At 42.4% G+C, this 63,300-nt stretch overlaps 1 protein-coding gene across 1 annotated transcript; it reads left to right on the top strand.

The window, feature by feature from the left end:
• Positions 1-3,067: 3,067 nt before the first annotated feature.
• LOC119408381 (transcription factor COE3) lies at positions 3,068-39,307 on the top strand. The gene is made up of 8 exons (XM_037675184.1): positions 3,068-3,202; positions 4,854-4,980; positions 16,801-16,889; positions 29,345-29,410; positions 30,751-30,925; positions 32,690-32,875; positions 37,063-37,152; positions 39,075-39,307. Exons 1-8 carry the CDS (start codon positions 3,185-3,187, stop codon positions 39,104-39,106), a joined length of 783 nt encoding a protein of 260 aa, XP_037531112.1. The 5' UTR covers positions 3,068-3,184; the 3' UTR covers positions 39,107-39,307.
• Positions 39,308-63,300: the final 23,993 nt, after the last annotated feature.

Here is a 63,300-nt window from a genome sequence, read left to right as displayed (position 1 = left end):
ACTTTGGCTTTGATTTATCTCACTGTCGATATCAGACGGGTGGAGTTATCTTATCTGCAGCTTCAGGACCAAAACGAGTGACATCAGTCAGAGAGAGAGACACAAACTGGACTTTAGTTTAATCAAACTCTTCTGAGGTCAACTCCACCCCTCTGGGACTTAAAGAAGACTAAATCAAACTGTCAGATGACTTAGCACTTGTACAGCTACAAAATTAACTAAACGAGTTAAGTGATGAATGAAAACCTTTTAAGTTTTATACAATTTTTTTTTTAACGTTTGTTTGTTTTTAATGTTTAAATGAAATCATTTTTCATCACCTGCAACATCAACACCTGAAGCTCATATCAGAGTGTAAATAACTCAAGTGTCAAGCTCCTGACCTCAGACCCTTAGAGGCAAGCTCCGCCCCTGTGGGACATACAGAAAAGTAAAACAAACTGACAGTGGACCCTGTCCTCAGATTTGTCTCTCTGCTCGTCTCAGCTGCTGCAGGCGCTGATGTCATCTGTCTCGTTTGGTTCAACCTACTTGCAGCAGCAGACGGGTGGTGTTTATGACCTGATAAGGTAGTTGATCAAAGAGGACGAGCTGCTCTCCTGTGGTGCAGCGGGAGTCTGTCCCCACCTGTCTGCTACGTCCCGAGCTTTAAATCAAACGCTGACACTAATCTGTCAGAGTCCACATCAGACCAACTCTCACCTGTGAAAATGCTCCGAGGTGTAAAGAAAAGTTTATCGAACCTCCTCAGCATTCATGAGCTGCAGCGCTCTGTGTACGGTGTCCTGCAGGAGCCAAACGGGCCCGTTGTTTACCAGCCAGTCCGGTATCTGAGGGAAACTCCACGTCTTTCATCTCTTCCAGACTGGGATGTTTTCAGAGGCGATAAAAGCCCCAACATCTGCTCCCGCCTTTGTCGCCAGCCCTCAGCCTCCCGTCTCCGAGATAAAACTTTCCACCGCCTGCTCCGGGTCTTTGTGCTGCATTCATGTGATTAGAACCCCTCCAGAACCCCCCAGACCCTCAGGACCGTTTGTTTACTGCTGCAACAAAAGAGGGGAATTAATAGGAAGACGACAACCGGCTCCTCGGTGCTGGAGAACGTCTCGACCCGCTGCTGCAGCAGCTGCACGCTTTCTTTCAGAACCTGACGGGTCTACAGGACCCAAAAGTTCGAGCCTTTGAAGGTCCCCTGAACGTTCCAGCTTCTGAAAGTTCTTCTGAACCTTCCGACTTCCAGACTTGGACAGAAAGTTCACGTCAGATCCTGGAAAGTTAACAAAAACTGCTTTGTGGCGCCAGAGCTAAAACATAAAATCGTCACATTTTCCTTCAAATATTTTATATTTTTGAAAGATAAATTGACTCGACACAAATCTATTTAAAAAGTCTTAAACCACGTGTAAGGCAAACAATAAAAGTAAATTAATTATTTTAGATCAGTTACTGTAAAGATCGATGGATCGGTGGGATTTGTCTCATTAAATAAAAGATTTTTAAGAAACTAAATGGTAAAAGCTCCGGGTTTCTGCAGGGAATGCATATCACCCGCTGCCATTCATGTCCGAGTTATTTTATGTTGAGAAATTCTGGACTTGTTTGGTCAAACCCTAACCCTCCTGCTGAGACCCCGGGGGTCATTTTGACCCAAGGACAGCAGGAGGGAAAAAACAATTCATGCATGATTTCTCAAGATGTGCGTTAGCACTCAGAGGACGCGTCAGGGATGACTCTGCTACTACCACAACAAAGTTCAGCTCAACGTCCATAAAACTGTTCAAGTTTTTATTTGCTAAGCTTGACTGTGGCGGACATCTTGAATCGTGTTGACTCTCAAAGCGTATCAGATTCAGTGCTTCCCCTAAGTCGCTTGCCTTGGGAGGGTGCTCGCCGACCAAACGCTCAAACAGGAAGTTGTGTCACAGCGTGAGAGCACTTCCTGTTTTTAAACGAGTTTATCATAAATGTTTGTGACTAATATTAAATATGAAAGATGGATATGAAACTGTTTAGCAGCCAGATGGTCGAAAGTTTTCTGAGGTACAAACTTTGCATTTGGTTCAGTTCGAGGTCCAAACTTTTTCTTTACTGGACCTCTTACGATCACAAACTGGAAATGTTAACTGGACCAGAACTAAGCTCAAGTTCAGCTCCTGTCTCTCTTGAACCCTCACTTCCACATTTAGTGTGAGCAGGTTTCAGACACGAAGATTCTTCCTCCACTTCATCTGAAAACAGCAGCAGATCAATTAGAAACGGCTCTTCCATTAGGTTGCAGCAGAACGTCATCGCTCCATTAATAACGTTGAAAACTGGAGCCTCTGAACGCAGCTTTATAGATCCCAGCTCACGGTAAACACGAGGAAAGTCTGCGCTCTGACCGGAATGGGATCATCCTCCCAGTAAAGCGTCTCCGCTCCGGGAAAAACGTCCGTAAAGTTGCAGAGAATCGTCCCGTTTCGAGCCCGTCTGTCTCGACTCCGGCTGCAGACGGCCCGGATGAAAACCTGCTCGTTGATGTGGAACAACCGATCAGTGACACGTGTTGGTGCTGAAGGGAGATCAGACTGAGAGTCGCTGAGGGGGGTCAGAGGTCAGATCATCCAGTTCTGATCTGAGAAAATGTTGTTCACCCTTTGATGTTGTTTCATCATATTTAGTTTTGTCTCTGAAGTTTGATCTTTAAAAATATCAACAATGCTGTTAATGTTGTTTGTTTATACAATGTTTGTGCTGTTTACGTTGGTTGTTCATGATGTTGGAAGTTTTTTTTATGTGCTCTGTGTAGTGATGATGATGTTTTTACAAGCTGTTAGTTTTTGTGCACAATGTTGCTGGAGTTTGTGTGTGTCCTTTGTGTACTTTAGTTGTTTATGTACAACGCCATTATTGTTTGTTATTGTGTACAATGTTGATGTTTGTGTGTGTTGGTTGTTTGCGTACGTTTTTGTTGATGTTTGTGTGTTTGTGTACGTGAGTTGTCTGTGCTCGATGTTTTTGTGTATTTGTGTGCGTGCGATGCTGTTGACCCCGGCTCACGTGTCTCTCGTGTCTCCGTGTCTCCGAAGCAGCCACGCCCTGCATCAAAGCCATCAGTCCGAGCGAAGGCTGGACGACCGGCGGCGCCACCGTCATCCTCATCGGGGACAACTTCTTCGACGGGCTGCAGGTGGTCTTCGGCACCATGCTGGTCTGGAGCGAGGTCAGAAAAAACTCTGGTTCTGAAAAGCGCCGATGAAGGTTCTGTCAGAACTTTAGTTTCGCTGCTTGTGTTGTTTGGTGTTAAATTCTTCCTCCATGGAAGTGAAGGATTGTGGGTCGTGTTCGATCTTCAGTTTAAGGAACATGAATGATGATCTGGACTCTTAGGAGAATCTTTGACCTTTGGACTGATCAGAACAACGTCAGTCAGAAGAACGTGTGTCGTTTATGAAGTTTTTGATTTAGATTTGTTTGTTTATTTGGGGGTTTCTGGGTAATTTTATTTATTTGTTCCTGTTTTTTTTAATAATTTTTTACTTTACTGTTGGATCTTTGTGCCATATTTAGTTTTGTTCTTGTTTTATTTATCTTTTGATTTAGATTTTTGTTTATGATTTATGATGTTTCGCTTTTGTTGTCACATTAGAGATGTTTTTACTTTTTATGTAACTTTAGGATTTCAGTTTTTATTATTTATATTTTAAATTTATGGCATGTTTGTTTTTTGTTTACAATCAATCTTTTTTGTTAGAGATGATTCTTTAGTTCATGCTCTGATGGACCTCTGGATGACGGGACCCTGGATGATGGGATCCTGGATGATGGGACCCCAGGATGACGGGACCCTGGATGACGGGACCCCAGGATGATGGGACCCCAGGATGATGGGACCCCTGAATGATGGGACCCCAGGATGATGGGACCCCAGGATGATGGGACCCTGGATGACGGGACCCTGGATGATGGGAACCCAGGATGATGGGACCCCATGATGACGGGACCCTGGATGACGGGACCCCAGGATGATGGGACCCCAGGATGATGGGACCCCAGGATGATGGGACCCTGGATGATGGGACCCTGGATGACGGGACCCTGGATGATGGGACCACAGGATGATGGGACCCTGGATGACGGGACCCTGGATGATAAGACTCCAGGATGATGGGACCTCTGTTCGTCAGGCCCTTACAGAACTCATCTGTTCTTCCTGTCTGCAGCAGTTTATCGTGTGAATCTGATCTGAGTTTCACAGAAAAACTCTGAGGTACTTTTGGTGAGAACATCTGCAGCCCTTCATCCTCCTCATCCTCAACGCTCTGCGGCGTCGTGTAGCCGTAGCACCTGCGTCTGTTTCTGTCCTGATGAATATGCAGATGTGACGAGTCGCAGAGCTGCAGGAGGAGCTGCGCAGACGGCGCCGCATGAATCATTGAAGCGGGTCCAGAGAAGCAGAACACCTGGAGGGGGCGGAGCTGAGCAGAACCTCCGCGTGCCGCTCGCCTCCCATCATCACATCACATGCTGCTGACGAAGCGCCTCGCTTTGATCAGCGACGAACACGTGGACCCCCAACGTCCCTCTGAACGCAGAGAGTGCTGAACCAGATCCAGATGTTCCTCCTGCAGGAGTCAGAACCAGAGGGGGGAGATCTGGTTCGAATGGTTCTCAGGTTCTTGTGATGAGACTCTGCACCGTCCTCTAAAGACAAAAGTCCAAAAACAGAGTTTCTGTTTCCTGCTCAATAAAGTTTTTTATCCTGAAGTTAAACCAAATAATTTTGTTGGCGACAGAAACTTTTTGTTAGTGATGATTAGTTGAACTCGTCAGCGGCTCTAACAGTTTTTGTTTTTTCTGTTTCTGTGGACCAGCTGATCACACCGCACGCCATCAGGGTCCAGACCCCTCCTCGACACATCCCCGGGGTCGTGGAGGTCACGCTGTCCTACAAGTCCAAACAGTTCTGCAAAGGAGCGCCGGGTCGCTTCGTCTACACCGGTAAACCCACAGTTTTTAATCCAGAACCGGGTCAAACTTTAAGGTTCATAGAGCGAACAGAAACCAGAACCTGCAGCAGCTTTCAGTTAGCGTTAGCTAAACGAGCTAGCTTCATCACCCAACAGCAAAACTCAACATTTGCTGAGGAGAGTTTGAGTTTTCCTAAAATAATACGACATATTTCAATGAAATATGATTTCTAAATAAAATTTGTTTTTAAAATGTAGAAAAACGACAAAAGAGGAATTTAAGTTTAGGCGTAAACATTTCTTCGTGACGTTTTATAGAAAAGTTGAGAAGCAAAATGTTGATTTAAGCCTCTGTATGTTTCAGAAATGTAAAGTTTTTTGTTTGTTTGTTTATTAGTAGAAAATAAAGTGAAGGACTTTGATCCAATCAATCAGAACTTTTTCAGATTTAAGTTTAGAGTCAAATCTTTACTTAACTCAGTTTAATTAAATAAATCATAAAATTATTGTCCAACCTCACATCTGGCATCAAACACAGTCTCAGTTATTTAATATTTCTCGCTGTCATGAATGGCAGGCGATCATGTAACTGAGCGTCTGTCAGAGAAATATTTCAGGACCCAGTTGAACAAATCTCTGACCGCTGACTGACCTCTAAAGTCAGCCTGGTTCAAGATGGCCGCTCAGATGTAGCAGTTTTGATTTTCTGCCTCTTTAAATTTAGTTTCATGTTCTGATGAAACTTCTTTGGTTTTTACTTTTATCTTTAGTTAAAAACACTCCGGCTCTGTGGAGTTACTGATGCAGATTTATTCCTGTTTGCGTTACGCTGCATCTTGAACGTTTGTCATTAATGGTTTTATTAATTAGGCCTCGTTTGTCTGTATGTTTGTTCAGCTCTTTAATCCTCCTTTCAGATGAGATTTAAATGTTTTTCTGCTGAAATCTGTTGTTGACTCAGATTTTACAGCAGATGAGTTTTTCAAATCATTAAACAAACTTAGTTTTGTTTGTTTTTTTTAACCGAAGCAGCTGGTTTTTTTTTTTATCAGAACGTTTAAGATGGATTTATAAAACGATGGATTTATAAAACGATGTTACAGAATCGTTTGTTAGAACGTTCCTGCTGGTTGTTTTGGGATGTTTCTGTGGAGGTTCTTGTTTTCTCCAAACTGCAGGTGAAGTAAACATTTTCCCCAGAGTTTCCTCCGGTTCTGCTCCTCTCGCCCTTCAGACTCATTGTCAGACGTCCGCGGTATCTTCCTCCCACATCGCTGCTTTTACTGCCGACGATTATCCTGTCAGAATATCCAGATGTCATTCAAAGTAGCAGAAAGGTCAGATGGAAGCTGTTTAGTGCGATAAGTAAATGTCATTTCAGTGAAAGAGGAGAGCGCGTTTCTGTCTAACAGTAGTTTATCGTCGCCGCGTCTTTGTTGGAGGCGCCGCCTCCTCCGATGGCGCCGCGGAGACGGACGCTCACAATGGCCGCCTCCTTTTGCAATGCTAATCTGTGATTTCCAGATACGAGCGACGAGCTTTTATGTGCCGGCGTGTTTTTAAAAAGATCCGCCGTTCCAGTCGTTCTCCTCACCAACATCGTGTTCACGTCAGCTGCAGACACGGGTCCACTCCGGTCAGGACTCGGGTCTGGACTTGGGACTTGACACATCCTTGACTTGCAGTGACTTTGTACCACATCAGGGACAGGAAGTCCAGGTCTTCACTGGGTCTGAAACCCAGATCTAGTCTCAGGAAACTCAGACTTATTTAATGTTTTGGTGATTTGACACAAAAGTTTATAGAATTTTTTATTTTTTTACGTCTATTTGCAGTTTTCTGAATCAAACTTAGTTTAAAGAAATCATTGTTTTATTTATTATAACAATAATTCCAAGACATAATGGTGAGTTCAGGGTCACCCAGGTAAAGACACCCATGCATACCTTTGTTGGCTTTTTTATGCTGCAGTCGGTGTTTTCATGTAAAACCAGCGCTGATCTGATCTGAGGTCAGTACAAACTGCAGACTCACTGAAGAAATCTGTGAGGGACCTTGTGCACACAATTTCGTTCCACCTCATGTACCACATGTGATGCGATTGACAATAAAACCTACTTGAACTTGAATCATCTGACCACAGGTTGATTGATAGGATACTGTAAAATCGAAAGTTCCTGAAGGCATCGTGAACCTGAAACTGACGGGGCTCTTCATCAAAACGTTGCAGTTTCTAAAAGCCTTCCCCTTCTCTGCACTGGGTCGTGTGGCCTTCAGGGTGTGTTCAGGAACGTCAGGTTGATGACATTAGATGGTCCTGCGTGTTCCACAGATGGTCTTTAGCAGATTTTAGAAGTTTATGCAGAACTTCCAACAGGTTCTGGAGGTTTCTCTGGATCCCGTGCAGACCTTCAGTGGGTTTAGAGGTTTTTGTGGCTCCTAAGCAAACCTCGAGTCTAAACTTGGTTTGAAGTTGTTTGGGAAGTGTGTCATTGATGTTCCAGGATTTTATTGATCCCTGATCAGTTTTCTTAGTTGTTGAGCAGCATGTCTTCTTCTTGCTGCTCCCTTTTGAGGTCTCCACGGTGGACCATCTGCCTCCACCCCCAACTCTCTGCAGAACTTTATTAGAAGCTGACAGCTCTTAGAGGTTTTTGTTTAAAGCTAAATTAAAAAAAGTTTCCACGTCTGAAGGTCGACTTCCTGTTGTGATCTCTGGTTCCAGCCAATCGGAGCGCAGTATTCTGTCTTTAAAACCAGAGCAGGCTGTTGCCCCTCCTCCCTCCTCCCGCTGCCTCTCAGGTGCAGCTGAAGGTGAAGTGACGAGCAGTGAGATTCGAGCGTTTCCCACATTCCCGACTCTCTTCCTCCCCACGGCTTAAAACAGCTTGAGGATTTGATCCCACAGCTTCGCTCTGAGAAACTGGCCGAAGGCAAGAAACGCTCTGTGGAATGACAAGGAGGCTGAGAGCGGAGAAACAGATCCATCCCGCAGCTCACAGATCAGCATTTCCAACTCCGTTTACCCACGATCCCGGACGGAAAACAAACTTCCTGTTTCACCAGTTTTTTTTTTATTTACCAACATTTATGTTGCCTGGTAACAACTCAGGATTCAAATGTAAAATTAATCAATAACTAAGAGACTAAATAATAAAAAAGCTGCTTTTAAATAGTTAAAATTGGGTATTTTTTTAAGTTTTGTGATATTTGTGTGCAGGTTTTTAAAGTACTGTTTAATATTGGATACTGTTGTTATCCTGTGGGTTTGTGGTGCGTTTAAAGCCTCAGGATCCCCAACCCTCAGCTGTGGGTGTTGAACGGGTTGGGTGGTGCTGCCGGGCCGACGCCGTCCTCCTTGGAGCTTGTACTCGCATAGATCGATGTGTCCTGAGGGGGGAGGACGGGTGAGGAGGCGGCGGCGCAGGGATCGATGGGTGCTGAGTTATTGCGGCGCTCGGCCGTGTTTTCCCAGGAAAGTCAATACCTCCAGGCTCCCTCATTAATTTCAACACTGTTCATCCCACAGCGCCTCCTCACTCCTCCTCCTGCAGCTGCACCTGGAGACCCGAGCCCAGGAGACCCAGCAGGAGGAGGAGGAGGGGGAAACATGGGGATGATGAAGTCAGATTCAGTTGACAGAAAGGAAGAAGAGGATGGATGAAATCTAAGATGGTGGAGTCAGATGGAAGAAGAAAAACAGGAGCAGGAATGAGAGGAAGAGGAGGGTTGAAGATGAGGGAAAAAATAAGGAAGTGATTTCTAGTCAGTTGTCGTGTCATAGAAGTAATATAATCTAAAATAATAACATAAAAAGGTTTTTACACAACAGAACAATCTGAAAGCAGAAAACTGGTCTGTAATGATACCCAGACTAAAATTAATGAAAAGATCTTAATTCAGTAACATTCACTCTTAACACTTGTTGTTTTTACACATTTGTTTTTGTAAAATTCATCCGTCCATTATCTTCTGCTTGTTCTGAAGTCGGGTCACGGGGGCAGCAGCTTCAGCAAGGAGGCCCAGACATCTCTTTCCACAGCCAGCTCTTCTGGGGGGACTCCAAGGTGTTCCCAGGCCAACCATGAGACGTAGTCTCTCCAACGTGTCCTGGGTCTTCCCGGGTCTCCTCCCAGTCGGACATGCCCGAGGTGCCCAGGTAGCATCCTTACCAGATGCCACCTCAACTGGCTCCTCTGGATGTGGAGGAGCAGTGGTTCTACTCCGAGTCTCTCCTGATAACTGAACTTCTCACCCTCTCTAATGGAGAGTCCAGCTACCGTGCGGAGGAAACTCATTTCAACCGCCTGTATCTGCGATCTCATTCTTTCTGTCATGACATGATCTCAGTCCTGACCATAGGTGAGGACCCCTCCAGACATTACTGAGATGGAAGCAGCTTCAGTTGTTTGGTTTGGGAGTTTTTCTGTGAAGATCCAGTTTAAGATGCAACGCTGTTTGAGATTGATTCTCTTTGAAATTACTCCTCCTCATCCTCTTATGTGCGAAGATAAACGGTCGGATTGTCCTGAAGAAAAGTCAGGGCTCCATAAAACTCTTGATTCCAGGTCTGGATCTGCAGATTCTGTTGTTCAGTCTGTGATAAGAGGATCCTCAGAGCTCACCTGGCGGCTGAAATCATCCAGTCAGTGAGTCTGTGTGAGGTCATGTGATCCAGACTCGGCGAGGCTGTGCACAAAAACATTTTTCTGGATGATGTTATTAAAGTGAATAATGTTGATAAACAGTGTTAAACACCTGGTTTTCTGCAGCAGAATGAGAGGCGGTGAAGCTGCCCTCCCACCCCTCCACCAATCTGAAGCACCGGCTGCTAATTGACTTCTGAATTTTTATTGTTTAATTACTGTCAGAGTAACACATGGAGGCAATTATGTGTAACGGGCAGCAGATCGGCTGAAACAAAAGGCAGTGGCGCTCTCGTCGTCTTTTATGGCTCCACTTGAGGTGAAAAATGACTGAACTCATATTTCACGTTTCAGAGGCGTTCTTACCGTTTGTCACAGAAACATTTTGACTGAAAAAAAGACGCACATTCCTCCTGTTTGTCTTTAACGTGTCTGATGATCCCTCTCTTTCAGTTCACTTCCACAATTCTAGAAAAAAGAACTGAACAAAAAAACCTTGAAAACCTGTGTCTCCATCAGGAACACTGAGCTCTGAACCATGAAGATAAAATTCACTTAAAACTGTCAACACCCCCCCCCCCCCCCCCCCCCCACAGACATCAACGATATTTAGTTTTCAGTGAGCAGTAGCAGAACCATCATTCAGATTATTGTTACATGAGTGAACAGCTGTTTTCACATCTTTAACAATTCTTACACAATCGCAGGTTAACTTGAAGGATTTTACCTCGCACTGTCTGATTCTGTAACAGAAACTTTTCAGCTTTTTAAACTTTACCAAACTTGTTTTAGTTCTTCTTGCATTACCCAGAATGCTCTGTTTCCATCAGGGCTGCTCTCATAGATCCTGTAATGTTTCTAACCCGAAGCCTGGCCCGACTGGGCCATAATAATGTGCTTAATGTGCGGGTCAGGCCGATGTCGGGCTTTTGATTGCGTCAGGAGATGCGCGCGGCTGACAATCCAATTATATGGCAACATGGCTTGCCATACAATCACCAGCCGCACGCGACCATTTGACCGCACGCTGACCGGCTGACCTGTAATTACTGTTAATTTGTCACCTGGACAGTTTCTTTCCAGATGACCCGACTGAGATTTATTGAACCTGGAGATTCAAAATAAAGCTCATAGATACTCTTCAAAATAAGAGTCTGGCTCCCCAGTTTACAGGAGGAGGTTCCTGTTGGACTTTAGAGATTGCTTAGATGATTGTTGGAGCAGCTTTGGAACATTTTGTAAAGTTCAACAGATTTTTATGTTTGCCCGCTCGAGAATCTGAAAACGTTGTTATGAAAAACAATTTCTTTAAAAAGAAACAAGAAAATCAAACTGTAGATGCATTTTTTTTACCAGCTGACGTGTTGCTGTGCTTTAGGTGATGCTGATACCTCAGAAGTGTGTTTTCGGAGTCTAATCACCTTTTCCTCTCAGGTTGTTGTGTTGAAGGCTCCCATCTGTCTGATGCCCTGAATATTTCTGCAGCAGGTGTAAAAGAAACATATTTTTGATGTGATTTAAAGCCTCACACCTGCGCTGCTTCTGCAGAGCGACGACACGAGCTGCTGCTTCACAACTTATCTGAGGACGAAGTCAAATTCACACCTGATCAATCTGCCGAGTCACTAACGCCTGCGTGCTCGTCTGCTGTGATCGATGCTCATAGAAATTTCATGAACTTTAAACTGTGATTGACAGGCGGCTTCACAAAGAGCCTCAGGTGACACAAATAACGACGACGACAGTAAACATGACTCGGATCAGTTACGACGATCAGACTCGATGCTTTGAAGCAAATCCTGTTGAATTGTGTTTCGTTGGAGGGTTTTCAGCCCTGAATCTTGTCTGACAGGCTCCAACTAGGTGCAGACAATAAAATACTATGCAGAGATCACAGTGCAATGCAGAGATCCAGATGTTCCAGCTGTTTGTAAATATCTGATTCAGGACTCCTGCCTTTGTAACGCTGCCCTTTGACCTTTCTGAGACCTGATAATCGGAGCAACACCGTATCGATCAGGTGGTTTTAGTTTGTTGTTAAGTTTTGGTTTGATGTTTGTGGAATCACACGTTGAAGAAACTTCAGATCTTCTTCTTCTTCTCTGGCGTTTTCATGAGGCGGCAGCAGAATCGTCCGATCGGGGACCTTCTGGACTCTCAGCAGGGATGAAATCCACTTACAAAACGGGAACCAGTGGTAATTAGCAGTTTCTGCAGGCGCCAAATCAGCTGCTGCTCCTGAAAATACAAACTTCACCAGTGGGGGCCTATTTCTTTGAGGCACAGGGAGGTAATTATTGCCTGATTAAGATGCTGAATCTGGGAGGAGGAACTGTCCAATCAGAGCTCAGCGGTGGCTCACTGGGGAGGAAGTGAGAGGAAGTAGGCAACGAGTCGAGGCTACCTGTGAGTGTCAGGAGGAACGCCTCTGATCCTTCAGCCTCACTGAGGTCGACTGAATCAACAAGTCGATCCGTGAACTTTGATCTCTTGACCTCAGCGTTCAGGTTTACATCTTCATCACCTGAAGAACTCTGAATCTTTGTCCTGGTTGGGTTTTCATCCCTCTGTGGTCAGTATTTGGATTAATCCGCCGCTGAAACTAGTCCCAATGAGAAGATGAAGACTGTTGTTGACTTTAATCAATAGAATTGTTGTTAAAACTTAAGTTTTTAAATTCTGAGGTAAACTTTATTTTCAAGGTTTGGATCAAATTAGGGTCAATTTTTGTTGACAATATTTAAAAAAGACAATATTTCTAATAATTTATAAACATTTTTAATTATTTTGAATATTTAGATTATTTTGTTTCCTGTTTTTTTATGTACAGTTGGATAAACTGATTATCTGATGAACTGACAGTCAGATGAACTAATAGTCGGATGATCTGACAGTTGGATGAACTGACAGTTGGATGAACTGACAGTTGGATGAACTGACAGTTGGATGAACTGACATCTCTGACGTCCCGGCAGCTCAGCTGACTCCTGTCCACTCGACAGGCAGATGAATCATCATGCTCTGTTTCTGTCGGACCGCCATCATCAGTCACTGAGGTGGGTTTTTTTTTTTTTTGGGGGGGGGGCAGTGTGATCTGTGTTAGAAATGGTCCGAGTAATACAGCAGGAAGCCACACCGTCATCAGGGAGATGACTACACCTACTGCCAGGCCGTCACCATAGAAACTGAGGTAAAGGTGAGCAGGGACACCCCCTCCCCCGCCACACACTCAACCCCCCACTCCTGAGTGCATATTCCATCTACAAAGTGTCAGAGTCTAAAACCACTCATAACGTTGAGTCTGAAAACCAAGGGGGTCAGAGGGGAGGGGGCTCCAGATGGTCCTCAGAGGTCGAGACAGCCCCGGTGCATCATGGGAACTGAGGTGGGCGAGTAACAGGCCTTCAGAGAGGGTCCAGTAGTCCAACATCCCCCCTGCAGGAGCTGCTCTGATCTGAGATCTGCTGATCCTCACCTGACCTTTGACCCTGCAGAGGGTCCCATCCAATAACTGGTTTTAATCTTTTCAGCATAAAGGAAAGAAAAAAACTTTATTCATTTAATTTAAACAATAAAAACGTTATTCATCAGTTAAGGAGAAGTTCAGTTCTCCAGGAGAGATTCTGAGTACAGCCGCTGCTCCTCCACATCCAGAGGAGCCAGTCGAGGAGGTTCAGGCACCTGGTAAGGATGGCCCTGAACGCATCATTAGGGAGGTGTTCTGGACAAGTCCAACTGGGATGAGACACCTGGGAAGTGAAACTTTTTTTTTTGTTTGTTTTGATAATTTAGATGCATCTTTATTTTTCCTAAATTTCTCCTATTGGACACAAATTTGAGTAAATTAAAGTTTTTGTCTTGTTGCGTCTCTTTTGGTCGACACTCGCGTCCCGGACGTCCAGACCACTGGAGTCCAATAAAACGACCATTAATTCATCGTGTTTAGTCCTTGGAGTGACTTCTCCAGGAATCTGTCTGTAAAGGTTATCAGACAGGCTTTAATGGTGCAGCTTCTGTCTTTTCTCCGTGCCTCTGGTTGTGTTTGAGTTTAAATCTGTGTCTCACAGCTGACATTCTGACTTTTCACACGTTATTAATCCGGCGGCAGCTTTTCCATCAGCCCGCAGATGTTTTCACACACGATTTCAGCGTTTCTGCAGGAAGTCGTCTCTGCCGAGCGAACGCTGCTCGTCTCCTCTGAAGCTGCAAATCTGCCGTCAACAAATTAGTTTAACACGCCACGCAGCCCGCCTCTCCTTTCTCCTCCTCCTCCTCTTCGTCTCCTCGGTCTCTTAGTCGCCTAATAAGTGAGCGTGCCCGTCAGCAGGACGCCGACCAACCGTTTGATCCTTCTCGCAGTGAGCCGAGAGCAGAGAGAGGCCGATAAATACTTGATTAAATATCTGAAGAAGCTCCCCCTCCTCGGCTCCTCTTCATAGCCTCCTCCTCCTCCTCCTCCTCCTCCTCAGATGGCAGCAAGAGCGGCGGCCTCCTCACACAAAGAGGAGGGAGAGAAAAATCAATCTGAATTAGGATGAAGAAAGTGGCACTGATGCCTGGAATCGCAGCATATGTTTACACTAAATCAGGCAATCTGTCTTCATATGGGGGGAGTAATGTAGGGGGTGGGGGAGGGGTCAAAGTTCATCATGCCAGCCAGCCGCTGCTCAGAGAGGACGGCGGGGAGGATAACGGGCCCTGAAGGCAGCCGATGGGAGCTGGAGTCAAAGTTCAGCGGGATTTTAATAATTAGCCTAATTTCTGCAGAGAGGGGGCGGGGCTTCAGTTAACACCATTCTCTGAACCTTCACGATGATCTACGGTCCACAGAGTTCAGAGACAGTTTTTTACAGAGGCAGGTATCACTTAAACGCATCATCCTCCTGTTTGTTTTTTAATCTTTCAACTCCTCTTTCTGTGACGAGGAAACTTCCTGTCAGCTGATTCAGGTTTCCTGCGACCCAAAACAAAGATGGCCGCACTGAAATTGTGACTTTTCTTAAAGGGATGCATGCCACTCGCCATCTTTCATTTCAGAAATTTAGACTAAAATCATCTCATGTTGAGAAGTGATGGAGTTACCCTCACAGTATGTGTTGGAAATAACTCTCAGCTACTACGACACCAAACTGTTGTGTTGGCTAAATGTCAATCAGCTGTGGTGGCCATTTTGAATTGGACTGACCCTAGTGTTGTGTTTCTGAGAGCTTCACTAATTTCTATCCAGAGGTCCATGAGATATTCCGTTAACGAGGCAGACGTTTAAAAATACAGCTGTTTCGTTACAGCGGTGGGCGGTAGATCCAAAAAAGGAATTTCTAAATCCAGAATAAAATGAGCAAAAACTGAAATCCAGTCCTAAAAATAAAGAAGATTTGAGATGCTTGTTGCAGTGGACAACAGGTGGAACGCATCTTCAATGAGGGACTTCGCCGGTTGAAGTCAAACGATCTGTTCATCCTGATTTTTTTGTTTTGATTAAAAAGTTGAAAATTCTCTTTCACCCAGCTGAAAACAAAAACACCAAGAAGGTGGATTTTATCTTCAAGAACTATTCTGGGGAAAAAAAAGTTCATTAAAATCAATCAGTGCGTTAAAAGTGGAGGTTCATTGAACGCATCATGATGTGGTTCCAGGTCAGAACCCTGTAGGTCTGAAGGAGACCATCTCAGCCTGACTGGGTAGTTCTGATCCAAACGAACTCCACAGTTCTCGGACTTGAAGTCGTGAAAAGTCTTGGGTGTTTTGTCGGCAGGAAGAAGTGATCAGATGAGAAACCTTCCTCCTCTGAGCCGAAACAGATTTATATTCTCCCGTCGAGCAGCTCACTTGTTTTCTACATTGGGCTGCTGGATCGCGGCGTTGGGAGGCGGTCCGGTTGGGATTTGCTGCTGATTGCTGCTCGACTCGTCCTGCTGCATTGTCTCCATTCACCCGCCGCTGCTCCGCGCCCGTCCAAAAAGTCTCTTTGGGATCGCACAATGAATCCCTCTTTGATTCGCGGCTCGTGGAGGTAATAGATTCCTCTCAGGGAGGCGGGAAGGCGAAAACATGGCCGCCTCGGCGCTGAGGGCACGTCCCTCAGCTCTCTGTCACCCTTCAGATATCATCCCCACCCGAGTCGCAGCCTGAAAGCCCCCTTTTCTCCGCCACCGCCGCATGAAACAGGCTGCGACAAATTTGATTTAGCAGCTCGCCGTCGCCCGTTCCCGGGAAAGAAAACAAATATTGTTATAATGGTAATAACATCTATTTGGAGCGGCGGCGACAAACGGCGGCGAGGCCTTTGAAGGGGGACCCCTCTGTGCTGCCGTAGAGCTGCCTGATTCTTATTCATGAAAGCTGCGGTTATGCATATTAGCACAAACTAGCTATTCTACTGAGCGGCGTTTGGAGTGTCAATCATCCTTACAGGATACAAGAGGCAACAGTGACAAAAGCCAAGTGGGCAAGATCGGCTGACAAATTGTCCCCAAAGTCAAATTTGACAGCCTTTTATGATTAATGGGCTTGATTATGGAGAAGTATCTCCCCAAACTCATTTCCGGCTTTTCTGCGGCTCTACTGCTGCTTCAGGAGACGAGGAGGAGGAGGAGGAAGGCTGATTGTTTGCAGAGGTGAATAAGTGGAGGAAAAGATGGGATTGAATTAGGTGAAAAGGCAGAGCGAGGTGCCTCACGTAATAAACAGCTTCTCTGTTAGCGCCTGCTGCTAACGAGACGCAGCCGAGTGAAGATCACTCAGAGGTCTCAGGTGGTTCTGAAGGTTCTCCTCACAGTCTGAACATCTACTGCCCCGGTTCTGAAAACACTTGGACGTAAATAAAACAGAACGCAAAGATTTACAAACAGAACCTCATGAACGTATCAAAAGCTCAAAGAAAAGAACGAAACATTTTGAATTTGACGGCAGCGTCAAGAAATTAAACTTCAGATTTCTTTCATCTTTGGGTTCTGGTTTAAATTGGATCCAAACAGAAACACAAAATGAACTTTTGACCCGTCAGAACTGAGTCTCACGGACTTTATAAAGACAAAAAGTAAAGAAGAAAACAATTCTGTAAAAATGTTTTAGTTTTTATTCTATTCCTCGGAATGGAACAGAACCTGTTTTCTGACTGAACCGGGTCCAGATGGGACTGGGTTCTGTCCGTGATGCGTTTGTGTGTCGGATTCTAACCGCCGGTCTCTCTGTCTGATCCGCAGCCCTAAACGAGCCCACCATCGACTACGGCTTCCAGAGGTTACAGAAGGTCATCCCTCGCCACCCCGGGGACCCTGAGAGGTTACCAAAGGTCAGTAGATACGAGTCATTAAGTGTGCCTCGCAGGTCAAAGGTCAGAGGTCAGGAAGCGAGCTTTGAGTTCGGCACGTTGGACCCAGGATGCACCTGTCAGTCAGAACCGAAAGCAGAGGTTTGACCCTCTGAGGACACACCTGAGGCACAGCATCGGACCTACAGAACCTGACCGGATCTGTTGGTTCTGATTAGTGCTAGCAGTCCACATGGTTCCGAAGCTTTCAAACAGGAAGCAGCTGTTTCTGGGATCCAGTGGATCTTTACAGTCAGGACAGTAATCTGAGGCGTTCACTGACAGTTTGGCTGCAGGAAATCTGTCGCTGCACATTTCTGTCAGGTTGGACAAACTTCTGATGAAACCGTCTCGCAGTAAAACCTGCTGATGTCTTAACTGCAGAGGAACTTATCTTCTCGTTTCCTCTCGCAGCTTCAGGACAGCCCAAACAGAAAAACTGATACATTCATATCGTTCAGGAACGCTGAGCTCGGAGCTGCTGTTTTCACATCTTCAACACTTTTTACACAACCGCAGGTTAACGGTGGATTTTAACACAGAACGTTCAACTCACCGGTCTGGTATCCGTCTTCTTCCACCCGGTCTCTCTGCTGTAGGACTCAGTTTTCTCCAAACTCTCATCGACTTCCATTGAATCTGAGCTCAGAATTCTCTCTTCGAACAGGAAGTGAAGACTTTCTTTTAACTCGTCATATCTTCTGTATAAGACAGCACGGTGGTGCAACTGGTAGAGCTGCTGCCCCTCAGCGAGCAGGTTGCTCTGGTTCAAATCCCGGTCCGGGGGCCTTTCTGGGTGGAGTTTGCATGTTCTCGCCGTGCATTCATGGGTTTTCTCTGGGTGCTCCTGTTTCCTCCTACAGACAGAAACTTGTATGTTAGACTGATTGGTAACTCTAAATTGTCCCTAGGTGTGAGTGAGAGAGTGGATGGTTGTTTGTCCCTGTGATGATTTGTGACCTGACCAGGCCCCGCCTCTCGCACAGTGATGGCTGGACATGGGCACCAGTGACCCCCGCGACCCAAAAAGGAAGAAGCGGGTAAAGATGATGGATGGATGGATCTTCTGTATAACAGTCGCACATTTGTGTTGATTTTCATAGAAGCAAGTTGATGAATGTTGGCGTTCCAAGCTTCCTTTAACATTTCAGCAAAAATATGTTGGATATTTAAAAAAAAGAAAAACCTTTTCAGGCCTCATAACTGACAGGAGCCATCAAGAAGGATTAATCAATATGTTCATAAAGAGTTGGCATTAACATTCAGTTGAAATGAAACTATTTAAAACACAAACAAGAAAAATAACTTCCTGCTCCATAAAATATAAACGTCATCTTCTTTAACGTCTCGTCAGCTCGATGACTCGGCTGCTTTTAACGCGCCGATCGATGCGATTGGATAAAGGATAACAAGACCAGTTAATGTCGCTGTAAAACGGTAGAACACGTTTTAAAGCCATTAAATTTTATGACCGAAGGACGAGCAGAGGAATCGATCACGTTCAGGTTGAACCTTCCACCTTCAGGAGGTGATTTTCTGTTTGCAAACACAAACCAGATTTCAAGTCAGCAGGCGGTTAGTGAGCAGCTGACAGGAAACGCAAACCATCAGCGCAGGAATCACTTTTTACCCTCAGACACATATTTGTATTCGCCGGCGGTGTCGGCGTGCAGCTGTGCGGCCGTCAGGTGTCCTGGTTAGTATGAAGACATTATTGTGGCTGGAGGAGCCTAACTGAGGCAGATTCTGCGAGGCAGCGAGCGGCGCCGGCCCCCGCTCCGCCTCAGATGGGCCCTGACACTCCAAAGCTGCTGCCAAATTGAAACCATTTATCAAAATCTGACATCGGAGATCCAGTCACCAAAAAAGCAGTTTATTTGTAAATTGATACTAATAGTGAGCACACATTGTCTGGCCCCTTTGATGGCCTGATTTACAGCCGGAGTGGAACATCCAGCATCCTGCTGCCGCCTGCTGCTAAATATTCATTTATTCAAAAGAAAACTCAATAAGGCCGCGGCGAGAGGAAAACCCCGCGGTGCGAGGTGACGGAGCGGCGTGTCGGCGGTGACCGAGCAGAGACGGGTTAACGCCAGCTGTCACTTCTCTTTTGTTTTCACCTGCAGATGTCGCTCCGCAGTCGAGATGGAAAGAGACACGAAGACAGATTGATTTGTTGTTGGAGGACGGTGGAGAGAAAGGGTTAACACAAAAACAAGAGATAAATAACAACAATAAGGAAATAAACAGCCGACTTGTTTTATCTGACAGATGGAGAACTGATCTGAAACAGGCTCAGGTTTAGCATAGCTTAGCACAAAAACTGGGATCAAAAGGAAACTGTTAGCCTTCCTGTTCTCACCTGGAATCACAGGTGTACAAATCTGATTTTGGAACAGAGGAATAAAATGTTTAGATCCAATCAGATAATAATTATAAAAGTGCTACGTAAAACCGTCTTTGGTCTAATCATAGGGTCAAACTCTTTAAAATATTTATATATATATGTATATATATGTATGTATATATAAATATATATATACACTTTGCTTTTTTTAATGCAATGTAGTAAATTATTCTTCTGAAAATATAAATTTATTTTTCCTCAGACATGTCAAATTTAGAGCCTAACATTAAAAAACGTTAATGATTGTTAAGCTTTGCTTTAAATCAGTTACTTTCCTTCTTAGAAATACATTTTTTCATCAAATAATTTGAAATATTTCTTCATAAAAAATGAAATAAGAAAAGATACATTTAAGCAGATGTTATTTGCTGTGATGGAAGTTTGTCCTCAAAAATGTGATAGTTCCATGATCGTGATTGTTCTTTTCTGGTCAACATGTTGGTGGAGATCCTCAGGACTCCAGGACCTGGAGATCCTCAGGACTCCAGGACCTGGAGATCCTCAGGACTCCAGGACCTGGAGTTGTTAAGGGCCTTCTCTTGTTTGTTCAGAGCAGTTGTGGGCACAGTTTCGCTAATCTGCTAACATTCTCGTTTAGCGGATTGGCTGTTTTGCTAACTTTAAAATCTGTTAGCGGAATTAGATTCCTCTAAATTAGGTGTCGCCAACTTTAAGTCTGCTAGCTAACAAAAGCCACAAGCTTGTTCCAGTCTTGTGGGCGTGTCTCAAAGAGTTTGTTAGGCACGTTATTGGCTGAGTACGTATACATGTGATGTGATTGGTCAACACAGCTTCAATTGGAAGAAGATGAAGACGTGTGACGCAGACTGAGTGACAGTCATCAGCGGTTTAGCGTTAGCAAAGTAAATTTTGTAGTTAGATGATTACGTGTTAGCAAAGCTAACTTCTTGGTTAGCTTTGCCCACCACTGGTTCTGAACATTTTGGTTATCTGAGGAGATTTCGCACTTCAGACTGTTGTTTGTTGAGTTTCAGGCTTTTAAACTGCAGTGAGCTGAACTCACGTGCACATCGCTCTCCTTCTCCTCTCTTTTCTGTTGAACTGATCCAAGTGAGAGAAGTTTCAGTCACATGCATGAAGGTGTGAACTGGAGCGAAACTGCACTGAAGGTTCTGAACAACTGAGATGATTATAAAGTTGTTCGTCTCATTTAGCAAACATGGCTTCCTTCCACTCCTTTAACTGTCGGTCGTCTCCGTCCAAAATATAAACATTACTGTCCTCGAGTGTCCTTGAGACGTAAATGGACAGCCGAGTCTTGGCCTGAACACTGGTTCTCCTGGGATGGTTTCAGAGGCCCCAGTGTTGTCTGAAACACGTTTTAAATTTGTAAGTTTTTGATTGTTTCTTCAAATATTGGACACATTCTGATCGTAAAGTTCCACACTCCGTGCAACACTTTCAAAATAAAATGCGATGGTAGAAACAGATGCTCCAAGTTGTTTCTGTTTTCTCTCCGGAGGGGGTCGGCGTGTGAAAAAAATCACTCCGACTGGAAAAACCCAGTGAACAGTCTGGAGCGTCACCACCACGTACCGATGTTATTTTAGAAGAACGGTTGTTCAGATACATTTTCTAATTCATCCATTTTAATTGGACTTTGAATGTTTGATGATCACCGCCCAGCCACCATCTGAAAACACATTTGCTCCACATCGCATCATCTCAAAGATCTGTTTTAAATTATTTTACAGGTTAATAAAAGACTGCCTTGAAACATCCATAGACAGAAAATGTAATTTTTAAACATTTGGTTGACGGAAAGAAAGTCTTTGAATCCTTGTTAGAAAGAGAATTATTGTTTTTGTTTAATTTTTCGATGCTGTTCCAGATGTTGTATATCAAACTGGAAATCAGATTTGTGGTCTGGACTGGATCCAGGAGAACCCTCCGAGGTTGTCGGTGGCTCCGCACCCTGTAAACCCACCGAAAACTGCAGAGTTATGGAATAATTTAGATAATTCAGTTCTAAACACGTTTTAGGTTTTTCTATGATCTGAAGCTTCTCTCTGTGGTTCCTGAACCGTGAGGTGGAGACGTGTTTGTAGCATGTGCACCTTCAGCTCCGATCGTTGACCCTCATGCGGACTCGCAGGGCGGCCCGTCCGGTCAGGGATTATTAATTCCAGCTCGCTTCATGAATGAGGAAGTTTCCAGTGTTCATTGAGAATAATGAGCTGAATTTTAACCTCGCACCGCGTCCCACTTCGTTAGGAAAACTCTCCGCCTGATGATCACTAATCTGGAGATCCGGAGTGAGAAGAACCTCCTCCTCCTGCAGGTCCATCCATATTTTATAGAGATGGGAGGAGGAGGAGGAGGAGGTGTAGAGCTGTGCTCAGGGTGATTTATCATTGTTAAGACCGCTGTCTGATGGCTTCTCCTCCAGGGTCACGCTGATCCCTGCTCGCCTCGCACCTCCTCAGCCACGGAGCCGGCCCCCCGTAATTAAGCCCCTAGAAACCAATGGAAGAAAATAGAAAAGGAGAGCGAGGGGGAGGAGGAGAGGAGGAGGAATATGTCAAGAGATGGACAGAAGAAGGGCAAGGGCATGAAGGCCACGAGGGTGCAGCCTCCGAGACGTTTTTCTACAGTTTTTAGGACTTTCTGCAACATTCTGGTTCTCTGAATGTTTTCAGTTCGAATGCGACACATTTAGGTTAAAGGTTTAAAAAAATAGAATAAATTAGAACAGTTTTAAATCTAATTTTACTTTTACAAATGGCCGTAGGTCTCTTTAGTGATTATACAACAAAAGGTGTTAATGTTTTCTGAACAGCGATTCAGTACAAATGAGACAATATTTTGTTAAATTAAAAACAAATAAACGTATTACTTTTACTAATTTAATATTTGGAATAAACTTTAAATGTACTGAAACTGGTGAATTGCTCAAATTAGTTCAGTAGTGGCTAAAATGAGTGCAAGACAAAAACTGAGCAAGTATGAAGTCGATTTCAGCCAACTGTTTTTGGTTTAATGTGAGGAAATTGTTGTAAATAAAGTTAAATATTTCTGAAACTATCAAAATTATTAAATCTAAGAACAGATTATTTGTGACTGAACTGATGTTTGAATGTTTAAAAGCGGTAAAAACAAACAAAAACACTAAACAGGCAAACAAACTGTTTCAAAGCGTTCAGCCTGTTTGTTTACATTATAAATAACAGCTGAGTCAGTGTTTACACTGTTTGTTTACAGTATAAAGAGCAGCTGACTCAGATAAATAACAGCTGATTCAGAATTCACTGTTTGTTTACATTATAAATAACAGCCGACTCAACTAAAAAACAGCTGAGTCAGTGTTTACACTGTTTGTTTACAGTATAAAGAACAGCTGACTCAACTAAGTAACAGCTGACTCCGCTAAATAGCAGCTGACTCAGCGTTCATACGGTGTTTACAGTACAAATAACAGCTGACTCAGCTAAATAACAGCTGATTCAGCTAAATAACAGCTGACGGCATTCAGACCGTTTGTTCACAGTATAACCGCTGACTCAGCTAAATAACAGCCGACTCGGTGTTCAGACTGTTTATTTACAATATAAATAACAGCTGACTCAGCTAAATAACAGCTGATTCAGCTAAATAACAGCTGACAGCATTCAGACTGTTTGTTTACAGTATAAAAACAGCTGACTCAACTAGAAAACAGCTGATTCAGTGTTTAGACTGTTTGTTTACAGTATAAAGAACAGCTGACTCAGCATTCAGACTGTTTGTTTACAATATAAATAACAGCTGACTCAGCTAAATAACAGCTGCAGACCTAAATAGCGTTTGAAACTTCTGATCCTTGCGTTGTGAAATGTTCTTCTCGGGATGGTTTTCGGTGTAAAATCATGGTTTTTAATGAGTCCCTGTCGGCTGAGTTTTACCAGAAACTAAACGTAGAGCATGAAGCTGGAGCTCCTGGTCTTCAGAACCTTTCGTAGTTTAATCAGTGATGAAGAGGAGGAGGAGGAGGAGGCAGGTGGTTCTGCCTCACTGCTGCTGCCAACTGATTTTTTTAAGTTATTTTCTGTGGATTTACCAGGTTTTATTTCACTCCATTTCCTCTAGTGTTCCTAAGGTTGTTCATTCCTGACCCAGCTGATCTGGCTGTACTTTATTCTGACAATCCTCACTGCAGCACTGAAGGCGAATCCAACCGCTGCAGAAAATAATGCAGACGTGAAACCGTCACATTACAAACGTTTAAAACATTTCACTGTTGGGATCAAATTTTCTACAGTTTCTCCGCATCGTCTAAGAAATTATTATATTGAACATACATTTATGTCAAAAGTCTATTTTAACATATGCTCAAATATTTTTACATTTTACCAGATTTAGAAAATTTAAAGTACATGTTTTTGTGTTTTATATAATTAACTGTAATAATAATTTCTTTTTACTTAACAACAATTTGTAAATGTTTGTTTAGGCAGTGAGTTTTATACATTATTAGTTGGAAATTATGCTTTATTATTTATATTAAATTTGACTATCATTGTTCATTATGTGTCAGACATTTTGTTTTAATATTTCCCAAATAATTTATTTTTATCACTCTTTATTTTACAAATTTTCCATTTTTTATCCGTTTAATATTAGTTTTGAGCAGTTTGTCTCAACTACAAATCATGTCAATGTTCTTGTTTCATGATGCTTTTAAGGCACATTGAGACATTTGTTTTATAAAAATTCTTGTAAAGCCTTATAAAACAGTTAAAAATAATTCATATATTATCAGCCATCAAATCTTTTTAATTAAATAAAATCAAACTTTGTATAATTAGTCTATGAAAACAGAATTACAAAAGTGAATAGTTACAGTTCTAAAGCATCTGAATGTTTTTAAATTGACGTCTCTTCAGTCGTGAAGTAAATATTTGGATCATTTTTGTGGTTTTGGTCAGAAATAAAACGATCCAATCAGCAGCCTCTGTGAACCCCCCCCCCCTCCCCCCAGAACTCATAGATCTCCACCATCTGAGGGGAAACACCCCGAGACCCCCTCCTCCCCGGAGGTGTGGGTCAGCGAGAAGAGATGATGATGGTGATAACTGGGAGCCGGTGCATTACTGCATCGATCGGGTCGGGCCTTTCAGCGCCCGCCGCTCTGATTGCCGGCACTCGGGCCGACAGGAATCCGATGGCGCTGTCTGTGTGTTAATGTGCGTTTGTGTGTGTGGAGGGTGTGGCTCTGCAGAGTGTGTGTGTGTGTGTGTCAGAGCAAGTAGCAGCTCTAACAGCTGATCCAGAACCAGTAGCAGGAACTGAAAACAAAGGAGGAGGAAAGTCTCAGGTGTAAATTATTTATAGCTGCTCAGGTTTGAGTTGTCAGTTTGCACAGTGCAGCGGTGGTTTGTGTGTGGCCGGTTCTGGGTTCGAGTCCCAGCTGGAGGTTACACGTTCTCCCATCCACTTTCCTGCAAGAGTCTGAAAACAAGCAGGTTACACTGTTCGTGCGTGTCAGTTGCTATGTTGACGTGTGCAAAATTATTTGATTGGATTGAAATGTATTCGGATTAAATAATCCGAATGTATCGTTTACATGGGCACAATCTGATCATGGCGAGCGTTTACATGCAGCAGGCTTTTATTCAGAATAGAAGTACTGACATGCGCAGAGTAAGTATGTTTACATGGACATAAGTAACCGGATCAAACAGCCGTTCGGAATAAAAACGCGTCATGTCAACACCCTGTTCGGGTTTTTTCTTTTTATTCAGCGTGATCCGAAATCATTTGTGATCAGAACGAAACGGGTGGTTTACGCCGATTCATAACCCGAACGGTGCGCATGTAAACACTTGATCTGTTTGTTTTTATCTGATGGTGAAAAACTGACCTGACTGCGCTTTGCCATTTCCGCCTGGCTAATGCTAATAATATTAGCATGTCAGGGAAGCAAAACTGGTCGGTGAGCGACACAATATTTCTACTAAACTTTGAAAGAGCTCAAAATGATCTGTATCACCTGTAGCTCAGTCAGGGAGTGCAGTATTGTCTCATTAAAACCTGTCGCGGGTCCATTTGGGTGCTCAGGTTTGTTTACGTTCATCCCAGAAGTAGAACTTCTTCTCCTTCAGTGTTTTTTTTTTTTAAAGGAGAGTTTACCACTCTGCGCATGTCAGTACTGCTGTTCAGAACAAAGCCCGCTGCACGTAAACACTTGTCATGAACAGATTGTGCCCATGTAAACAATACATTTGAATTATTTAATCTGAAAACATTTCAATCCGGTCAAAAAATGTTGCACATGTAAACATAGCTAGTGGTAAACTCTCTTTAAAAAAAACATAGAAGTAGTAGTTCTACTTCAGGGATGAACATAATCAAACCTGAGCATCCAAAATGGACCCGTGCCAGGTTTGAAAAACGATGGAGACGTTACTGCACTCCCTGATTGAGCTACAGGCGAAGCGACGCATGGTTCAAATGCACCTCTTTAGAAATGTGTCACTCACCGACCAGTTTTACTTCCCCGACATATTAGCATCTAGCCAGGTGGAAATACGTGAGGTTGACATAGGTCACACATGCGCAGTCAGGTCAGTTTTCCACAATCAGAATAAGATGATCAGATTAAGTGTTTACATGCACACCGTTCAGATTATGAAACGGCATAAACCACCCCTATCATTCGGATTACAAATTCATTCAGATTAAGCTGAATCAAGAATCCAAGGTTCTTTATTGTCATTCGCATCACATGTGATACATGAGGTGGAACGAATTTGTGTACACAGGGTCCCAGTTACATCCAACAAAAGTATAGAATGTAAAAGAAAAACAGTAATAAGATCTAAGATATTCATTCAACCTTTATTTAGACAGGTTAATCCCATTGAGCCTCGAGAACTCATTTACAAGAGAGATCTGATTTCAACAAAAAATGATAACAATGGACAACAGCGACAACAATAGACAGTTATAAAAGAGGCATAAGATTTTTTTTTTTTTACAAATTAAAATAAGATGGCAACAAAAGTAGCAAAAACAGCTAAATTATAAGGCGAATGTAGAAAACTAAAAACAGGAACATGTTGATATATGAACTAAGAAGCTCAGAATAATCCAAATAGTGAGATTACGTGAAGCATTTTTATTCCGATTACTTATGTCCATGTAAACATACCTTATGTGAGGTACTGTGATGGAGTGGCGACCCGTCCAGATGTAGCCCCGCCCCTCACTTGTAGGCCCTGCCCCTTACAGCCTTAAACCAGTAAATCAGTTGTTAAGACTTAAAACTGCTTCTTCTTCTTCAGAGACAAACTAAAACATCAGTTTTCTGTGTGAACAAACTAATTCCTCCATGTGGACTCAAACCACGTGGCGCTGTGGTGGGTCCTCTCAGGTTCTGGTCCTGCTGCTGGATCAGAACCGCTCACATGCTGATAGGAGATATTGATCAACGCAGAACATGGAAGCTCTGCTGCTCTTCTTCAGCTGGATATTTTTAGCTGTTTGAGGCACTGATTCACAGATCATAGAGCGCACGTACACACACACACACACACACACACACACACACACACACTTCCTCACAGACCGGCTGAGCAGCAGTGAGGCCTCGGAGGCGTCATTAATGTGAGAAGGCTGTTGTGTCTGTCAGGACTTAATGAAAATAGAACACACACACAGGTAAAACACAACAACACACACACAGGAAGTGGAGTGTGTGTGAGGTTGTAGTGTCTGCGCACTTCAGGTTTCAGGTGTGTGTTTAAGTGTGTACTCCTCTGTGTACGTAGCCGAGTGTGAGAGAGAGACGGGCAGCTGCTGAGTTGTGGCGTCTCGCTGCTGCAGCCGAGCGAAGGAGACATTAACTAACTTCTGTTTTCTAATGGAGATTAATGAAGCCCGAGAAACACACACACAGAAACACACACACACACACACACAGAAACACACACACACAAACACACACACACACACAGAAACACATGCACAGAAACACACACACACAAACATGCACAGAAACACACACACAGAAACACACACTAACCCAGACTCACTGCTGAAACACACTTCTACCTGAGAGGTTGATGAGTTTAAGTTGGAAAACAAAAGAGTAAAATTGAATAAATAAATGAATGAAAACAAGGAAGGGGGGGAAGGTCAGATCTAGTGAAAGAAAGCAAGGAAGGAGATAAACAAAAAAACTGAAGGAAGGATGGAGGAAAGGATGGAAAGAGGGAGGTAAAGAATGAAGGAAAGATGGACAGGAAGAGGAAAAGAAGCGAGTAAAGTTTATGTAGGAAGGATGGAAGCAGAAGGGATGATGCATCGTTTGTTTTTGTCTGTGATTATTTTCACATCCAACATGTTTTAATGCTCCGAGAGCTCAGACAGAACCTTAAAAAGAACCGAGCTCGTGATGGAATCTGGATCGGAACCATCAGAACCTCTCTCCTCCTGTGAGATTTGTCTAGTTTCACCACAACAATCTGAGCTGGGATCAGCTGATTTTCATGTAAACAAATGGTTCCGGTTTCCGTCTGTGTCGTTCAGAACTTTCAGAACCGTGTCCACATGTTGGACCGGCTCCCTGAGGTTGGCGGGGAAACAATCGGATCAGAACGCACTGAAGGCTGCCAGCTGAGAGCAAACAGTTGTCCTCTGCTGTCACACGAGACTTTCTGATTGGACCAAACCACAAACCTAAACGCCAACAATAAACGAGGTTTGAGCAGGAACTGATGGTTCTGATCCAAAGTTCTGACAGAGACCCTGTACTGCTGGTTCTGCTTCTGTAACTTCTCATTTGCAGCCTTTGATGAAAGTTATTTTAACAATCCTGATGTTCCGTGTCACCTCATATGAAGGTTCTGTTTACAGAACCAAATGCAGAACTTTTAGTTTTGATCCAGAAGTCGGACTCTTTCAATTTTTTTTAAATCGGCTTTTATGAAAAATAAACTTCCTGTTTTCATTTTTTTAATTAAGTTCTGTAATCTTGGACTTTGGGTTACAACGGATCATTAAAAAGTGGGCGTGGCCTGTTCTTCTTGGCTGTTACTGGTTCTCTACCAGTGCCTGTTCACCTGGTGTTAGAACCATCTCGCCTGTGTCTGATGGTTCCTGGTTGGTTGATGGAGCTGAACTAGGAGGTCCTAAAAGCTGCAGACGGGGTTCGGGTCTGAACTGGGGTTCTGGTTTTAAACAGCTGGTGTTTCTTCTTCAGTGGTGTAATACCTCAGGGAGCTCCAGCAGAGGCCTCCACCTCCTCACGGCTGCTCCTCTGGGACCCATCAGCTGATCCTGCTCAGAGTTCTGGTTCAGCCGTCTGTCTTCACCTCCTTACTTCCTGTTTTCACATCTTTCTTTGTCTTTCTTTGTCTGTCTCTGGAGTTTACTCTCATCATTTATTCATTTCTGTTTTGCTGATATTTTATTTTTTATTAGTTTCTTTAATCAAGGAGTAATTTTAAGATTTTATTTCCATTTTCTCTGTAATCTTTCTTTTAAATTTTTGGTCCTGTTTGATGTTTTCGATCTATTTTATCTTCACACATTAACTCTTAATTTTTTAATAAACTTCTCATCACATTCCCTTGTTTACTTTTTCTTTTATTCCTCTTTTCTCTGCATCCTTTCTTTCAGTGTTTATCTGGTTTTGTTGTTGTTGTTGCCAGTGGTTGCCATGGCGACCTGCTGTGCTGCAGGCGTTGAGGTTGGACGTTTCCTGTCCTGAGGGATGATGGGAAAACGGCCTCGGGCTCGTTGGTGTATTAATGACTTTCCTCCTCCTGTGTTCATCCCTCCATCCGTCCGTCTGTCTGTTTGGAACCTCTCGGGCCGTTTCATCACAGACAACCTGAACGGGCTGAGTTCTAGGCTTTAGAACGAGCTGAAATGTTCCTCAGAGGTGAAACTCGCCTCGTGGGATCGTCTGTTTCTTCTGAAACGCCGGTTCAGAACATCCAGACTTCTTCCTGACGCTCCTCCGACTCAAGAGCACATTTTTTATCCAGTCCGTACGCTTCTGACCCGACCTCTGTGTCGTTTTCAGGAGGTGCTGTTGAAGCGGGCCGCGGACCTGGTGGAAGCCCTGTATGGGATGCCGCACAACAACCAGGTGAGTCGGCAGCTTGACACACCTGTTCAGGTGTTTGTACGTTACACAGGCTGCCAACAGAAAAGATTCTACCGCGGTTCAGAACTGAATTAACAATGCAGCGTTCCCTGAAGGAATGCATATCGCCCGTCATTGATATGTCTGAGTGATGGGGATGATTCTCGGCTACTACCACACTATTTTATAATTTACATCTATCCTTTTGTTTACTTTATTGGCAGCCATCTTCAATAAGTTCAACTACAAAAGTTAATAAGTTGTAAGTGTTTCATATTTCTAAGATTATTAAAATCTGTTCACTGGTTCATTAGATATTTTGCTAACAGACAGAAACTTACATGGTCACCCAACCATACAATAATTATTTTTTAGTGTCTATTTAAAAAGGAAAACAATAAAAAACATGGGCGTCTAATAAAACAACCAAGTTGGAAAACTTCTATGGTGTTGCTGAAGAGGTTGAAACTGAGTTGTTAAAGCTAAAAGTAGCTAAATGTTAGCTAAAACCTGAAAGTATCAAGAGGCTAGCTAAAAAAAACTGATTAGAAGCAGCAACAGGCTAGATAAAAGCTAAACGTAGCAAAAGAAACATAACCAGAGCCAGACTTCTGAAGATTTCAAGATAACCTAAATTTTTGAAGGAGTTAAATAAATCTGTGTATTTTTAGTGTATACCTAAGCTTTTCCTTTGAGCTAGCATTTTGCTATTTGCTAGCGTGTAGCTACCTTTAGTTATGCTTTTGCTACTACTATACTATGGTGAGTGGTGGCGCAGAGGTTAAAGAAGATGGGCCTGTGATTGGAAAGTCGCAGGTTCAACTCCCGGTACCGACAACATCAAACTGTGGGTGGAAAAGGTGAAACACCCACACCTGCCTCCACCCTCATTCGCCTCACTCTGGGCCCCTGAGCAAGGCCCTCAACCCCCATCATCTGCTCCCAAACAGGTCTCTCTTGAAAATGAGTTCTCATGACTCAATGAGACTACCTGGATAAATAAATAAAACTTGCAGCTTGAAAGTTGCATCTTTTACCTTTAACTTCGTTTTAGCTTTTTCCACAGATTTCAGCTGTCATTTATCAGCATCCCAAAAAGTTACCTAAATGTTTGTAAATAAAAGTAAATAATCTTGAAAATTATAAAAGTTACAAGAAACAGATGTAACAGCATCATCTCCTGAATGAGCTGATGTATGAAACGGCTGAATCTGCATTAACACTTCGCCATAAATAACACAATGTAGGATTTCTGATGACTGATTGTTGGTGACGAAGCCTTTAGCTCGGGGTCCGGCGGTGCCTGCAGAACGTCTGAACTGTCGTTTCTCTCCTTCCTGCAGGAGATCATCCTGAAGCGAGCGGCCGACCTCACCGAGGCGCTCTACAGCGTCCCGCGCAGCCACAACCAGCTGCCCTCGCTCACCGGCTCCGCCGCTCACTCAGGGATGATGGGCGTCAACTCGTTCAGCAGTCAGCTCGCCGTCAACATCTCCGAGGCCTCGCAGGCCGACCAGGGTGAGAACCGCAGCTGGGGTTCTGTTCGTCTCAGGGAGGACTGAGGGGAACCAGAACCTGGGTTCCTGGGTTGGGTTCATGAGTTCTGAGCAATCAGCAACGCCTAGAAAAACCTGCAGTTTGTGAAGGCCCTTCGACAAGAAGCTGGAGCTGCTTTTCCTCCACAAAACACCCCGTACCTCCCCCTCCACCCCTCATCTGGTTCTCCCATCGGCCCGACAGCGAACACCTTGCAGGAATCCATGAGGTCATGGGAACCAAGGATCCATACCTCTGTTTTTACAGTCTCCCCCTCCAGCTCCGAGTGCCGTCGCAATTATCCTCCGTGATTAAAGCACGAATAGGAGCCCGGGTTCTAACGGACGCAGCTGATTAATGGGACTACACGGGACCAGCTCAACCCTCCTCAGTTCATTCATCAGGAGTTTCAGAACTTCCCGTTTCTGCTGCTCAATAAGTCTGAGTGTAAATCTGAATTGGCTTCAGAGGATTTACAGAAAAATGACCCACCTGTGTGCAAAAGATATTTAAATGTTCAAATATATATATAAAAAAAACAGTCCAGAACAAACTGTTTCTCAGAGTTATTGACATTATGAGGAAACACCAAATGCAGGACCGACAGTTTCACGAGGGTTTTACCGACTTTTCACAGATCACTGACAACCAGAACCTGAAACCCGTTCAGATGTTCTGACTGAGGTTGACACGATAATACGAGACATACGGGGCGATAAAGTGAAGCTGCTCTCTCAGATCAGTGGATGTGGTCCGGTTGGTGCTGCTGACCCGTCCGTCAGCTGATCAGCAGCGACACGTGTTTCTGGTTCAGGTGTCAGCCGATGAGAGGAAGTGATCTGGATCGGATCAGCTTCCCACACCGCCACCGCAAACAGTCGGGCGTTAAAGAGCCACATGTGTTTCCCATCGGCAGCTGCTCCTGCTGGGAATTACCCAAACTGGGAACAGGACTTTGGACTGGCTCAGCAGGCTCGGCCCGGGGTCGGTGGGAACTCCGGAGGGGTCAGAGGTCAGGCAGAGTGTCGAGGAGACAGGAAGGTGATGATGTCACCGTTGAGGCTCCAGAGATTGTTGTCAACACAGACACAAGAAAGAGGCGGAGCCAATGAAAGGAAGACACAGGAAATAAACTATCAAAGTAAAAGCTCTCAGTAAATCAAAGTGAAATCACTGGGGATCTGTTTGGTTTCATACAGAACAAATCCAGCTGTGGAACGTCTGTAAAACTATTGGTTTTTATGTCATTTTGTTTTTACATTATTACAAGACTCTCATTTCTGACAGGATTTTTGTCTCGCATTCCACATATTAAAAGTATAAATAAATTTGTGTAGTTTGATCAGGAACAGTGAGTTTTGACTTTGGTAAAATGTGCAACATACGACAAGTTCCTTTGTACTGAAACTCTGGCACAACAATTTCCTGCGGGATCAATGAAGTACTATCTTATCATAAATAAAATTCAATTCAAAAATTTCCCCATAGATGACAACTGAATTTAGTTTAATCAAGTGAAAAACATGAAGAATTAACAGGAAGAGGATTTAAAATAAAGCTCATACTCTTCAAAATAAGAGTCTGGTTGTGTCATAGTGGGTTTTATAAAAGCTGAAGGATGATGTAGCTGCGCTGAAACAACTAAACATTTGTTTTTCCTGATGTCTTTCAGTAAAACAACCATTTTAAGACGATTGTTTTGTTTTGATCTTGAGACGGTGAATTAATTTTCTCCCGTCCTTTCAGGTTATTCCCGTAACTCAAACAGCGTGTCTCCTCGCGGCTACGTGCCAAGCTCCACGCCTCAGCAGTCCAACTACAACACCATCACGTCCACGATGAACGGGTACGGAGCGGCGGGGATGACCAACCTGGGCGTGCCCGGCTCCCCCAGCTTCCTCAACGGCTCCGCCGCTAACTCTGCTTACGCAAGTGAGTTTATGGAGAGATTTTAGGTTTTTTTTACTTTTATGTAGGAGAAGGAAACCTGCTCAGAGAGTAAAAACACACTTTACATCTGGGAGGAAACAGGTGTGGGAAAAACTCACCTGAAACTCAAACGCACGTCTGACTTTAAACCTAAAAAAAATTTAATTTAAAGGAATATTTCAGCCACTGAGGCGGGTTTCTGTGAAGTTTTAAACAATATCTCACCTGTTGTAGATAGCGCTTTAAAAGACCTCAGTTTGGATAAATAGTTTATGTGACAGGACTCATGAGCTAATGGCTAGTCTGAACACAGCTGTGACCCAAGTTAATCAAACAATAACAATCTAAAAAAAGGGCAATTCATGTTAATGATATGTTACATTAACCCACTGTGTGTTATACTGCACTGTAAAAGTTATTGGTCTAAGTGTAATTAACTTTGGTTAGACTGAGTAAACATATAAAATACCTAAAGACCAGTTCTATTCTGTTAGAATAATTTGGTATTTCCCACATTTGAACCAGGCTTGTTGGGAAGCTCATTACTGAATAACCATCTTCTGCTTTCACAAGATAAAAAATTAATGTTTGGGGAAAATAAGACTATTTTCAAATGTTTTTGGATTAATAAGAAGATATACAGCACGCACAAGTTTTTAACTTGTGTGGTTTTCACATGTAAATCGAACAGTACATGTAGCACCTAGCAAGATGGCTGCCACAAATCTCGCCATCAATGGTTATTTTAGTTTCTCATTTGTGTAAACACTGACACACACACACACACACACTCTGAGGGTCTGAATTAACATTGTTTGTAGAAGCTTGTGCAAACAGCTATCTGCACCAGGTAAGATACTTCTACAGAGTTCTCCCACTTCAGTATGGCTGAAATAACCAGCAGCAGCTCTGTTGTTGGTTAACCCCACAGAAGTTTGTGCTTTCAGTTAATTTCCTGAGTTGAAGTGTAACTTTGAGCTCTGAGGAAGTGTCTGTGTGTGAAATGACTGTGGTTACTGAACTAAGCTCATGTAACCAACATCCAGAACGCGTTTGGAGTTCCTGGGTGAAGCTGAAATGTCAGATGTGTTTGTTGGAAGAGAAGCTCCGGCAGGTGGAAGCAGGGCCTTCCTCTTGCAACAGAAAGTGATGAACATGCCTGCAGTCGGAGCTGTAGCTCGACAGGCGCAGGTGTGTTTTTGGAGAGCGGTGAAGTCTGAAAACACCCCACCCCAACCCCCACTCCCCGCACTGGGAGCGCTCCATTGTTTTGGCTTCAGTTTCAAAGAGCTCAGCAAGTCTCAGAGAGACTCGTTTAGAAGCTCAAACTGCGTCTCCGTGCCAGGTGATGCTGCCATCCCCGGCGACCAAACAACGCCTGGCTGAGCTACAGTTTCCTGTACGGTGTGTGTGTGTGTGTGTGTGTGGAATGAACACCCCCATGCATTGTTCACCTCTCCCCCTCCTAACTGTCCTCCTGTCCGTTTACCACCTCCTCCACTAACCCCACTAACATCCTCACCGCATCCTTTCATGCATTCACGCTTTGGGCCAAATCCATTAATATCAGAAAAACAAGAAGGAGCTAAGGAGGAGGAAATGTGAGGAGAGAGGAGCAGCGATTCAGGACGCACTGATGGCTGTTGGCATGAAGCGATAAATCACATTTCATTTTACACACTCCCATTTTCAGACGCTTTTCTTCAATCATTTACAGAAACGCAGAAACTTTCAGTGTTTTTACATCAGAGCGCGACACACTCAGGCGGAGCTGAAGGTTTGGTTCATCGCTGCAGAAGTCTGGGTTCACTTCCAGATTTAACGTAGTTTGTTATTCCTGTTCGAGTCTTTGGCTCCAGATAGATGTTTTTTTTTCTGTTTCTATGTTCTTAAAAACACAGATACACACATTAATTACATCAAAATACAGAGAAAGAACGTTCTACTCTCAGCGAAGGCAGCTCTTTATCAGAAAAGCAACAAATCTTGTGACTTTTTCTGGTGCTGCTGGAGCTTTTTGAGACTCTGAGGTGAAAGCTTGTTTCGTGCTTGCTCCTCTCAATGAGCAGCTGCAGTTGGAGCAGGAGATGTTCACCCCTCTGCAGCCAGACTGCTAATAAATCAAGTGAAGCCGCCACGGGCTTATCCCACCCTGGCTGTAAAAGTGAAAATTTCTTTTTCTAAAATAAATCACTGCACTAAAATAACTCTGTCTCCTCTGAGTCATCTTAACCCGGATAATAGAGGGTTGGAAGTGTGACATCAGAACTACAAGTTAACTTTCTTCTGTCCGTTCCTGCTGTTTTTTTACTCACTTTCTCTCCCACACAGCGTACGTGCACATTTGTTAATTAGGAGTGGCATCATTTAGTGACTTTCTTTACTGAGCAAACAATTCTCCAAGAACTTCGATCTAGTTCAGAGTTTCACTCTCAATCAGAATGAAAAGATAAAAACGGCGGCATTGTTTGAAAGCATTTGTAGCGCGAGTCCCTGGGGATCCACCCAGTCTTTAAAGATCTGTTCATAAAGCAGCAGTTTTTTAAAAAGATAATCTGGAGTAGTGTGGACGGGCTGCCAATCTAACCCCGTTCACGTTGGATTAAAAACCAGGAAGAAAGAGAAAAGTTCCTGCAACATGTTTAAATCGATAAACCAAACGTGCAAAACGTTTTAACGCCACGTGACTTTAATCAGCACGGACTCACCCTATCTTAACAGAGCATCTCCGTTTCCATGACAACCCGACTGCTGCAAAGTTCTGGAGAATTTTCCATCAATTACACAGATCCGGGATTCATTTGGAAGTTATGAATAATGAATATCCTACCTGTTGAAGGTTGCTCTTTGAACAAGCTAATTTTGGAAAAACGATTTGTTTCTGTTCGGACTGATGAGCTAAATGCTGGTCTGAGCAGAACCTGGGTGGAAGTGGATTATGTCGTCCAGTGGATTATGTCGTCCAGGCTAAAACATTTCTTGGTGGCCATCGTGAACTCTGTACTTTTTCATTGCACGGTTTATTTCAGCAGAAACATGAAAAAATTCCTGCCAGATGTGATTCTTGGACACCTGGAAGTGCTACAGCTAACTGCTGCTGTAATAAGTGATTACACAAAACTGGCATGTAGAGGTTTATAAAACCATTTAAGACGGGAGAAAATCTTCTAGCCTCATTCAGACGAGTTTTTAAAACTCGCGTTCGGTGTCTCTGTGTGGACAGGAAACAGAACTTTTCAGAAAGTTTGTCCTGTTTCACGCCGGCTCACGGTCAGTTTGTGCTTTAGAAACCAGAACAACACCAGAGCTGTTATTTATTTATTTATTTTTCTTTGGTAAACTTTGATCTGGAGCTGAAATGGTTACAAACTGAGGGGAGATTATAAAGATCAAAGGAGAACAAAAACGGGTTCTGGTAGAACGTTTAGCCGAGAACACAATGTTCTGTTGCTGTATTCATACGGTATTGCCTCCTAGTGGCACCCTGTGGACATTACAGTGTTTTGTTGCAACGTGCGCAGAAAAACCATCGGGATGTTGTGCACAGATCCAAATCCGGTTCTTCGGGGAACCGTTCCAGGATTAATAATTTTACTGTAAACTTCTCGTCTCTTCGGGTTTTATGGTTGAATCGGGCCAACAGTTGTCATGTTTGACTCGGGGGTCAAACGGGTCGAGTGAAGCTTCTTCCTGCTTGCAGTCAGACCCAGATGTGCGGTTCTTAAAGTGTCGCGTTCTGAAAATCTTCAGAAGTTCCTTTAAGCAGAAAAAAACTAAAATAAAAAAGATGAGGTCAAAAGATGTTTTTCTTGTTTTCTAAACCGCAGGAACAGTTTATACCTGATGAACACCTGCACACACACACACACACACACACGCACACGCACACACACACACACACACACACACCTGTGCAGTGTGAGTCCGGAGCAGTTCTGGTTCTGGTCGGTTTGTTTCAGTCCTTTAAGTTATGGATCAACTTTGCCGGATGTGTTTGTTCTTGGAGCATGTTTTGTTCCTCCAGAACTCGGCCCGATCCTCCTCTTCCTCTTCATCCTCCCCCCACACCCTCTCCCTCACCTGCATGACTCACCTCATCTCCGCCCGTCGCCTGTCCGTCAGCCTTCCTCACCTCCTCCTCTTCCTCCTCTCCAAAGATTCATTCTCTCCTGTCCATATGGTCTCTGCAGTCAAACAGAAGAGCGCCTTCGCCCCCGTCGTGCGGCCACAGACCTCCCCGCCCCCCACCTGCACCACCACCAATGGCAGCAACCTCCAGGGTGAGCATCCCACCCCCCCTCCTGTTCCTCCCACCTGTCAGCACCCTCGTCCCCCTGCAGTCCTCCTGTCCTCAGCTGGACGGATTAAACTGATCAGAGGTCAAAGTTGATCCATAACTTTTAGCTCAAACAGCTTCTTACAGGCGTTTAACTCGTTTTAATTTGTTTTGACAGGTTTTATTTTACAAACAGTAAATATTAATAACGTTATTAGATGAGTAATCACCTATAAAATTATATTTAATGTTTATATATATATATATATATATATATATATATATATATATATATATATATATATAGATATTACCACCAAAACATGTCAAAATTTTATTAAGTACATTTAGATCAGAGCAGATACTCAGAGGGACGGAGGTCAATCCGGTGCCACTTTTATTTTTTTATATTGTAAACGTTGCAGATAACTTTATGGAAGTCAGTTAATGCCACAATAAGTCAGTGGTTTCTAAGGTTGGGGTTAGGACCCCACTGTGGGTCATGAAACACCAGTGAGGGTCTTTAGATAATCTACAGATATCATTTTCATTTAAACACAATGATAATAAATACAATAAAATGATTTGTTTGTCTTTATTCCTTTGTTTATCGGAGTGATTACCAAAATTTGTGTTTAATTTTTCATCATTTTTTGGGGTTAGAAGCTAAAAAGTTTGGGAACTACTACAACAACAACAAAATAATAATAAAAGCCCCAGAAGAGCCAACGAGAAACAGCCATTTATTGTTTACGTTAAATGTTAAGGAACTCTGTACTTGTTGCATTTTTTTAATTCTATATAGATCTTAATAAATTTTAAAATGAACATATTCATAAATTTGTTTTGTTTTTTAACTATAATTTGTAGCAGTAAAGTCATTAAAGGAAATCAAAAGTAAAAAATATCAAACTACAAGAAAAATAAGATGTTCAACAACACATCTACAAATCACTAAAGAAGCTCACGCTTCACTGAAGTCCAAGGCTCAAGTTTTTATATTTTAATTTAAAACATCTATAAACCACAGTTCTACAGAGTCTGTTCCCAGAACCAGAACCATCAACAGTTTTTTATTAAAGCAAAAATCACTATTTATGAAGTTTCTTAGCTGATTTTTCATGAGATGAGTTCGATTTTATGCGACTTGAAATAAGCTCAGAACATTTTTATAAAATAATTTTTTATTTATTTCTCTGATCTGGAGTTTAAACAAACAAAATTCATTTATCTGTTTAAAAAACAATTAAATTCTAAACATTGGTACTAATTTGGTTTTATTTCAGGAAAGTTAAAAAGTTTTTTTCACAGTAAAATTTAACCTTTAACCTAAATTTAACACGATAGCTCAGTGGTTAGCACTGTTGCCTCACAGCAAGAAGGTCTTGGGTTCAATCCCCGGTTGGACCTGGGGTCTTTCTGGGTGGAGTTTGCATGTTCTTCTCGTGCATGTGTGGGCTTTCTCCGGGTACTCCAGTTTCCTCCCACAGAACAAAAACATGCATGTTGGGCTGCCTTCAGGCCCAGACCTCCCTCGCAAAAGAGATCTGAGATCTCAGTGTTGTTTGCCTGGTTAAATAAAGGTTAATAAATAACCTGTCGATCATCAGGAAACTGACATTTTCACAGCTAAACCTGCTAAAAATGTCATTTTAAAGTTTGCTGAATATTAAATAAACATGGAACTTAATTTATTTAGCAGTAAGAAAAACTAACTACACAACTAAACACATTACAAACTAAACACTTAGTTTTATAATCGAGCAGGAAATAAAGGTTTAAAACCAAACTTTAAACTAAAACCAAACAGACTTTATGGATAATTTAAGCCTTTTGTTTGTTAATAAATCAGTTTTGTCTTTAAACTGAACCGGGTTCGGGTTTTGCTCGACTTAATATCAGAAATATTTCTGTCTTCTGTTTCAGCCATGGCCGGACTCATCGTGCCCCCCATGTGAGGACGACCCTCAGAAACATCCTGACAGAACTCCCCCTCCCTGACCTCCTCCAACCTGAAGCACACCCCACACCAACCGCCCATCTGGACCAGAACCGTCCTCTCTCCTGCCAGCAGCCGATGGCGTCCTGCGCCCCCTGCTGGCAGCTGCAGGTCGAGCAAACCTTTGACAGCGAAACCTGTGGACGGCAGCTGCAGCTGGTTCGGCTCATCTGCAACGTCAAACAGAACTGAACCGGTCTCGGGTCGGTCCGAACCACCGTGAGATGAGAAGCGGTCCACCGGGAGCTTCGGTTCACCTCCAAGACGCGAAGTCTCTAAAATAACTTGTCCGAAAATCCTCGCGGAGCTGAAGGAGGTGCTTTCAAACGTCGACACCGAACTGTAACTAAATTATTGTTTTTTAAAGAAAAACGTTAAATCTGAAAAAATAAAAACTTCCTTAAAGTTAAAACACTTTTGAGCTGCGAAGATTTGATGTTAAACGTTGAGAAAACACGCTTTGTGTTTCCAATTTGTTAAAAGGCAGTTTTGTCCACGCTGAGTTTGTCTGTTCTCCAGTTTTGGTCACGGTCCACGTCTTTCAGCTCGCTCTCCGTTTTTTTTCTGCCATGGATCTGAATGGTTCCCGCAGGAACCGAAGCTCTCAGTGGGTCGAGTCCAACGGAGTCCAGGAACCAGGAAAACGTCTTCAAACTCCTCGTTTTTTAATCAAATCTGGAAGAAAACCCGTCAGACGGGATCCAGAGTCAGACCAGGACTGTCCCCTAAACCTCCGTGGACTGGAGTTTTTAAACCTTTCTGTACCGTAACGTTTAACGATGTTTGTGTGTCTCGTCCTTCCGCCGAGGACCGGCGAGTAAATGTTCCACTAACGTTTTCTGTATAAAGTCAGTTTTCTCTCTTTGTTTCTTTTGGTTCCAGAACAAGGGTTCTGGTTCTGTTCTGCAGGTGTGGTAGATCTGAAGCAGAAAGAGTTTTAATCACGTTAAGGTACCAGATGATTTCTGATTGTGCTCATTTTGTATTTATAAAGTCCGTTTTGGGGAGTTCCTCCTGTGATTTAGGCCTGAATGATAGTCTCAGATATATATGTAAACACATTTGATGTCTTAAAACCTTTTAGATATTGTAAAAAGAGTGGGGAAACTGAGAGGAATCAACTTTTTTTTTCTTCCTTTTTTATTTGTAAAAACAAAAAAATCTGTAACGATCAACGTGGTCGCCCATTCCTTGGAAGCAGGACGTAAAACGAGGCTTTCATCACTTTTGTATAAAACTGCTTTTCTGATATTTAACTTTTTGTAAACATTGTTTGTGTTTCTCCTGGTTCTTCTTGTCCTTTGTGTATTATTGTGAAACGTATAATCAATCTTATTTCCTAATGCACTACTTTTGTTGGGGCACTAAATAAGAGAAAAGAAAAAAGTAAAGCTTCTACGCACCAATCAGTCAGTTTGTTTTCTCGAGTTTTGTTTGTGTGAAACTTTTATACAAACAGCAGCAGATTTTTTTTTTTTTTTAAAAACCTCCACTGACGACGTTTTTGTTCTTCCAGTTGAAAAACGTTTCTTTAATTGTTCCGCTCCGACGTTGGCGTGAACAGACCGGTTCCTCTAACCAAACAGAACCTGGCATTAGTCAGTGCGCTCATGTCATGCTGCACGCAGCCAATCAGGTGCCACGGATTATAACTTAAACGTTCCAGCCCACAAAATATAAACGATAATAAACAGAAATCGATGCCATGCTGAGAGCTGAATGACAGCTGAAATTTGTTGAAGAAGCTAAAACAAGCAGAAAAGCAGCCAAACAACTAAAAACGGAGCCAGGTGTCCGAGGTATATTTCAGAGAAAACAATGTTTTACAAGGAATTGAAACGTTTTAGTGTATTTTTAGGCAAAAATATTTTGAAAAGCACAGAAGTTTCTTCTTCCTCCTCCATCTCACTCTGTCCTCTGCATCCTCTCTCCTCACTCAAACCTCCATGTCCTCTCTAACTGCAACCATATATCTCCTCATTTCTAACATCCTTCTACCAATATACCCACTGTCCCTCCTCTGGACAAGTCCAAACCATCTCAGTCTGGCTTCTCTAACTTACTATGGCTGCCTTTCATTCCTCTTCTTTCAAGTGCATACCTCCACCTCTCCAAGTTCTCTTCCACCTGTTCCCTGTTCGCACCACAGATCACAATGTCATCTGCAAACATCATAGTCCACGGAGATTCCTGCCTGACCTCATCTGTTAGTCGGTCCATCACCAGAGCAAACAAGAAGGGGCTCAGAGCAGATCCTTGATGCACTCCCACCTCCACCTTGAAGCCATCTGTCACTCCTACAGCACATCTCACCACTGTCCTGCTGTCCTCATACATGTCCTGTACCAGTCTAACATACTTCTCTGCTACTCCAGATTTCTTTTTGGTTAAAATACACAATTGCACAAAGTACAAGTAATAATTTGATTGTTTTGTCATTTTATGACCACTGGTTTTATGTTTTTGTAACAAATGAAGCTACATATGCATTCAGCTTTCATATTTTAAGAATAAATTTGATTTCTGTAGATCATATCAACACCAACTACTTAATATTTCCCAAAACCAGTGGATTGTACCATTAGATCATATAAAGGGGGGTGCAGACCAAACAGTTTAGTCTACTGAACCAACAGATGGTACCCAAACCTTTTAATAATCTGATGGTAAAATCTGTCACGCCTGATTGGCTGCATGCCATATGACATCAGCAGAGTCTGACCATTGACAGGGATTGTTTTATTAAAAGGAGGAGGAATAAATGCCTCGCAGATGAGCATGCACTAACAGCTGAATAAAAATGTGAAAATACTCAAATTGTCACTGAGTTTCTCTGAATTGGTACTTAGGACACATTTACATCCACACGTTACAGTTGGTGAGCCGTGAAGTTTGAGTTGAAGGAGTCGGGAGCAGAAAAACAAACCCCAGGGCGAGTCTGAAATGTTTGTTAGAAACCTTCACATTGTTGACGATTGTGAGAAGAAAAAAAAAGATGTGTTTTAGTTAAATAAACTCAGGCACGAAGAGTCTTACTTCAACATCCGTCTCCTCTGACCTGACTGATGCATTTTCATTTTTATTTTTTAATCACTGTTGTAAAAACTCTCAGCTTCATGGTTTTGGGTTGAAATTTTAAAACTCGACAGTTTTACTTTTTGGATGTTTTACTTTAATGTGAACGAGGGCAGAGGCGCAGCATCTTTGTGAAATATGAACTATATCAAAGTATATCAAAGCACAATGTTTAATTAATGTCTTAATAAAAGAAACAGGGAGGGATGGGGGGGACAGGACACCCCCGGAGATTTTTTGTTTTCCGTCTCTGGCCATGCTGTAAATAGATGCATGTCGTTTTGTTTTCAGTTTGTTTTTTCCTGTGATCCAGTGCTTTTTGTACAGAAACAGTCTAATAAAGATTACATTTGGCTTGAAGCTATCGGCTGTCGGGAGTCTTGATGTTTAATCTGCTTCAGCAGAAGCTGAGAGGGACAAACCGTTTTATTTCCACATCATTAGCAGTCGTCCTCCAATGGGAGAGTTGGGGGTTCGATTCCACCAGCAGTCACATGTTGAAGGGTTGCTGGGCAAGACACTGAACCCCTCGTTGCCTCTGCTGTGTCCCCCATCGGTGTATGAATGTGATCTAAAGCACTGATTTGTCTCTACAGATTCAGATTATCTTTGTAGAGATGTAGTAGAGTGCAGTATGAATGCGTGTGGAGGTGAGAGCACAGATTGTGTTGTAAAGAGCTGATCTTGATTAGATAGAAAGGAGCTATATAAGTACAGTCAGTTTAATATTATCTCGAGTTTTATTTTAGTAAGGATCGGCTCCAATACTCAATACTCTAAACTCTTTATAATGGGAGAGTTTAAAGGAATAACGCAACCTGACTATCCTTTTCTTTATCTACTTAGAACCACAGGTACTTTTCAAGTTCCAATCTCCAATGAAACTTACAGTGATGTGTGGCTCTCCGGTCCTTCTGGACCACATATCAGTGGTGAGTGAGAAGCGAGAGATGTTGGCGAGCAGGGCAGCCAGATTTCAGTCGTCCCTCACTATAACGCAGTTCACTTCTTGCGGCTTCACTGTATCAGTTTTTTTTAACTCAGTTTTTTATATTGTGCGTACTGAACATTCATAGCATCTTCATCGCCAAAGTGTTTAAGAGCATACTGAAGTGTTTATAAGAGAGCGGGAAAGGTTTGTAGGAGTGTAGAAAGGGTTTATAAAACCTTAAATGTGTATAAATAAAAAATATAAAGCCGCAACTTTGCAGATTTTCTCTTACTGCTGGGGTCTCTGGAACATTTACATTTTTGGCAGTATTTTCTTGCAAAGTAATTCCAACTAGGGTAACTGGTATTTTTGGTCAAGGATTTTTATCAGTCGTCTGGCTCAACAGTTGAAAGTGGGATCATGTCTTTAGCGATTTGAAAGGCCGCATCTTTAATAATGTTGAGCCACTTCTTAGTTTTTCTCTCCTAAGGCCCCGTACGGATATATAGATCTTGTAATGTGGTTTGTTTTGGGGCAGGAGGCTTCATGGTCTGGGCTGCACCAGTTTCACACACTTCATTTTATGGCGCTGTAGGAAATGGTGGGAAAAGTTTGTGCTCAGCACATTTGTCAGGACCTTTTATTAGCGTTCTCTACATTATTCTGCTGCTCATTTACAGGTGATGTTCTCCAGGTGAAGCAGTGGGGCGAGATGTGTTCAGTGGGGGGTTTAAGAGAAAGACAAACTGGCAGAGCTACAAGTATAATTAGAACGATAGATGGATAATAGATCCATAAAAACGATATTGTCTTACCTTATATCTCGTATGTAAATGCATCAAGATTTCTTAAAAACTCGATGCATCGCTCAGTCCTGGGTTCAAATCTTAAAAAATGTTTTAAGTGTAAAAAAAAAATTTGAAAAATCCTGATTTACTTTGAGCTTCAACTCAAAACTAAATGAATAATAAAGAGAGATGGGTGATCCACTGTTACAGAGCTGTATGTCAGCATCATTTATATATATTATGGCAATGTGTTCAACATAATGGTACTTCCTCCAGTTATTTAACAGTCAACAATGGTGTACCACAAGGCTCAGTCTTAGGACCCACCCTCTTTACAATCTATATACATAATGTAGGTAAAAATATCCCTAATGCATCCATACATTTCTATGCTGACGACACAGTTGTTTATTGTCGAGCTAAAACTGTTGCTAAGGCTTTCCAGCTTTTGAAATCTGCATTCAACATAATCCAGACTGATTTGTTTCGCCTCAAACTTGTCCTAAATGCCGACAAAACCAAAGGGATGCTTTTTTCAAAAAAGAAGTTGGTCCCAGCAGTTCTTCCTCCGATTTTATCCTCAAATGGTGTCCCCATTGAGTTTGTTGATTCCTATAAATATTTGGGTATCTTGGTCGACTCACATCTCTCTTTTAAGCTCCATGTGGAAAACTTGATAAAGAAATTGAAAGTTAAACTGGGTTTCTTTTTCAGAAACAAATCCTGTCTAACCCTGAATGCTAGAAAACGCCTTGTATCTGTGACTTTCCTTCCCTCCATTAATTATGGTGACATTATTTAAATGAACGCTCCTACAAGAACCCTGCAGATGTTGGATGCTGTCTATCATGGTGCACTAAGATTCATAACTGGCTGTAACTACCGTACCCACCACTGCACCCTGTATTCACTGGTTAACTGGACATCATTAACTTCACGCAGACTCTCCCACTGGTACATTTTCATCTTTAAATCACTTCTTGGTCTGTTGCCTTCATACATCTCCTCCTACATGTCTCTGCGTGAGTGCAGCTACGGAGTGCGCTCTCAGGACATTATTACCTGCAGTGTTCCCTCAATGAGGACTGAACTAGGCAAAAGGGCCTTCTCCTACTCCGCTCCAGTTTCCTGGAATATCTTACAAAAAGATTTGAAGCTCTCGACCTTGACCTCTCTAAGTGTCTTTAAGAATCTGTTGGACACCTGGCAGGGTCCAATGCTGACATGTTCCTGTTGTTAGTTTTCTACATTTGTCTTGGAATCTAGCTGTTTTTTGTTTTGTTACCTTTTCCTTTTAGCCATCCTATTTGTTTAAAAAAAAACAAAAAAAACTGTAGTATGCTTTTTTTATAACTGTTTATGGTTGTTGCTGTTGTCCATTTTTGTCATCTTTCTTTGTTGAAATCAGGTCTCTCTTGTAAATGAGTCCTCGAGGCTCAATGGGAATTACCTGTATAAATAAAGGTTGATTGATTGATTGATTTATTAACAATTTTACCCACGTCTGTTAGCAAAATATCTCATAAACCAGAAGACAAATTTTATTATAACTTTCAGGAACTAATAACTGGGTATTCATCTACAACATTTGGAGTTGGTCATTTTCAAGATGGCCGCCACAGCTACTTGGCCTTAGAAAACAGAAAAATGGCTATAGCTCAGTACATTTTACAGCTAAAATCTGATGTGGTAGTAGCCGAGAGTGAGCCGTAAAACATACTTTAGGGAAGGCCAGTGATTTAACTTCATTGGATGAAGCTTTATATAAATTTTCTCTCCCTGCACTGTTTTTGTGTGTTATTTTAAATCTTAACATTTTATTGTTACTTAGACAAAAACTAATTAAAAAAAAAAAACTAAAAGATGCAGAAAAATGAGTAAAACTTGTTCTGGTGTTGTCGTTTTGATTTTCGAGCACAAAGTGATTGTGAGTTTGCACTAATCTGGCTGCTACATCGTATCTTCTGAATACCCGTCTTCTGTCAAATATATTTATTTTTATTTCCACTTTGGAAAACTTTAAAATATTCCTAAGAACAGCGATGTGTGAACGGACGGTTAGGTTGTAACAGAACTTCTCTGTTTTAAAAATATCCAGAGATGTTTGATTGGGACATTAAGAAGATCAGATAAAGAGATGATTTTGATCCAAATCTGGATTTAAAGGTCCAGATTGGTTCTGAGGTGACAGCAGGACCTGAGTCCTGCTTTAAAGACTCGCTCTAACATCGTCCCGGGGGAGGAAGAGGAGGAGGAAGAGGAAGGTCAGCAGGTGTGTTTGTTTTGGGTGAGACCCAGGTTCAATGACATCATGTCAGCAGTGTTCTGTGTAAATCTGCGCCGCTGAAGAACGAGGTCACTTCCTGTGAGCTGCTGATGTCATGCTGATCTGGCTGCAGGCTTAGGTTCTTCATAGATAGAGGCCGGGTTAGGGCTCTGAGCCACAGGACCAGGTCCCACAATGAACTGGAGTCCAGGTTGGGGCTCCAAGTCTGAGGACCAAGAGGAGACCGGAAGAGGCCGGGTCAGAACTCTGAGCTGCAGGACAAGGTTTTAGGACCAAGAGGATCAGTTTTGCTTCTCTGCAGCTCAGGCTGCATTTATTTTATTATTTTTTTATTTATTTTTGGAGTTCATCAGATGATGTTTCTTTACACGATGAATGTTTACGTCAGACTAATCAACGGCTCCTCACTCGCTGCGGCAGGTGTTGCAGGATCGTTCATGCAACAGCTTCATGCTCAACGTTCAGGTGAAGCAGGAACATTCAGCATCAGAATTAGTCACGTAGAGTTTTCTGTTAAGCTTAATGAAACGAGCGCTCCAGAACTGAAAGATGAGCGTTTAACCGTTCAGCTGCATCCTCCGTTCTGTCACCTCAGGTCCGTTGAGCAGAAAGAACTTTTAGAATCAAGAAAAGAGCCAAGACCCTCCAGCAGAACGCCCGAATTTCACTTTGTACATCGGTAAAATGGGCCACACACACAGGTTTGTGTTAAACAACAGAGGTGGGTGTGTTTCTGCTGTTAAGTAGGTAAGTAACTGTTCCCAGGAAGATTCGGAAGACATAAAATGTCCTGAAATGTTTCCCTCCTCCTCCTCCTCAGAGCCTTGACACCTCCAGAAGGAAAGCGAGGCGCTGGAGAACACTTTACACCTGCTTCCCTTTTCTATCAGTCTTCATTTTTCTGGAGGAGGCAGGATGTTTGGCTTGGCTGTGACTCGCTGCATGACTTAATCCCTGGGTGCTGTTGTTAAACATTTCAAGTAAAGAAAAGAATAAAATAATGAAAACCAAATGCGACCCAGCTTCAAGTTTCAGGGCCTGGTCCTTAACAGCATTCCTTCTGCCACACAGCAAGGCCAAACAACTCAGTAATGTTTCCCTTGTAACATTACGCCAAACATGAGATCTTTACTTTGTCAAATCTAGTAAGAATCAAACCAAATGTATCGATAGGAAAACAGTTTTAATAAGCATTCCCAGGCGAAGGCAGAGGAACACCTCTCACCTGGAAGCTATTAGAGCCGACAGGAAGTGGAGGCAAAGATCGAGTGCTTCCCTATAATGTGTCTCCCCCCGGAGAACAGAAATATGTAGATTCATCATAAAACATTTCGGAGCTCTTGGACTGTAACAGAGGATTGAAAATCAGCCGAGACAGCTGGGCACCTCCAGCTCTCCAAGATGATACGACACAAACATCTGTGGATGCAGCGTGCGGAGAGCGTTACATCGCTCATGTCGAACGTCTCTCCTGACAGCAGCGCTGTAAACACCTTCTCCAGATGGACGCCGCTTTTATGGAAACACGTTCCCGCCAGGAGGAAGACGAATATGAGAAAAGATGAGCAGGGCAGGAAGAGAAGACTCATTTTATGTTCAGAAGATAAATTCAAAAACGTGAAGACATGACTCAAGCCCTGAAAGTCACACGATCTTACAATGAAACGTAAATTAAAGGTTCAAGCAGCTTCTTTACTGTTGTTCCGTTTACGTCTGACTTTTGGTAGCAGCGCATTGAACGACAGAGATGATACTGGAAACAGTGGGAAAATCCCCCAGACATCTTCAGCTGAAGTGGTAAAACCCAGTCCAGTTTGGATCGACTGCTCAGACTTCACAGCAGAACCATCTTCCAGAGTTTAAACAGGTCACAGGAAGTTGAACTCTCCATCACTGAACTGCTGCTTTTACATCTTTAACTTCTCACACAACCACAGGTTCAGTTGGAGGATTTTGAAAACACAAAATGTTCAACTTAATGATGACGTCACACTAAAATCATCTTTCCACTTCTCCAGTTTCTCCATCCAAACTTCGGTGTTTGTCCTTTTTGACTCTGGGCCTCTCTGCTGAGGGACTGATAGTTTTCTCTTAAATAAGATCAAACATCAGTTTATTCGCACTTGTCATCGGAAGGATTCGGGGTTTGAAGTCAGAAAAAAAAAAAGAGCAAACAGGAAGAGATTCTTCAAATTAAGAGTCTGGCTCTGTCTCAGAAGGAAGTGCCACGTTCATGCTGGGCTTTAGAGAAGTAAGCAGATTTAACACCGACCGGGCATACTGATAAAAAATTAAAAAGTGATCTTTTGAGGGGAAATTCGATACACTTCCTGAACATCTAATCTTATTTTATTTTCCTTTAGATGTTTCTGTTGGTTTATTTAACAGGATTATTAATTCTTCTGACAGATTTATCCAACATCCTTCACTCAAACCATCCAGCAGCTGAGGAGTCTTCCTCGTCTGAGCTGAACCTGCAGCCGGTGATCATTTCAGAGGTCAGAGTTCATGAATCCTCCCTGCTCCGTTTCTTACAGCTGGATCCAAGGGGGTTTATGGGGGGTGGGGGGGCAGGTAACCAATACCTCTAATGATCTCAGCAGACCCGAAGGTTCTGCTTGGAGCAAGCCGTGTTTCTGATGAAGAAGACCCGACAACACGGCAGATTTACAGCTGAACGCCGGAGATGGATCAGCCCATGAATCAGGAGACTGTAGAACCGGGCCACACACTGACATCACGGGTCCACAGAGGTTCACATGTTAGATAAGAGTGATGGCAGTGAGGATTCAGAATCGGGTTTCTCGCTGCTGCTTTCTAAAAAAAAACATGAATGCAAAGGTTCTGGACAAGCAGACAGCTGGAAGAAGCTCTTAGGGGTTCTGACCCGGTCATGGAGGAAAGAACCAAATTTTGGGCTGTATTTGGACGTTCCATTGAAGAATCAGAGTCATCTTTATCAGAGCTGGGGCCTACAGAGCATTTCAGCTGTTTAGTCTGTAAAAGAACAAACTGATGATTTTATATGTAATGTTAATATTGTGTAAATGTTTATGAACCATTCAAACTATTGTGATCTATTTTCTTCTGTACATTTTTCAGCATCTTTCTCGTTCCACAATTGTTGGTCTATTTCAACAAATCATAAATCAAAACGTTCAGCTCTTTCAGGACAACTCTGCTATGATTTTTGGGATTGGTGCAACTTTAGCTTTTTGAAATATTTTGCCTTTTCTGCCATTTTTGTCTCATAGAAAATGAACTGAGCTCATTTTACATCCTTCAATTCTTTAGATCTGTTTAAAACCTTTTACTGCTCCTTTCACATTTTGTTCTGCTTCAGCTTCTTTCAGCTTCCTGCTGCAAATTTAACTTTCAGCTACTTTCAGCCAATTTCAGCTGTTTTTTTGGCTGTTTTGTGATCCTTTCAGATTCTTTCTGCTAACTGCAACATTTTCGTGTTTCCTCCGACTTCTTTCTGCTCCTTTCAGATTATTTATGCAAGTTTCAGCTTTTTCCGCTATTTCAGCTACTATTTAGCTGTTTGTATGCTACTTTTAGCTTTTTCAGCTAATTCCACATTTCAACTTTTTTCAGCCTAATTCAGCAATAATGTGCTCTCTCCACATCCTTCAGATAATTTACACTTCTTTCTGCTTTTTTAGCTACTTTTCAGCTGTTCTTTACTAATTTTACTTTACTAATTGCAGCTTTGTTTAGATAATATCCACATTTTTGTATTAATTTCTGCTTCTTTAAGCCTAACTGTGCAAATGTGTTCTTTCTGCTTTCTTCTGGTAATTTAAACTTGTTCTACCTTTTTAGCTATTTTTATTTTTGTGGTAATTTCTGCTACTTTCAGCCTAATTAACATCTTTATGCTAATTTCAGTTTGTTAAGCTCCTTTCAACATGTTCATGTTAGTTTAAGTTATTTCAGCTACTATTTAGATGTTTTATGCTAATTTTAGCTTTTTCAGCTAAATCCACATTTATTTAACTCATTTCAGCTCTTTCTGGTAGTTTAAGCTTTTTTCTGCCTTTTCAGCTTCTTTCCAGCTACTTCTTACTAATTTCAGCCTTTTTTCTGCTCATTTATTTAAACCTAATTCAGCAAATGTGTTCTTTCTGCTTTCTTCTGCTAACTTAGGATTGTTCTTTCATTTCAGCTACATTTCACCATGTTTTTTTTATTTCAGCTGTTTTTCAGTGTTATTCTGCAATAAGCATTCACAATACATTTTCGCAGGAAATGCAATTTCTCTAGTTTGATTTATATTTACATTTGTTTAAAAATAGCCTTATGAAATCCCGCACCACACAGAGAACTGATGCATTCTGGGAGGCCATTAAAGTCCATAAGAAACTCATCAGACAGCAGCAGAAGTCCTGCAGCAACAAGGACGGTTTGCTGGAGTCCGGAGGGAGCGTCAGGGTCAGAACCTGCCGACCTGGACCGGATGGATGTTTTAGCTTTAATGCAGCGCTCCGCTCCAGCAGCCCGGAGTCCCAGCGCTGTTTGGAAATGCAACGGAAAGCTGCACATTTATTACTCGCAGCTCCAACATGGAGGTCTGTCCACCGACAGGAGAACATCAGAATACGTTCAGATTTTATTCTTTCAACCAGGAGTGCAGATAAAATTTAAAAGTTTATTTTCAATTAAACTGCTTCAAGTTTCAACAAAGGGTCAAACTGAAGGATTGTTTATCTGGATTATTGAGCATGGACTTGTTTGTGGTCAAACTGAAGGTTTGAAAATGTTTGAAACGCAAACATGAAACGAAAGACTCCGGTCAGGGTCCAGATTCTGTGTTTGTCGGATGATTGTCTGTTTGTGTGTGGATCGTGATGGGCAGGTTACCTGCCCAGGTGTACCTGGCCTCCCACAGAGCACGACTGCTGGAGATAAACAACAGCTCATTCATTCAACCTTTATTTATACAGGTTATTCTTATTGAGTCACGAGGACTCATTTTCAAGAGAGACCTGTTGTAGACAGACATATAAACCACAACAAAATGCAATTAAAATAAAAAAGCTCGCCGTGACCAAGAACAGATCCAAGAATACAGAAACAATGGATGTTTTGTAATAATAGAGAACTGCCTGCTTGTTTTTCACTCCAAATCTCCCTCCGAGCTGACCTTTGGTAAACGTGACCAAACGTACCTGCGGTCTTCCACAGGTGAGTTTAGATTCACTCGTGTGGTCGGCACAAAACGCCTCTGAACATTTCCAAACAACCCAACAAACAGTAAACCAACAGGGACAAAATGAAAAATAAGAGATTAGGATCATTAAAAAACAACAAATATCATGAACATAAGCTTTTGTTTTGTTCTGTAAACTTTATATTTAGCAGCTGAACCTGTTAGCTCATTAGAAATATATATTTTTACAAACAGACTTTCTGATTAAACCGACCCATTTTTACTGTCTGTTTCCACTGAGATGAAGTGATGCGAGTCAGAAAACATTTGTGTTGTTTTTCATGTTAACTTTCAAAGAGTTTCCTTCACGATGAGCTGCTTTGATTCGGGGTTGCATCACGGAGTTATTAAGGCCGTACAGCTGCATCTTATTTACAACGGTTTTATAAGACAGTTGATGAGACTCCAGCATCCTCCTTCATGCGTATAAATATTTACCTGCAGCACGTCGACTCCATCTGTCCGGCGCTGCCCTCCAACATCCCCCTGTGGGAGCTGTGAAGATGGAGCCGAGATCCGCGCTGACCGACACTCTTATTAAAACAATGAAGCTCATAATTATCCTGGAATTCCAGAGCAGTGCTATAGTCGTAATGAGGCCACACAGGAGCCGCTGAATAAAGAATGAATGTAATAAATAAGCCATTAGATGGGCAGTAAAAAGGCGAGGCCGTAAAAAAAAAACACAACAACGCCGAAATGAGTTCAGACAGGTCTTGTTGTCTCTTGATGAGCACTTGGAGAAGTTTTTACTTTCAGCCTTTAAGTGTTTTTGTTTGCGAGTTATACTTGAATTAAAAACATGAATCTTTTTCTAACGGGCGAGTTGAACTTGTCTGTTCGTGCCACTCAGCAGCTGATTGAACTTGTTGAGCGTGAACGACTCAGAAATAAACCCGAAGAGCATCTTTCCGAGTCGGAACCAAACTTCTCAACAGTTCTGATCACGACTGTTTGTGTGAACGGAAAGTTTGACCCAAAATGAATCTGAACAAGTCGCACCAAAAGTTTTCAGCCTCTGGTTTTAAAACTTATTTGGTTTTATTCTGTTTATCTTCCCGTCAGATGAAAAGAAAACAAAATACTTCCTGTTTAGTCTCAATTTGTAATTTACATGACTTCCACATTGCAGGGGTTAGGGTACATGACTTCTCTGAGCCAAATGTTAGTCTGGTTCAGACTTTTCTGGGCTCCATCTGAGTCGGATCATCACACACTGGAAGCCTGGATCAGACCGGTTTGGATTTTAAATGGGCTGTACTTATATAGCACCTTTCCATCTTATCAAGACACTCAAAGCTCTTTACAACACAATCTGTGCCTCATTTACCCATTCATACAGCACTCTACTAGAGCTATACAAGGATTAATCAGAGCTTTATCACATTCAGACACCGATGGGACACACATCAGAGGCAATGAGGGGTTTAGTGTTGCCCAGGGACACTTCAGCATGTGACTGCTGGTGGAATCGAACCCCCAACTCTTGCACTGGAGGACGACGGCTGTAACTACTCAGCCACAGCTGCCCTTTTAGATTGGCAATTTTAGATCTTGGTTGAGAAAAAAAATTAACCCAAGAGGAAAAATAGCCTCCAGGTTGTTGTCATCAAAGAGTCCAAAGGCCCGGTTCTGTGACAGATAGAAGAACCGAACGAACCGAGAGGCTGCTGTCCAAGAAAGACGCTTCAGCTCCAAATGTGCAACAACAAGAACGAAGAATCGTTCTGAAGGAACGGTAATCAGTCAGACGAGACAAAAACAGACAGAACTCAAGAAGAAGAAGAAGAAAGTGAAAGACATTGTATCAAGTGTTAAGCATGGTGGTGGCAGCTTCATGCTCTGGGCCCGATAGCACACAGCAAAGACAATAAATCCCAAACCCCAGAAATAAGGGCTAGAATCAGGGTTCTGTAATGGGTGGGGAGTGGTGGCGCAGAGGTTAGAGAAGGTGGTCCTGTGATCGGAAGGTCGCCGGTTCGACTCCCCGTACCGACAACGTCAAAAATGTGGGTGGGATAGGTGAAACACCCACACCTGCCTCCACCCTCATTTGTCCCACTCTGGGCCCTTGAGCAAGACTCGTAACCCCCACTGTCTGCTCCCCCGGGCACCCTAGCTTACAGCTCACTGCCCCACACAGAGGGATGTGGTAGCTTGGTGGTCTGTGGTTGCGTCAGGAAGAGCATCCGGCGTAAAAACAACTGCCAAGTCTTCGTGCGACTTAGTTCGCTGTGGCGACCCCTGAAGAAGGGAACAGCCGAAAGAAGAAGAAAATCAGAGTTCTGTCATTGTTTCAGCTTAGATCAAGGTTCTGTGGTGTTTCTAGTCCTGGATCAGGATTTTCAAACATTTTGAATTTGTATCAGTTTTAACCACATTCAGCTCACATTCCAAAAGTTGAGGAGGAGGGAACGATCTGCACCGGCCCGCCTGCAACCCAGACCTGTCCCCAGTAGGAAGACGGCCCCGAACTGCAGGACATCTAAAGACAAACACCTGAAACTCTTCATCACCTGGTCTCCTCCCCGTCAAAACCTCTTTAAGCGTTGAAGGAAATGTTACAAAGTGGGAACAAGTGGACCTCTTTATCCGACTGAGTTTAATAAAATATTCATTGTAAAACGTGTATTCATCAGAACAGAACCAGAGAATTGATCCTTGTTTCTGCTCTGTCTCCTCTCGTCTGTGAACAGGTTTGTTGCAAACGAAACTTAATGAAACATCGGTATATTTTTTCTGATTAACTGAAAGAAATATTTGTCTTTCCCCTTGCAGACCCTAAGCGTTTCTGTCTGTTGCAGATGATCATTAAACCCCCGTCGAGCGAACAGAACAGCCTCCATCAAACTCAGTTCGGGCTTCACGGCTCCATCAGGCACTCCTCGTTTTAACGGCTGCTTTGAAGTAAAAAGAATTATCATATCGCTGGACGTAATAAAGTTCCCCCAGAAGGAACCCTACAGTTTTATTAGTTTTACTGCTGCTGTCTTTTACACGTTTGACCGTCTTCCTGGAGCAAGTAGAACACCAAAGTTAATGGAGAGAAAGTCAAAGGAAAACTTGGCTGATTACAGCTATAACTCCTGCTCATACTAATTACCAGTGGCTGTAAAATAAGTCAAACTGGTCATCCTAATGAGTCCACCAGAGACCGATTGTTAAACTCCATTAAAAAGATCTATTTTCCTTCTCCTTTCATATTTGTGTTTTCTCCCCGCTGCACTGTCAGCGTCATCTTATCAACCAAACAAACTCCTGTTTAAAGGTCATGACGCTGCATCCGCACAAACCCAGTAATTAATGTGAAATTAAACCACAAACCGAAACAAAATAAATCATCTGCAGACGGATCTTCTCTGGTAAGCGCAGAAGACGGATTTCAATTTAAATCAACAGGAAAAATCACATTAAAAAACTGGTTCCAGATCCTGATCCTGCAGCTTGTAGAACCTCCATCATGCTCAGTGGTTTACTGTAGGACTTTACCAGTCTCTCATGGCTGTGGAGGAGTTTTGGCCGCCGTCTTTGAGGCTTCTGCTGCTTTCTTTCTGACCTGTTCTGTTGTAGATCAGCTGCAGTGTTAGGGATTTTTGTCCTGGTGGACCCAGTTTGGTCCAAGCTTTAGCTGAAGGACCAATGGACTCACATTTGGTCTACAGAGGAAGAGGAGTTCATGCTACAGAGGAGTTAGCCCTCAGCCATCGTACTCACTGCTAGGATGATGCGTTTGCTGCAGTGCATTATGGGTAACCAAAATGCTGCAACTCCTTTTTAACCAACACCTCCAGACGTGAGCACAACAACCCAGTTTTATTTTCTCTCCACTGGCTTCTGGTCCATTTTAGAACTGATTTTAAACTTTTATTATTCACTTTTAAAGCTCTTAACGGTCTCACCACATCTTATTTAGCTGATCTATTAGCTTATCATGAGTATAAGAGAACCTTAAGATCAACTTATACTGTTTGTCCTTAAGTCCAAATACAAATGTTGGGGTAACCGGGCCTTTTCAGTCACTGCACCCAGATGCTGGAACCAACTACCTCAAGACCTGTGCTCCATCACTGATCTGAGGCTTTTTAAATGTAATCTAAAAAGTTTTCATTCAGGCCATAGTTTTGTATTTTCATTACATAGTTACATATTTTTCTTAATTGATAAATTCATTCATTCATTTTTAGACATAGTGGCTCTCTGGCATTATTATATTGATTTTTAATGTTTGTTCTGGATGGACGGATGGATGGATGAATGGATGGATGGAGGCAGGCAGGTAGATAGGTAGGTAAGTAGGTAGGTTAGTTGGTTAGTTGGTTGGTTGGTTAGTGTCTTTTGGTCTGGTTTTGTTGTGGCTCCTTCAAATGAAACAGTTGTACTGTCATGTTGTTTTTAGAGAGAATAGCATTTCTCCAGCAGCCCTTCCAAACAAGCCATGACCTTTGACCTATTAACTAAGGCCTGTACAGTCTGAGGTAGAGCTAATTTCTCTGAGCATTGCATGATCTGACCTTCAGGGTGACTCTGCTGTGAAGATTGTCAGCTGTCAATTTCAATGTTTTCCACTGTGAAGAATCTTTCTCTGTGTAGAACAATGGACTCCAAAAGACCTTTGACCCTAACCAGATTGATGGGAAGAAACAGTTGCTTCTGAGGCCATTGCTGTTGTCTTTCCAACTTGGTGTGTTAACACACACCTGTTTGCTCCAGAGCAGCAAAAACTGCTGCATTCCTTGAGGTGGCCCACCGATGATCCATCAATATATTTAATACATAACAACAAAGTGAAATCTGTTGTGAGTTTTTGACCATATGAGGTTTGACCTGATCCTTTTTATTACGTCCTGATCCCTAAAACCATCAAACTAAAATGTGGACCCCCCCACTGAAAAGATTATAGCTTTTTTTTCCTCAAAACAATCATTGATAAAACTCTGATGAAAATGTAAATTATTTCTGACACACAACATGTAGAAAATACAGCAGGAACAAAGCTTCTCGACTTCATCATGTTCCTGTCCATAAACACCTCTCAGGTTTATGGATGTCGGTTATTAAAGCTCCTCGGAGGCGCAGATAGCTCGGAGAGCATCAGTCTAAATAATGACTCATCTGACAGGCAGCTGCTGACACAAACAGCTGGAAAAGCTCAGGAGTTTAATGTTGAAACTTTATACAGCTGCGTAAAAAGTTTGTTGACTGTAACACTCAAGTCAGGTGACAGAATTTAACTAATGAAGCACAAAACAACGTTGGACCGATTCTAGGATCTGTCTGCTGGAGCAGAGCAAGACCCAAGGACAGCAACACAAAGAGTTTGAGCTGAAAACAGTTACCATGAGGCGTATGTTGCGGCAAATGTTATGAAACAAAAAAACAAAATAACCTCTAGGGGGGTCTGTTGGGGTAAACCACCATAGAAGGACCAGAAGCCCCAAGTTCAATCCTTACACACATCCAGCAATGGGAACAAAACTACAAAGGTCAGAGGTCAACTCTCAGTTACTACCACACCAAAGTTTACCTAAATATCTGTACAAATTGACTGAGTTATAGCCATTTTTGTGTTGGCTACAAGCAGTTGACTGTGGCAGCCATCTTGAACCTGGCTAATAAAAAATTCTGCCGTTTTGGATGTCTAAACATAATATGGCCACAGAAGATAAAAAAATAAAATAAAAAAAAGAAAACTCATGAACATGTCCCGAAATCTGTGGCAAGGTATAGCATTCTTTGTAAAAAAAAAAAAAAAAACTAATTAAAAAAAAAACAGTACATCACGGACAAAATCGACGTCATGGCAAATATTTTCAGAGGAGGAAACGATCAACACAACGCCCACGCCACAGCCCACAAGGACAAACGGGTTATAACCGTGTTCCGTTTTTGACGCTCATTTTGTTCCCCGGCTTTGAGCAACACGACCAATAAATCTACGCAGATTTTGATGATGACTGTTCACTGCCTCGAGTACAAACGTAGCGGCGATCATGAGAAGTTGTCCCTGAGTGACTTTTGACCTGGCTGCCACCATAAGTTGGCATGAACATAATATGTCCATATTTTTAGCTGACTTTATCTTTTAATATCTCAAATATTTCAGTAGAAACATAAGTTTTTCTCTGTACTGATGTTGTACAGAGTTTTGTTGCCCATCAATCAGATTTCTGATTCCCTAATTGCTCTGCTTCGTTTTCTTTTTTCAGTAATGGTTTCTTTAAGTAAACTACTAAAAACAAACAAAATTTGTAATCTAACTCTCTTAAAATAACCTTGTAGAGAAAACTTAGTTGTTTGCAGTGACTTTCCTACCTTTGCTGATGTTTACCGTCAGACGCTGGACGAATATGCAGAGAACAGGTTGGGTGTCTTGTCCCACCACTTGGCAGGTTTCACGTCTCTCGTTTGTCTCTAAGTGTCCCTGTGATGGAGTTGCAACTTGTCCAGGGTGTCCCCGCGCCTCTCGCAGAGTGACTGCTGGATATGGGCACCAGTGACGTGACCCGAAAAGGAAGAAGCGGGTAAAGATAATGGATGGATGGATGTTTCTTTGGGATCGATCTCTTCCAGCATCACATGGACATCTTGAAACCTGGTGGGGGCTCATCGTCCTTGATGGAGTCAAACTTCAACCAGACCTCGTCTAAGATGAAATGTATAGAGAAAACACCTTAGCAGAGCAACACAAAACATAAACAACAACATTATGACCATTGTCTTCGGTGTACACATATTACTTTTACATTAAACAATAAATAAGTAACCCAAGAATCCATTTCCAGTCATGTAGTTCTTACAGGACTCACTACCAGCCTCAATCTGGAACCAGGGAGTACAGTCAGGAAATATCAATAAACACAATAAAACTCCACAACACCCGGATTTCTATACGCCATTTGATGTTAAACTCATAATATTTTACATCAACCCTTCTTTTATCTCAACGTTTTGCTTTATTTAAAGCGTAATGCACTTATGGAGTTAGCGCTCAACGGTTAGCTTAGCTCAACTAGCCGTGCTAGCCGTTAGCATTCCGCCCGTTACAATGTTCGACACATATTTAACTTCAGTTACCTAAAAAAAATACTGATAGAAGCTTAATTCCACAACTAAAGTTTTTTACGTGCCAATATTTCACAGCTGAAACTCCGTAAAAGGCACTATTTTATGAGTTTAAAAACAAAAATCTTACTCTCGATCTTTCCGCCTGGATTGTTTGCGTGTACTTCACGTACGCTCGGAAAAAGCAGAACTTAAAAAAAAAAAAAAACATTACAGCCTGTTAAAACTAGAAAACCTCACTAAAATGTACATTTTGTCATTTGTAGACTATCTGGAGTCCATCAATCTACAAAGAAAAAGATTGGTCACAACTGCAAAACATTTAAGACTGCTGACAACCTTCACAGCAGATTCACCCTGAAGGTCAGACCATGCAATGCTCAGAGAAATGAGCTCCACCTCAGACTGTGCAGGCCTCAGTCAGCATGTTAAAAGTCAAAGCTCATGGCTTGTTTGGAAGTGCTGCAGTAAAAAGCCTCTTCCTTTTAATAACTCCATGACAGCACAACAGGTTTAGAAAGTTACATCTGAAGGAACCACAAGACTTCACGGAGAAAACCAGACCAATCTTTACCCAGAATGCAGTGCAGCAAACACGTCATCCCAGCTGTCAGCACAGTGGTGGAGGGCTGATGGTTCGGGCTCCTTTCAGTGGACCATGAACTTCTCTGTAGACCAAAGGGTTCTGGAGTCAAACATGAATCCATCTGTCCAACTGCAGATGCTTGGACCAAACTGGGTTCAACAGGACAAAGATCAGAAACACAGCAGCTAATCTATAACAAATCGGGTCAAAAACAAAAGAACCAAGATGCTGCAAGTGTCCAATCAGAGTCCAGAACCTGAATTAAACTGAAATGCTGTGGTTTGACCTTCAGAGATCTGAGCAGAAACCTCAATGAGCTGAAGCAACGTTGGAAAGCAGAGTGGGCCAAAACTCCTCAGCAAAATACCTTTGTCTTTATGTTTTTGTAGTCTTCGTCATTGTTGAGGAACATGATCTGTAATCGGTGTGTTTGGACAAAGCTGAAGGAAGAGGAACATTAACAATACAAAGTTTAAATAACTGTATATCTAAGTGTGAACGTCAGGAAGAAAAGTCTGGATTTAATGGATAATCAGGAATCTGCAGGTGTTCTCCAGCGGCCTAAATACAGCTGAAATACCCACTTTCACAGTTCCACATAAACCAAATTCAGTCAGAAATTCTTTTTAACTGTTGTTCAGTAGGTAAAGGTATTTAAAATAAGTAAATCTAAAATCAGGTTTAATCCTCTGAGTGAGCTGCTCCTGTTTTCAGCTCCGTACGGCGATGAAAGGCGGATCCTGGGGACCGAACTGCTGTTTTTTTGGCACGGTGCTCCTAATGTTGCTCGCAGCTCTATATGTTCCATCCATCGCCTGAGCATCCGGGGACTCCCGGGGCTGCTAAAACCCTGCAGGGTGGGCAGAATCTAATAAAACGCACTTGACGTTTTAATTGCATTTTCCTCATCAAGGAGTAATCTGCAAGATGGTTGTGGCGTTTTCTGCTGAGACCAATAAGGCTGATATTATGATCAGTCGTTTCTTTGCTAAACACGCCTGCAAACCCTGATTGTAAGAAGAATATTGAGCTAAATGAAGGAGCTTGCATCATTTTTGTGTTGTCAACTTGAAAGTTGCAACAGTTCTGTCTGTCTGCTGGAGGCTCGATATGTGAAGAAACTGGATTCTGTCTGCAGGAACGAGCTGAAAACTGGGTTTCAGACAGAGCGATGCAGCTGACAGTACAATAACAGTTCATAAACACATTTTAGAATGAGATTAGTACAAACCTTTTTAATAAGTTTTCCTAACCTGTTGGTCTCTCTGGAACTGGTGCTGCTCCTCCAGGAGACCACCCACCTGCCTCCACAGACTGGTGGAGGATCTGCTGCATCTCAGTGCAAATTTTTTCACTCTGCTACTGTCTTTACTTACTCTGCTCAACCTGTTTTGTATTTGTAATTTTTTTTCTATCCTTAACATGTTTTTTTTTTTATCTTTCAGGTACCTGGACCTATATCTGGACCTACCGTTTTGTGTTCGTTTGTCTCTCCTTCCTGTCCTCTCAAACCAGCCGGTCAAAGCAGATTGCTGCTTGTCCTGCTGGTTCTGCTGGAGGTTTCTTCCTGTTAAAAGGGAGTTTTTCCTTTCCACTGTTGCCACTGTGCTTGCTCGGGATGGGAGACTGCAGCGAAGCCAAGATTCAACTTGTCTGCTGGATTCCTTAGATAGAGAACTTTACTAATTGGCTTTTATGTGAATGTTCCTGTAAAGTGCCCTGAGACAACATTGTTGTGATTTGGCGCTATATAAATAAACTGAATTGAATTAATTTAAATGGATTTTTGTAGATTTTTTTTTAAAACAACTTGAGATATTTTTCATGTTGGATCAAATAGTGAATCAGAAACATTTGTGAAACAAGGTTGTTCATGACTCCCCCCCAAAAAACTTTAACCATGTCATCTGCTCTTTTTTGGAAGAAACATTCAGTCTTTCATCCAAAAGACTTTATCAGTCTGAGGCTTGCCATCAAGGTCTGTCATATAAATAGCATCTTATTGATGTGTTTCAAGCCAGCCTGCTGTGGAATTCACAAAAACTTACTTTACTCATGCAAAAAGGGGACCATTCATCCAAAACAATCAATCATCAATGCATAACAATCAATTGTTTTAGGACTGAAGGCCAACTTGCTACTCACAGAAACAGCCTGAGGACACCTAAGGCCAAAATGCCAAAGTTTATGTTCGGTCATTTTGATTTGATCATGATCAACTCAGTCAAGGTGTGATCTGAAAAAACAATTTCTGAGAGCTTATGACATAAGATGTCATGGCCCACAGTGTCAAAAGCTTTAGACCGGTATGCAGTACAATGATTATAATTATCAATAATTATTCTTTGTAAATATGTAGTAGAGGGCTGTACGAATGGATAAATGAGGGCACTGCTTTATCTTGATAAGATAGAAAGGTGCTATATAAGTATGATATAACACATATAATGTATATAATACATAATGACCCGGTCATTTTAAAAATAAATACATCTACACTGTAGAGGGCTCAGTTCAGGTAAACGTCTGAGGTACAACCTGAAGGGACCTGCATACTCCATCCAAAGCCACAAATTCACGCTGGACCCTTAGATGCTGCAGGTGTGTTAAAGCAGATGCTGCATGTCTAAAACACAGAGAAAGCACAACCTAACCTGCTTGTATCTTCATTAAATCTATTATAGGAGCTGAATGATTGATTTGAATAGAACTGTTTTAAAAGTTCTTCTGTTTTGAGATAAAGTCATTGAGAAACATTTTTACTTCAATCACTCAAAATAAATTAGTTGTCTACAAAACGTTCGCTTTCAGATTTGATTTAGGCTAGTTTTAATCTATGCAAAGTTTAGATGAGGTTTTAAGCTTTAAATGCTCAGTGTGTTGTTATTAAAACTTTATTTTTTAGGATTCTTATGATCTGTCAGGGAAGAGTTGGATCTGTATGGCTGATAACCAGAGTTTTAAACATTTTTCTGCAGACAGTCTCGTACAGAAGCTGTATTTCATCCACGCAACAGTCTGAAGGCACTTTGTCTCCCTGACAGCATCGCCGCAGTCGCTCTTTGTTTCCCTGGAGTTATTTGATGGTTTTCTCTTTCTGAGCCAAAAGTATTTTAAACCCATTTTCATCTGGAGCCATGAGTTACTCTGGAAATGTGCCCAGGTATAATGTGACAAAAGAGTGGTCCACTTCTCTGCCAAAAAGCTCCTTTTATTTATTTATTTATTTATTTATTTATTTTAACCGATTTTTTTTTTGTCAGCATGAAATCATTAAAGGGTGAACACAAATGTGAAATGTTGAAAGTTTACGTTAGTTAAAATATCCTGCTTCTGAAAAACTTTTTGTAAACATTCTTAAGTTTTATCCTGATGACTCGTTAGCCCTTTATCACTCAACACATCTACAGATTTGACAGAGAAACAGATATTTAATCTTTGTTTTCACGTTATTTTGTTTCAGCGAGGTCTTTCTGGTTCCATTATTGAATTATCTCCACTGATGCTTGTTTTCAAACCTGGAGTCAGGACTGGTCTTTATGGCCTGTAAGGGTTTTTGTTTTACGGTGCAGAATTTTTCATCATGGAAAATTTGATTTCATGCCAGAGTTTGACTAAGATAATCTATCCATTAAATTTCTTTATCCGCTTCTCCTTTCCTGGTTACAAGGAACTGGTGTTTATCTCCAAACACTCACTGTGTGAAAGGTGTGGGACACCCTAGACTGGTCCTTTCGTCCATCACAGGGACACATAGAGACAAACGAGACAAACAACCATTCACTCTCACTCACATTAAGGGATAATTTAGAGTTACCAATTAACCCAACATGCATGTTTTTGATTGGAAGAAATCCAGAGAAATGGATAACAGAGAGGATGGATGGATGAAAGGAAGGAAGGAAGGATGGATGGGTGGATGGATGTATGGATGGATGGATGCATGATGGATGGATGGATGGATGGATGATGGAAGGATGCATGAAAGGATGGATGGATGGATGGATGGATGGATGGATGAATGGATGGATGATGGATGGATGGATGGATGGATGCATGAAAGGATGGATGGATGATGGATGGGTGGATAGATGGAAGGATGAATGGATGAAAGGAAGGATGAATAAATGAAGGATGGCTAATGGATGGATGGATGGAAGGATGGCTGATGGATGGATGCTGGATGGATGGATGAATGGTAGGATTGATGGA

Source organism: Nematolebias whitei, chromosome 4, assembly GCF_014905685.2.
Source record: "Nematolebias whitei isolate Nwh7 chromosome 4, NemWhi1, whole genome shotgun sequence".
NCBI lineage: Eukaryota > Metazoa > Chordata > Actinopteri > Cyprinodontiformes > Rivulidae > Nematolebias > Nematolebias whitei.
The sequence above is the reverse complement of the archived record's forward strand: the minus strand, read 5'-3'. Positions and strand labels throughout refer to the sequence as shown.

Coding starts and splice junctions, on each gene's coding strand:
- LOC119408381 (XM_037675184.1), top strand. Junction 16,890..29,344: donor ACCCTGAGAGGTTACCAAAG/GTCAGTAGATAC, acceptor TGTCGTTTTCAG/GAGGTGCTGTTGAAGCGGGC. Junction 30,926..32,689: donor GGCCTCGCAGGCCGACCAGG/GTGAGAACCGCA, acceptor CCGTCCTTTCAG/GTTATTCCCGTAACTCAAAC.